At 36.9% G+C, this 72,089-nt stretch overlaps 5 protein-coding genes across 5 annotated transcripts in view; 3 read left to right on the forward strand and 2 right to left on the reverse strand.

Annotated features, from left to right (window-relative positions):
- LOC110805629 (DEAD-box ATP-dependent RNA helicase 3, chloroplastic) overlaps positions 1 to 1,480 on the forward strand; it is a 7,749-nt gene extending 6,269 nt beyond the window's left edge. Inside the window, exons 9-10 of the mRNA XM_022011248.2 lie at positions 1 to 331; positions 850 to 1,480. The exon at positions 1 to 331 is cut by the window's left edge and continues 46 nt beyond it. Of these exons, the coding sequence (XP_021866940.1) occupies positions 1 to 331; positions 850 to 931 (413 nt within the window). The 3' untranslated portion in view covers positions 932 to 1,480. The remainder of the gene's footprint in view (positions 332 to 849) is intronic.
- A 1,233-nt stretch (positions 1,481 to 2,713) lies between these two features.
- On the forward strand, positions 2,714 to 5,191 carry LOC110805632 (jasmonate-induced oxygenase 4). The gene is made up of 3 exons (XM_022011252.2): positions 2,714 to 3,279; positions 4,170 to 4,491; positions 4,799 to 5,191. Exons 1-3 carry the CDS (start codon positions 2,795 to 2,797, stop codon positions 5,036 to 5,038), a joined length of 1,047 nt encoding a protein of 348 aa, XP_021866944.1. The 5' UTR covers positions 2,714 to 2,794; the 3' UTR covers positions 5,039 to 5,191.
- LOC110805631 (uncharacterized) lies at positions 5,162 to 7,305 on the reverse strand. The gene has a single exon (XM_022011250.2). The coding sequence runs from the start codon at positions 7,209 to 7,211 to the stop codon at positions 5,553 to 5,555; it is 1,659 nt and encodes a 552-aa protein (XP_021866942.2). The 5' UTR covers positions 7,212 to 7,305; the 3' UTR covers positions 5,162 to 5,552.
- A 652-nt stretch (positions 7,306 to 7,957) lies between these two features.
- On the reverse strand, positions 7,958 to 15,425 carry LOC110805630 (pentatricopeptide repeat-containing protein At1g30610, chloroplastic). The gene is made up of 11 exons (XM_022011249.2): positions 15,219 to 15,425; positions 14,996 to 15,063; positions 14,023 to 14,693; positions 13,012 to 13,203; positions 11,558 to 11,639; positions 11,249 to 11,437; positions 10,901 to 11,014; positions 10,464 to 10,554; positions 10,221 to 10,378; positions 9,566 to 9,988; positions 7,958 to 8,520 (listed from the first exon to the last, which is right to left on the reverse strand). Exons 1-11 carry the CDS (start codon positions 15,259 to 15,261, stop codon positions 8,185 to 8,187), a joined length of 2,367 nt encoding a protein of 788 aa, XP_021866941.1. The 5' UTR covers positions 15,262 to 15,425; the 3' UTR covers positions 7,958 to 8,184.
- A 14,550-nt stretch (positions 15,426 to 29,975) lies between these two features.
- On the forward strand, positions 29,976 to 32,647 carry LOC130469730 (uncharacterized). Its single transcript, XM_056839181.1, has 6 exons — positions 29,976 to 30,474; positions 30,557 to 30,637; positions 30,734 to 30,867; positions 31,556 to 31,828; positions 31,928 to 32,094; positions 32,347 to 32,647. The coding sequence occupies exons 1-6, from the start codon at positions 29,976 to 29,978 to the stop codon at positions 32,645 to 32,647; spliced, it is 1,455 nt and encodes a 484-aa protein (XP_056695159.1).
- Positions 32,648 to 72,089: the final 39,442 nt, after the last annotated feature.

Genomic DNA, 72,089 nt, shown 5'->3' on the forward strand with positions numbered 1-72,089 from the left:
GATTTGGTAGAGGTGGAGGTCGCGGAGGTTCAAGTGGAAGAGGAGGGCGAAGTCCCCGTGGTTGGGGTGGTAAGAGTCAGGACTTTGATTTTGATGACGATAGGCGTGGGGGTCGAAGCTCCTCCTCCAGACCTAGCAACAGGTGGTCTTCAAATTCAAGAAGCAGTGGGGATGATTCTAGCAACAGGTGGTCCTCAAACTCAAGAAGCAGCGGGGATGATTCTAGCAACAGGTGGTCTTCAAACTCAAAAAGTAGTGGGGACGATTGGCTGATTGGTGGTAGTGGTAGACGATCAAGTAGGTCATCATCATCCTTTGGAAACAGGGACAGGTATTCCTTATATCTCTAATTTTGGAATACACATGGTATTTTGTTTCTTTAAATGAACCCTGTTTTTGCACTATATATGGGGAATACTTGTGAATTTTGAAAGCCTGTGCAAACCCGATACGACACAACAGATAATAAAAAGCATAGCCTATTTGGTTCCCTCCAAATTGAAAAAAAAAGATCTGGTTTACAATAAGGATATTTTTGAAAGGAAATAGTTAAAGCTTGAAGAAGCCCTTGGCCGTGCTTCTAGGTTTTAAAGGAGTATAACTGTATAAGTAAACATAAATTCTGCAACATGGGAAATTGAAAAGTAGCCTCATTTTTTTTTTAATGGCGAAGTACCATATTACTCTGGTGGAATGGTGATCGTAGTACACATTAAGTAGTTAAATGAAGATCGCGGATTTGAAGTTTCTGTGACAATGTCCATTGCAATATCATGATCAGTAATGTTGGCTGTATAGATGTTAATTGTTGACTCTGCTTGATCTGATACTATGCAATTGATTTCACAGGGGAGGCTTTGGTGGTGCGTGCTTCAATTGTGGGCAAGGTGGACACAAGGCATCAGATTGCCCCACCAAGCAATCATACTAGAAATTTGCTTCGTCAAGTTTTCTAAGATTTTGACGGCATGAGGATGGGATACATCTCACTCACGCCTGTTGCTTTTGTTCAGCTGCCAAATTCCGGTCAAAGTATACTCTCTTCATTCAGAGTAATGGATCCATTAAAGAGATGCTGTTTTAAGTGGTTTGAAATGTGAAATCCTGCCTGCATCATACGGAGCTCCACTGACCTTACAGTCAGATTGTCACTGCAACAAAGTAGTTCACACAGGAGTATCTAGATTTCTAATTAGTAAAAACTTGTAGTAGTATTATCAAATATCAAGGGTCTTCATAGTTGTATTTACCGTTTTCTAGTGTCTCCGCGCCATAGCTTTTGCTGTAATGTCATTGGGGTGTTTATCCATGCAGGAAATTCTTGGTGTATATAATCTAGTCAGATACAGAGGAAAGCTCACTGTAGCCGTTTGCGGCTGTTTTTGACTTTTTTGTTGCTAAGTTCCAAGTTGAGCAATTGTGTGTTGTGTTGCAAAGTAAAAACAGATGTTACTTTTATATTTTTTTTCAAATTCCTTCATATTTCGGGATTTGTTTTTATTTTTTACTTTACCAACTAAGTTAATTGTCGTTCACGTACAGTTGAAAATATCATTTTCACTTCTCGACATGTGTCCCTGCAAGGGAAAATTTCCTTTTTAAGTTTAGGACTTATGTGGTACAGAGTAAATGTTTTAGCCTTTTGTGCTCTTTAGATCATCTTCAATGGATGCTCAAAAGGAGAGGAAATCTTACTAAAGGAGTGCCCCATTGGACAAATTATAAAAAATGACAACGTATCCCATTTTTAACAAGTCTTATCAAATATCTTTTTCCTACAAGGGAAGTTTATTTTTTCATAAAAGAATCTGAAAAAGAATTTATTAATAAATAAAAAGTAACTTTTTAAGAGTCTTCACCGTTGGACGTTTGAGTTTCTAAAGGTCTTTTTATGTAGGAACGTAGAGGGAAAAAAATAATCAGGTTTTTTTAACTCCCAAGTGAAAGCTCACTAATGAATGATGATGTTCTTATTGTGTAAGTTAAAGAAGATTCTCTTTTGTTCGACTTATTTCTGACAAAATAAGTTTTGATATGTCTAATTAATGTCAGATAAGTTCAGTTAAAATAAATTTTTTTCAGATAAATTAAAAATTTCAGATAATATAAGTATAAATAAAATAAGTTGAATAGAATTGAGTCTTACTCATAAAAGGATAAGAATGAACAAGTATTTTTGTGAATATTTTTAATTAGTATTCCATACTTTTTATTACCCAGTTGTCAAACTCAATTATCAATCAGGATGCGTTCTGTTCAATTTATTTGACCTGAACTTATCTGATCTGAACTTATCTGAATTTATTGAAATTTATTGAAACTTATTGGAACTTATATGAACTTATCTGAACTTATCTTAACTTATTGAAACTTATTACTAATAAAATTACTAATAATAATAAATAATAAATAATAAATAATAAATTTTAAATAATATATTTAAATAATATATTTAAATAATAATAAATAAACAATAAACAATAAAAAATAAATAATAAACAATAAATAATAAATAATTTATCTGAACTTATCTGAAATTATTGGAACTTATTTAACCTGAAACTTATTTTTGTAAGGTTAACCTAACGCACCCTCAATTTAGTCGCATTCTTATTTAAAATTGATGTAACAGTAATTTTTTTTTTTTTTAAGTAAAGCATCTGGGTGTGCCAATCCTTTTGTCGAGTAATTTGGACGATTTGATTGTGTAAGTGTGTAAGTGTGTAACTGAGCAACTCGTGTAAAAGGTGGTCTTTTTTGTCAATTTCCCATTTCCCCCAATTTCCCATTTCCAATGGAGGTCGTCGGAGAATCAGCAACCCCTGTACAAACCCTAGCGCAATCCAAAACCGCAAAAGTCCCACCTCAATACATACAACCACCACAACTTCGCCCTAACAATCACCGCAAACCACCACCTTCGGCCACAACCATCCCTCTGATCGACCTTTCTCTCTCCTACGACATTCTCCTTCCTCAATTATCCTCTGCTTGCCACCAATGGGGAGCTTTCCATGTAGTCCACCATGGCGTCCCAATCAACCTAATCCATCAAATGCGGGCCGTCGGATCATCCTTCTTCGAGGATCTAGATGCTTCTGAGAAGTCTCAGTATAAATGCGATCAAAGCTCCCCTGCTTCTGAAGGCTATGGAAGTCGTATGCTTGTTAGTGAGAAAGACGACACCATTTTGGATTGGAGGGATTACTTTGATCATCATACTTTCCCGATCACTCGTCGTAATCCCTCTCGCTGGCCTCGTCACCCTCCTTATTATAGGTAATCATCATTTACCTAGCATTTTGTTGTAATTACGTTTGATTTTGATAAAAAAAGAAAAGTACCTGTCACTCAAATAATGGAAGTGATGCAGACAGGATTCGATCTCAGGTCACTTCGGTGACACGGCCATCCTTAAGACTTTAACAACTAATTGTCTAATTTGGACATTTTTGGAATTAGAATTAAAGAGCTGGTTAATCTAAATACAGTACTCCATAACAAATTTAAGGTGGTGGTTTGCGAATCATACCATCTTTTATGTTTGATGATGTTTTTTGAGAAATTAACTGAGCAACTTAGGGTCAGAGTACGCCAAAAGAGCCAGCTTTTTAGATATGAGAATGAAGTTTGACTAGATGATTATTGTTATTGCTACGGCAAGGTTAATGAGAGTGTATTTTAGATGAACTTCTAGAGTTCTAGTGCCTAGCTTAGCATAAATTAGGGTGAAAATGGGTGCCCTTTGGACGGTTTAGGATGCGTTCTTATTTGAACTTTTTAGGCTTAAACTTAACTTATCTCAAGTTAACTTTCCTTAACCGAACTTAGCTCTGAAATTATTAGAACCTGTAGTTGTATATTGAACTAGGGTCACCTTATTTTCTAACTGAAATTAGGAGACTTGTTTTTCCTGAAATAAGTGGAAATAATTAGTTTTATTGGGAAGTAATTTTGATAGTCACATATTTTGAGGTATAGAGCTAAAGTTGTCCAAATTCATAATTTGTAAATGCACATTGGGAAAGCATTATTGTGAGCAACACAGTAGTGATTGCTTAAAATTTGCTGATTGAATTATCACTTACGAGCTCAAATTTTACATAGTAGTAGTCGTACATTAACTTAAGGTGACAAGCACTAACTTGGAAACGAATGCGCTTGGCCAGAAATGTAGTGGAAGAATACAGTGAGCAGATGAAATTGCTTTGTCAGAAGCTCATGGCTATGATATCTGAAAGTCTAGGTTTACAGTCCTCAAGCATTGAGGACGCCGTTGGAGAATTCTACCAGAACATAACAGTCAGCTATTACCCACCTTGTCCTCAGCCGGAACTCACACTAGGATTGCAGTCTCATTCTGATATGGGCGCTGTAACCCTACTTATACAGGACGATGTTGGTGGATTGGAAGTCTTAAAAGATGGAGAATGGGTTACTGTACAACCGTTGTCTGATGCTATTGTAGTGATCCTAGCAGATCAAACTGAGGTACATCTTGTTCATCCTTTCTGATATGCACCTTTCCCTTTATAAGTTGGATCCATTTTTTTTATATATATTTTTTTGGTATTATTGATTGCACATGCTTAGTAGATGTTTGATTGGACCCTTCTAATCTATGGCAAACATAAAATCAATTGAGCCATAACGAAGTGTTGGGATGCCTGGGGACTTGTAAATTGGACTACAGCATTTTATGCAGTATCTTAAACTTGATTACATATTTTGTCTGGTACGGAATAGTATTTTATTATGATCTTCCAGCCGCTTTTAGTGACCGATATGGTACTTGTAGGTCATTACAAATGGAGAGTATAAGAGTGCTGTACATCGAGCCATAACGAATTCAAATAGAGCACGGCTGTCGGTAGCCACCTTTCATGACCCTGCCAAAACAAGAACAATTTCCCCTGCTCTGGAGCTTGTGGCAAAGTCTGGACCCCGGTACCAGGAAGTGCTCTATGGAAGTTTTGTAAAATCATGGTACACTAAAGGCCCTGAAGGCAAGCGGAACCTTGATGCACTTTTACTCTAATATTGTCCTTAATATGTTTATTTTAAATGCTCGAAAATTTCCTTCAAAATTTAGGAGATAGAATACTGATTTCTGATTTTCATGTATATCGATCAAACAAGGAAACATTTGTAAATTGACAAGTCTTGGGAAATGAAGAATTTGCACTGTTTATTTATTGTCAGCAAATATGAACGACATTTTTCTTTCAAAGTTTCATGTAATCGGACACATTATCTCGCGATCATAATATTGGAATGTAAAATGTGCTTCAAATGGTAGTTACATGAGGAGGACTTAAGAAAGCTTCCTACAAGTATATCACAGTTTGATGCTACCAACAACAGTGTCAAGCTAATACATATACATATTGAAACAAAATTTAGCACCCGAATATACTTGGTACCATATTACCATTGAACAACACAAAATGTATCAAACCAGCAAAATGTCAATGACCTCAACAACAGTCAGATGGGTCTAAACCAAAATGTCAATTTAATGGCTTCAATACTTGAATGGCCTTGACAGCTTCTCAGGCGTCGGAAGGTGGCCATTCAAGAAACTTCTTACCTAGGAGTGATGGAGGTAGAAAACTCTGCTTTGCTGTAGGATTATCTGGGGTATAAATGTATCCCTTTCCATAACCAAGGTCCCCCATAAGCTTCGTTGGTGCGTTTCTTAGATGCAAGGGCACCCCTTGGTTCCCCCCAACCGAGTCTTTCACCACCTTCATCGCCTCATTTATGGCCTTGTAAACAGCCACAGATTTTGGAGCCAAAGCTAAATAAGCAACGCATTGAGCTAGATTCAACCTGCACTCAGGCAATCCAACAGTATGACAAGCTTGATGACAAGCCACGGCTTGCAATAGCGCATTAGGGTCAGCTAATCCAACATCCTCACTCGCAAACACAACCAATCTTCTAGCTATATACAATGGTTGTTCTCCTCCTTCCAACATCCTAGCAAGCCAATATATAGCTGCATTTGCATCGCTCCCTCTCATCGACTTAATCAATGCACTAATCAAATTGTAATGCTCTTCTCCTGCCCTATCATAAGCAAGATGCTTACATTGCATAACTTCCTTCACATCCTCCACATTAACAACCACCACCACATTATCCTGAACACGGCCCAACGCCGTGGTGGCACAAACCTCAAGGGCATTTAATGCAACCCTAGCATCCCCATCACACTGTGAGGACAAAAGCTCAATCGCTTCGTTCTCAACCTCGACCGTCCTCCCAACACTCAATGGCAACCCTTTTTCAGAATCATCAACTGCCCTTCTCAACAACTTGTTAATATCACAGGGTTGCAATGGATTAAGGGTAAGTACCCTACACCTAGACAACAAAGGAGTAACCAAATGGAATGAAGGGTTCTCAGTAGTAGCCCCAATAAAGACAATACTGCCATCCTCAATCACAGGCAAGAAAGAATCTTGCTGAGACTTGTTAAACCTGTGAACTTCATCAATAAAAAGCACAGTCCTTTTACCACCACCAATTTTATCCCTCAACTTCCTAGCACCCTCTACAGCCTCCCTAACATCTTTAACACCCGAAGAGACCGCCGAAAGGGAAACAAACTTGTAGGAGCAAGAAGAGGAGTTAACAAGGGCCTTAGCAATGGAGGTCTTTCCAGTACCAGGTGGGCCCCATAGGACAATGGAGGGCAAAAAATTACACTTGATGGCCGACCTAAGGAAGGAATTGGGTCCCAGAATGTGATCTTGGCCCTCGATTTCGCCTATGAGCCGCGGCCGCATTCGCTCCGATAAGGGTTCGGAGGGTTTAGTGTCATGAGGGATTGAAGGAGGAGCAGAAGAGAGTTTGGGGCGTTTTAGAGGGGGGGAAATTTGTGGGTTTTCTGGGGTTTGTGTAAGGGGGTGTTTGGTGGAGGAGTGAGAAGGGAAGAATTTGTTGAGCTTTAACTGAGATTGAGATTGAGATTGAGTCGGTTGCGGTTGCGGTTGCGGTGGTGGCGGAGAGTTAAGGGAAATAGAGGGTTTATGGAGGGTTTGAAGACGAGATTGAGGATGAGAGAGAAGCCACTCGGTGGCTTTGAGGGTGGATTCGCCGCCTGTTGCGGCGAGTGCTTGAGCGGCGAGTTCCTCGGGGAAGCCCATGCTTAGGAGCTTCTCCAACTCTTGATCCGCCATTTTAGCTTTGCTTTCTCTTTCCATCTCTGTTGTGAAATGTATCTCTGGGGTTTTGCTATAGGGGTTTTCTTAAGGAGTGCGCGCCAACTTTTGCTTACCCGTACGACAAGTATTTTCACTTGAAATTATTTGAGGAAGCCTATACAATATACGAAATATTCCATAACAAGTGGTTTAAGTACTTTTATATCGGTAACCAACATAAGTCGGTGGAGTTGGTGGGGAATTCACCTTGTGACTCAGAGTGTCCATCAGCCCCAAAATGTTTGGGAGTGACTCAAGCGAAAACATGTGTAGCTGGGCTACTTTTATATTGGAGGACTAACATGAGAGTAAGACATATGATTCAAGTACTTTTATATCGGAGGACTGACATGAGAGCGAGACAGAATAATTTTGTCTAGAGAACTAGGTCGGTATAGACATCGTGATGCTCATAGGTCAGTTTGACTGTTTTGTTAGCGAATATTGTGAAAAAAGCTCTTAAACGATAGGTGTAATTGAGTTTTAAGGTTATGGGGTTGAATGCCATCTTTGAATGGTATAAATGTTTCTTGATTGCACAATGTTTCTTCATTTGGGGATTTTGGGGATGGGTTTGTTTACCATAATTAATTTAAAAGGTCAAAATTACAATTAACACACAACATTGTTTTTTACTAAGACAGAAGAAGATTATTAACAATTTTTTAAACAAATTATCAAGCTATAAGAACAATGAGACCTCCAGTTAGCATTTTAAGCATACTGGGAAAGTCAGAAAGCTCAACGACACCTTAGTTGGAAAGATGATGCTCTCCAAAACACATTTATTTGTAATTAGTTGGAAGATTTTGGTTAAATACAAGTAAAAGAACGAGTAATTAACATCGAATCATTCCATGAGCCTACCTACAAAATCTATTCTTCGATTTTACAAAATTTGAGCATGTTAGATACATTTTTTTAACCCTCTTCGTGTTCAACCAGCAACTAAGTTGCCAAACCCTCTTCGTGTTCAACCAGCAACTAAGTTATCAAGGTTAACAAATTCCAAACAAGAGTCGAGCAAATTCTGGAAAATGAGGTTTGGCGTCTCACTCTTGGAGAGATCAGAAATCAAATGCTCAAGAACTTCTTTCTTGAAACAATGTGCATTTTCCTTGAATAACTTTAACCATGCATCCTTTGAGAACGACTGCTGATTAGTGGATGGATGGCAAGCAACGCTTGAAACTGCTTCGACTAGGTTGTCATTCTCCAACTTCACTCTGAACCTTTCTTTGATGAGTGCTGGTGGTGGAACACGCTTGTTTCGTTCCAAGTGTCTCCATGTTATTTCAACCATTTCAACCTACGGAATTTACGACTTGAAGGATTTAGCAACTCAAAATAAGAAAGATGGAAGAATATTGGTTTTTCTGATACCACAATGAGTTCCAAATATGGGAAACAATTTCGAAAAAAGGAGAAATAAACTCAAATAATGATAGAACGTAAGATAAAAAAAATGCTGACTAAGAAAGAGGCATGATCTTGACTTATACAAGGGACGAGCATGTAAAACTACACATAAACAGCCTTTCACATCCTTTTATCTACTCCCTCTGAAAGGGAATTAATTAGGTTTTATTTTTGGATATTTGAAAAAAAAAAGTTGTCACCTTACCTAAAGTAGTAATGGTTTAGGTTTTTAAGAGGAAAGTTTCCATTACGTCTTTACTAAAATTAAGAGATGGGGAGATGATACAAATAACAAAATTATTACAAAGGGATTGTTTGTAAAATCATGTCATGTCCTCCACCGTATAGCGGTATAGGTAATATCAGGATAAAGACACGTTCAGAATACTCCATTGTGAAAAATGAGGCAAACATCAACGTAGAACTTAGAAATTTAGGCTCCGTTTGGTTTGGTGCAAGACGTTTTCAGTGCAAAATGATTTTCCATGGAAAACATTTTTCCAAATGAAAACACAATTTCAAACTAGTTTTCTTTGTTTGGTTCCTTAAAAGAAAATGGGAGGAGATGGTGAAGATTGAGGGGAAGAAAGGAGAGCGAGGTAAGGAGGAAAGGTGGAAAAGTGGTTTCCCTTCCTTTCAAAATGGACAAGGTTTTTCCACATGAGGGATTTATGGAAAATTGTTTTTCATCCCTTGCCAAATCAAACAACGAAAAATGGTTCAAAAGGGGAAAATCGTTTTCCACGAAAACATTTACACACCAAACGGAGCCTAAAACACAGATACCAGCATTTTAAGGAAGTGCACCTTGCACATGGGGGACAAGAAAAAGAAGTTTCACAACATCAACTGATGTCTCATCACTAGGAAATTTTCAGAGCTAAACTGAAAAAAAGTGTAGACCAGCACACAGAGGGAGAGAGAGAGAGAGAGACCTTTCTAGCACCAGAAGCCTGTAGGACCATCCAAAGATGTCGCTTGGTATTGAAAGGATGGCCATGCTGCAGCATCTGCTCATAGGCACACTTGAAATCATCCCATCTTTCCTCCTTGATACATGCTTCCAGCATTGTGTTGAATGTATATACATCAGGCGAAATCTCGCTCTTGATTTTGCTGCCTTTCTGTCTACTTCGTGTCATCTTTCGAAAGAGTTCTACAGCCTCGTCAAACATTCCACACCCAAGATACGCTTTCAGCATGACGTTACAAGTAACAGTATTTGGGGAACAATATTTCTGCATATGGTTGAAGATGGATGCCGCATCATGAATATTTCCGTTGGTTAAACAAGTTTGGATTAAACCAGTATAAGTCACCACCAGAGGTTTACTAGCAACTTTACATATCTTGTCAACCTGTGATGTGTCATAAAAATTGCAGGATTTATTTGCTATCAGGGAACAGATAACTGATAAAGCATAGAATGAAAGAGGAAGTCTACCATGAACCACGTGTTTTTGTCATTAATTTGCGAATTAAATACCATTTTGGGAAATATATTTAATTCATAACAGAAAACCTAATGCAGAACTGAGCTGTAGTAGAAATGAAAGTTGGATTAGAATTATGATGTGAACTTTAACATACTTGCATCAGGCCTTCTTCACACCTTCCCACACTACAGAGACAACGAGCAAGGTCATAATAAAGACTGGCTGGACCTACTTGTCCACGACTTTCCATGTCTTGAACAACCGCAATAGCCTCATCTGGTTTACCTTCTCTCCAAAAAGTATTAACAAGAACTACAAAGTGGTAATTAAACAAGTCAGTAAACAAACATCCAAGGAATAATATCCTAAACAAAGATGATAGGCTTCACAACAATACCTCTATACATTAAAGCATTAGGGACAGATAATCCTTGCACTTCCTTGAAATACTTATGGACCAAGTCATACTTTCCACTTGCTAACATAACCTGGTTGAATGGTAAAAAAACAGCTATATTATCAATCTGAAGGCATAAAAAATTGAAAGAATAATTGCACAAAAAACAGCTACAGACGGGAGCACGTGGATGTATGGATATAATTGCGATCCCCTTTGCTATGTTTGATGTGAAAAACAGTTACGAGAAAGCAAATGATGTAAAATGAACAACTGCTTCCGAGGGCTCTAACACAACAGCCATAAAAGATGATCCCTCATAAAAGAAAAGCCAAATGCTACAAAAACAATACAATAATATACCAGATGGGGAAAAAAAGAAATCACAGCACATTTTGTAAGATAGCTCAGATGCTTCATAGCAAAGATATTGTTACCTCCATAGCAAGTCCATAGGTTGTGCTTGTTGCCTGTTGACCAATTTCTTCCAATTTCTGCAACACCCATACTGCTCCTTCCCATTCTTTCCTCTTAACACAGCCGTTCAGAACCTAATAACAAAATCAAACAAGAAGCAATTAAAGATAACTTCATCTTCTTTTCATCATGTCATCAAAACTCTCTTTCTCTGCCGCACCTTTTTTTTATTATTATTAAATAACAAATCAGCATTAATTTTATTTTTCCAATCATCATTAATTACATTAACCTAGATGTCAACTCTGACAGGGATGGTCCACCATAATGTATACAAATAATGTATACTCAAGACTTAGTGCACTTACAGCATTGTAAATAACAATGTCAGGCTCAATCCGTGGATCCCAATCATCATGAACTTGAATCTTAAAGCTCTTTGGCATAGATCTCATGCTATCAATCACATCAAAAAGTTCCTTCATATGACCAGCTTGTCCGAGAGTAACACAAATTGAGCGATAAATTACTATGTCTGGATAAGTGGTTTTGTGTCGCTGTAGTGGAAATGATACAGGTGTCAGTCGGGTTACACTACCCAGATAATTTATTTGTAACACAATTAGACACCACAATCAGTCCGGAGGGGGAAAGCCTAATCAATCAAGAACAATTACCTGCATTGCACAAAAAAGATTTAGTGCTTCCACAGGTCGTCTTGCTTTCCCAAGCACATCAAGGGCAGCTGTGTAGACATATCTAAAATTAAAAGCATGATTTAACAGAAGTAAATTTCACTGTCAGATATATGTTGTGTATATGACAAATCTGACATTAGCCACACTGTTATCAGTAAAACCATGGACAATGGCTTGTACTTGAACAAAGAGACGCAAGAGGATTCAAAGAAAACATATGCTTAACGCAGATGTTATGCTTGTAAAGAAGCTAGAGAAGAATGGAAGGGCAACAAAAATTAAAAAAGAGGAAAACTAGTAAGACATACTATATTTCACTCACCCCACTAGTATTCCTTTTGTCCCCCCCAAAAGGAAGAGATATAGCACAATTATCAAATTATAGGGTGTAGAGTTTAGAAACAGATAGGACTATTGTATAGAAGTTATCCACGTCAGCTGTAACTTCAGTTATGATCAAGTATATAAATGAACTTCCATAACGCTAATGCCACATTGCTCAAAGATTTACGCTCACCCACTACAGCAATACTACAATAGTAGTCAAGGTTCTTTCATAAGTATCATCCCCAATAAGAAAGTACAGCCAAGAGCTTCCTATTCGGCAGTCCACAAATGAAACATTATACCTTTTCCGCCTTCTCTTCCACAGCATGTCTGCTTGCTTGAAGAGACAAGCATAATTAAACACTCAGTTTCTGAAAAGATTGGGAGAAAACTGCACCAGAACTGGGTGTCCATCTGATAACCAAAATACTTCAGGTATACAAAACCAACTGCCACTCACCAGATACTAATTCTTAATATGCTAGAACATCTCCCCAACCACTTGCAACTTCCTTGATTAAAATTAAGTCTCACAGCATAAACTCCCGAATATCATGATGAATACAATCACAAAGATATCTGTTATAAGAATAGAAACCATAATAAATAAAAACATATAATGTCCTGACAGATATGAATATCTACTACAGGTTGCCTAATTCCTTTATAACACCAGAAAACAAGTTTATTATGACAGTTTGTGCACGTTGTTTTGCAGATTGATTGTTCATTTTCTTTGTCACAACCACTGTTCATTTTGCTCAACCAATATTCCACCTATTTTTGAAACACCCCATTACCTCACTGCTACAGTTATCTACTATAACCAATTCGCTGCACATCAAAAGCCCCTCAATCATATATTCAAAAAAAAAAAGGAGATTAAAGGCCCTTTCCAGTCCAAGAGGAAAGTGGGATGTCGAACTTCAAAAGATTCATAAGAGCCAAAGTAATTATTAAATACATTATTATCTCAAACAAATTATCCATTTGTGGTAGAGGAAGGGGTAAACCAAGGATATTCTTTACAAATTCAAAACTCTTTCACGTTATTGGCATGTTCCATAGTCCACATTCAAATTGTGGAATCTCGGTGAGAAAAAAACCTGATATTATGGGACTTGAAGCGCTCTTGCATTTGAAGCCATTCAATGACTTGCAGCGCCCTTCGCCAGTTTCCAAATTTACCCAATATCTGAATAACCCTTGAAATGGAATGGTCAGAAAATCTGATTCTGGCACTTCGAATTGTCTTAGCAAACATCCACTCTGGCATGTCAACATCAGCATCGTTCAAACTGGTAATAAAACAATTTACACCATAAAAAAATATTTCTATTTAAAATCCATACAGTAGAATTAAACTATTAACAGAAGTAAAAACAACTACTACAGTCAACATAGACGACAAAGACTCACTAAAACTAATTATAGCATTCTTCTATTCATGCTAGACGCAAACCAAAGGTTACCTCAGAAATATATTACTGTTTGATTGGTGACAATGACGATCTCCTACGACGATTCATGTTAGCCGACCCCAAATCATTTTGGGACTAAGGCTTTGTTGTGGTTGTTGTTGTAGTTGGAAGATATGCTGATTCTTCAGGGACACACCAAACATGCAGTTCAATGCAATGAATAATGCCCCTCAAAAAGTCAAAATATCCTTTTCCTTTTACCCCCTATTGCATGCTCTTCACAGGTTCTTCACTTTGGATTGGGGAACAAGTGAGTAAATGCCCACACAATTTGCAGAACCAGAGTAAAGATGGCAACCAGAGGCTATACTTTGTATATGATTAGCATGTTGCAAGCCACACACCAAATCCCAAGCTTAACAATAGAAGGTCTACTAAAAGCACTTCACATTACCCGCAACTACTCAAGGGACCAGGGTAGCTGGGGAAAGGAATATGCAATATTACAGGTTTATAAAACTCTGATAACATGGGATGCAACTTACAAGCTTTTAAAGTATGCCACATGTCTGGGAAAGGGAAAACTAAACTTGCATTAGTCCGAGATCATTCAAGCACCTAGGCTAGCACAAATAAATGTATATGCATAAAAGAAAGTATGCTAGATTGCTAGTGTGTTGAAGTACAAATACCAACCATTGAGCAAGATTCTGTATTCTTTCCTCCATTTCCATCCGTGAAACTCGTGGACCATTCAGACCATCATTGAGTAACTCAGACGGTTGGAAGATAAACCTTTCCATCTCCCATTCATCGTCACTCCTCTCATTCATGGGCATGCTCTTCTTCTTAACAAACTTAGTCCTTGTAGAAGCAGTGGTGTCTACATCAACTTTCTTGCTTGAACCAGTTTTTGTTCCTACACTACTCAACTCTTTCTGCGGCTTTATACTGTTTCTTGGTTGAAAACTACCACCCAACTCTTTCTTGCCAGCAACCCCTTGAGACCTTTCAGGCAATTTATCTCCTTCCTTAGAGTCTGACCTTTTAAACCTCTTCAATGTAACGGTCTCATCACGTTTCCGACGCTGTGGAACATCTTTACTGAATGCAACATCAGTAGGCTTCTTCCCATGGCCACTCCCTCCCCCAGCTTTCTTCTTCTCTCTGTCAGTTCTAATAGACTCCATTGCCTTCAGATACTCATCAAATGAAGACTTGAATTCAGTGTCTTCTTTCACAACCACTCCACTCTCTTTCTGGGAAGCTGAAAGCACATTTTTAATATAACTACGTCGTTTCGATACTAAAACCCAAGCCTTCCCTTTCTTTCTTCTCAAATTGGAAACAACTCCAATCGCAGGTGTCTGAGGATCAAATGAGGCGAAATCAACTAAGGCTAATTCACCATAACAATTGACAAATACACATTACAAATACCAAATTGCTCATTTAACAGAAATTTAGATATTAGCACTTATAATAAGCTCATATTAACACAAATAATCAAATTACAAACCTTATTTGTCACAACGAACATCTATTTACCCAGTAATTGTATCAAGACAGTCAGTTTCAGACTATGTTGTCACAATTATACAAGTAAAAGTTACACACCAATTATCCCAACAAAAAGGCAATACTTTAATCAAATACGAAATATAAATACCTGAAGCATGAAACCCATCGGTACTGAAATGCAACCCATTGGACTTGCAACCGCTTCTCTACACTTACCTGTTCGAATTACCCCACAAAAATTGAAAAAAATTAGCTACAACCCACCAAAATTCAATTAAATTGACAAAATTCCTTTTAGAAATTATAATGGGTACAACAGACAATCATAGTCGTAAGGAAAACCAAAATTTGAAGGGGTTGAAAGGCCTTACCCAAGTTAAGCAAGGAAGGAGAATTTTGCTGAAGCGTGAGCATGATTTGTCAATAATGAAATCGAGGGAAGCTTAATGGATCGCTAGATACTAGAAAGTTGGACATTCATCCCATAAATTGATAGAACTTGTAGGGATGTTTCTTCGGTGAATTTAGGTAGGGAGGGAGGGGATAGAGGTTGAAGAAGATACTTTGTCCAAACACCCTTGAAAGATGGAATTAATTCGCAATTTGGATTATACACCCGGGATGCACGATGCTCATTGTACACCCCGATGAACATTAATTGATAATACTCCCTCCGTCCCATAATTATCTTCCTATTTGACCAAAAACGCGGATTTTAAGAAAAGTGGAATATAGATACATGAAAAAGTGAAATAAAGTACAAATGATGATTGAGTTGTATGAAAAAGTGGAATAAAGTACATGTGAAAGAGAATATAGTACATGAGAAAAGTGGAATATAGTATATGGGTGAGGTTTTCAATTCAATTTTAATTAATATAGTACATGAGAAAGTGGAGACCTTAGTAGCCAAAATTAGAAACAGGAAGATAATTTTGGGACGCTCGTTTAGGAAAGCAGGAAGATAATTTTGGGATGGATGAATATGGAGAATGGTTTCATTGTACATGTACAAGTGAAATATTTGATCTATATGTTCTTTGGATTTGTACTATGTGTTCATTGCTATATTTATGTGGGAATGAACAATATGTTCTTTGTATTTGAACTATATGTTCATTTAAAAACAGGGTGCACAGTGAGAATTGTGCACCCGGATGCATAAACCATATTTTGGAATTAATCTTATTGATTTGGAAATTTGTCCCAATTAAATGGCATTTTCGTAAATAATAGATGAATTTAATACGAAATGTCATTATATAATTTTCGTAAATAATCGATGAATTATTACGAAATGTTATTATATGCCGGGCTCAAGTACAAGAGGAAATCTGGACATCAAGTGGCGTGTGTTTATATGGATAGAAGAGAGTATCAATACATAATATGTTAGTACCAATAACACAAAATGACTTGTATTGATACTCCCTCCGTCCCTTAATACTCGCACCGGTTTAACCGGTGCGGAGTTTAAGACATTTGAATTGACATACTTCCTCCGTCTTTTAATAATCGCAACGTTTGGACTTTTGCCACTATTCATATAATCTACTTTGACTATTCGTAATGGTTTTTATATAAGATAAAACATAGTCATATGAGATCTTGTTAGATTCGTCTCAATGTGTATTTTCAAAATATCAACTTTTTATAATTTTTGCATAAAGAGAATTTAAGATATAAATTATCAAAGTTGTGCATTGACATGCGTGAAACTAACAAACGTTGCGAGTAAGACGGAGGAAGTATTAATTTAATGGGTGTTAGTTGATAGTGGGGTAATTTTTTAATATAGTTAGTAGAAAATGTGTAAGGGGTGGGGAGTGGTGAGTGGGGGGCGTGGTTTTTTAAATGATTTTTTGTAGGAAGTAGTGGTGTAGGTGGGGTAGTAGGTAAGTGTGAGAAATAATATAATATTGGTAAAGATTTCCATTTATAGAAGCGGTGCAAGTATTAAGGGACGGCTCGAAAATGAAAGCGGTACGAGTATTAAGGGACGGAGGGAGTATTTTTTAACAATTTTATGTTTTTTGTACTGACATATTATGTTTTGGTAATCAAGATGGTTGTATTTGGGTCACTTGTGTCCGTATGGACAAGACATTATATGTCATTCATGTGAAATTAAGGGTGAGACTCACAAGTAATACATCAACGACTACTCCCCCATATAGAATTAACTAGCTTTTGAGCCCGTTTTTTGAACCGACAATTACATAGAGTTTATGTAGCCATCTTCTAAAGTGTTAATTTATGGATGGCTTATGATTTTAGAGGGATATATGATATGATTTAAGTAGAGGTGGAATTTGTTATGAAGGTTGCAACAATATATAAATTAGATGATGAATTAATATTGAGTGTAAAAAATGAGATGAAGTGGAAGAGGTTATAAATTAAATGGTGAATTGATGTTGAATGAGGAAGATGAAGTGGAATATGTGTTGAAACCGTAAAATATTTCGTATAACAAAAAACAAAAGGAAAAATTGAAAAGAAAAAAATAAATTTATTATAGTTGAAAGATGGGGTGGCATATGTGTTAGGTTATGATACATATGACAATTCATAAATCATGCGGAAAAACCATAAAGCCAGGAAACATATTATTTACACATAATCATTTAGCATAGTTTAGATGCATACTCTTTGTTGCGTGCCCTCCCTAGCTGCGCCCGAACCGAACAAGAACAAGTCTTTAGGACTCCAAGTGTCATCCCTCCGTAGATAGTCCACAGCACGTCCGGATCCGCCTTAAGATTGACCAACTAGAATCGCCCCTAAGGTACTTAGAATTTTCGGCACTTTATAGGCAATTGTATGACTGAATTTTGCTCTCAAAAACTCACTTTGAATACTTGAATGCTCGATGTAAATATGTGACCCTAGGCACCTATTTATAGAGTTATGGAAAAGGATTTGGAATCCTATTAGGATACTAATTTATTTAATTATAATCCTACTAGGACTCTAATTAAATAAACTAAATCTTTTAGGATTAGATTTAATCATATGACAAATCCCGGTAGCATTAGGATTCGAGTAGCACACAAACACACACGCACGCACAGCAGCCCACGAGGGGCGCCACGCGCGCGCGCGCAGCCCGCGAGCTCGCAGCCCACTGCCGCAAGCCCACACGCTGCCGCAGCCTTGGCGCGCGCTGGGCCTGCCTTGCGGTGGGCCTGGCGCAGCCTTGGCTGGTGCGTTTGTGGCGCGCTGGCTTGCTGGGTGATGGCCCGGCTTCGTGCTGGGCCTTCGTCTGGCAGGCCTCGTCCGATGCTAATTCGTACGATACGCTTCCGATTAATTTCCCGATTCCGGAATTCATTTCCGATACGAACAATATTCAATATTTCCGATTCCGGAATTTATTTTCCGTTTCGAACAAATATTTAATATTTCCGTTTCCGGAATTATTTTCCGATTCCGATAATATTTCCGATTCTGACAATATTTCCGTTTCCGGCAATATTTCCGATTCCGGCAATATTTCCATTTCCGATAATATTTTCCGATACGTACCATGTTTCCGTTTCCGGCAACATCTACGACTTGGATAATATTTATATTTCCGATACGATCCATATTTCCGTTTTCGGCAATATCATCGTTTCCGGAGTATTCATTTCTTGCCTGTGACGATCTTAGCTCCCACTGAAACCAAGATCCGTCGATTCCGAATATCCATAGATGGAGTATTTAATGCCATTAAATACTTGATCCGTTTACGTACTATTTGTGTGACCCTACGGGTTCAGTCAAGAGTAAGCTGTGGATTAATATCATTAATTCCACTTGAACTGAAGCGGCCTCTAGCTAGGCATTCAGCTCACTTGATCTCACTTAATTATTAACTTGTTAATTAATACTGAACCGCATTTATTAGACTTAACATTGAATGCATACTTGGACCAAGGGCATTATTTCCTTCAGTCTCTCACTTGTCCTTAGGGACAAGTGTGCATTTCCTAATTCCCTTGTCGCTCGATGCTTGCTCTTGAACATAAGGTAAGAGTTGTCATCCTTATTATGTCCAGAGGTGTTCCTCGGTTTCAGAGTTCAACTGATCAAATAAACAGATAATCATAGCCTATGATTCATCCGAGCACGGCCATGCATTTCACAGTTTCTAGCTCTCCGAGTGGCCTTGTACAACTTTTAAGCATCTCATCCCGATTTATGGGAGGACAATCCCAATCTTGCGATCTTGAGATTAGACTTCGTTTGATAGGTGATTACCTGAGCGTTGCCTTTATAGCCTCCTTTTACGGTGCGACGGTTGGTCAACGTCAAAGCAACCAGTTCTCAAACAAGTAATCTCAAATCACTCAGGTATTGAGGATTTAGTGTCTAATAATTTTAATGAAATTTACTTATGACAGATTTTCATCTCTTACAGTAAAGTTTCATAGGTCTTGTCCGATACTAGTCTTCCCAAAGTAAGTATCTATGCAAATGATTATGACATTGCCATGTCCACATAGTTCAAGAAACAGAACTACGCATTCTAGTCGTCTAACGTTTTCTATGCGTCCAATTTTATAGAAAACTCCGACTAGGGACCATTTTCAACCTTTGACATTCAAGTTCACTTGATAGACATTTCTTAGTCACAGGACTGGTCCTGACAGTCTATCTTGAATATATCGTCAAATTGAAGGGACTCATCATTTAATAAACCACAAATTAAATGGAAAAATGAATTCTTTTCATTTATTGTGAATGATTAACCAATAATGTTTTACAAAGATTTAAACTCTAAAACTTTAAAACATTAAACAGAGACATCAAAGCCATTCTCCAATATGCTTGATTCCCATAGCTGCAGTGTGCGAGTTGTGCTTCGCCTGCGGCAGAGGTTTAGTCAATGGATCTGATATGTTGTCATCAGTTCCAATCTTGTTTATCTCGACTTCTTTTCTTTCAACGAACTCTCGTAGAAGGTGAAATCTACGAAGTACATGCTTGACTCTCTGGTGGTGTCTAGGCTCCTTTGCCTGTGCAATAGCTTCGTTATTATCACAATACAGGGCTATTGGTCCTTTAATGGAGGGGACTACACCAAGTTCACCTATGAACTTCCTTAGCCATATAGATTCCTTTGCTGCTTCATGTGCAGCAATGTACTCCGCTTCAGTTGTAGAATCCGCAATGGGTCTTTGCTTAGCACTTTACCAGCTTACTGCACCTCCGTTGAGGCAGAAGACAAACCCAGACTGTGATCTGAAATCATCTTTGTCGGTTTGGAAACTTGCGTCCGTGTAGCCTTTAACAATTAATTCATCATCTCCACCATAGACCAGGAAGTCATCTTTGTGCCTTTTCAGGTACTTCAGAATATTCTTGGCAGCAGTCCAATGCGCCTCTCCTGGGTCTGACTGGTATCTGCTCGTAGCACTGAGTGCGTACGCAACATCCGGGCGTGTACATATCATAGCATACATTATTGAACCAATCAATGATGCATATGGAATCCCATTCATTCGTCTACGCTCATCAAGTGTTTTTGGGCACTGATTCTTGCTTAGAGTTATTCCATGAGACATGGGTAGGTAGCCTCGCTTGGAGTCCGCCATCTTGAACCTATCAAGCACCTTATTGATATAAGTGCTTTGACTAAGTCCAATCATCCTTTTAGATCTATCTCTGTAAATCTTGATGCCCAATATGTACTGTGCTTCTCCTAGATCTTTCATCGAAAAACATTTCCCAAGCCAAATCTTGACAGAGTTCAACATAGGAATGTCATTTCCGATAAGTAATATGTCGTCTACATATAATACTAGGAAAGCAATCTTGCTCCCACTGACCTTCTTGTATACACAAGATTCGTCCGCGTTCTTGATGAAACCAAAGTCACTGACTGCTTCATCAAAACGTATATTCCAGCTCCTGGATGCCTGCTTCAATCCGTAGATTGACTTCTTTAGCTTGCATACCTTTTTAGCATTCTTTGGATCCTCAAAACCTTCAGGATGTGTCATAAACACAGTTTCTGTTAAAACGCCGTTTAAGAAAGCAGTTTTGATATCCATCTGCCATATTTCGTAATCGTAATGTGCAGCGATTGCTAACATTATCCGAATAGACTTTAGCATTGCAACTGGTGAAAATGTTTCATCGTAATCCACACCGTGGACTTGCCTGTAACCTTTTGCAACCAATCTAGCTTTGAAAACTTCAAGTTTCCCATCCTTGTCCTTTTTCAGTTTGAAAACCCATTTGCTTCCAATGGCTTGGTAGCCATCTGGCAAATCGACCAAATCCCATACTTGGTTTTCAGACATGGAGTCTAATTCAGATTGCATGGCTTCTTGCCATTGCTTGGAGCTAGGGCTCGTCATAGCTTGTTTGTAAGTCGCAGGTTCATCACTTTCAAGTAATAGAACGTCATAGCTCTCGTTTGTCAAAATACCTAAGTACCTTTCCGGTTGAGATCTATATCTTTGCGATCTACGCGGGGTAACATTTCTAGATTGACCATGATTCTCACCAGATTCTTCTAAAGATCTCTGAGTTTCATCCTGAATGTCATCTTGAGCATTCTCTAGAGTTTGTTGTTCGACTCGAATTTCTTCGAGGTCTACTTTTCTCCCACTTGTCATTTTGGAAATGTGATCTTTCTCCAAAAAGACACCATCTCGAGCAACAAACACCTTGTTCTCAGATGTATTGTAGAAGTAATACCCCTTTGTTTCCTTTGGATAGCCCACAAGGATACATTTGTCAGATTTTGGATGAAGTTTGTCTGAAATTAATCGTTTGACGTATACTTCACATCCCCAAATCTTCAGAAAAGACACATTTGGAGGCTTTCCAAACCATAATTCATATGGAGTCTTTTCAACAGCTTTAGACGGAGCTCTATTTATAGTGAGTGCAGCTGTATTTAGTGCATGTCTCCAAAATTCTAATGGAAGTTTGGCCTGACCCATCATTGACCTGACCATGTCTAGCAAGGTTCTGTTCCTCCGGTCCGACACACCGTTCCATTGTGGTGTTCCAGGAGGAGTCAATTCTGATAGAATTCCACATTCTTTCAGATGGTCATCAAATTCATAGCTCAGATATTCACCGCCTCTATCAGACCGCAGTGCCTTAATCTTCTTGCCTAATTGATTCTCTACTTCACTCTGAAATTCCTTGAATTTGTCAAAGGATTCAGACTTATGCTTCATTAGGTAGACATAACCATATCTACTGAAGTCATCAGTGAAAGTGATAAAGTAGCTGAAACCACCTCTAGCATTTGTACTCATTGGTCCACATACATCTGTATGGATTAAACCCAATAGTTCATTTGCTCTTTCTCCAACTTTGGAGAAAGGTTGCTTTGTCATTTTGCCAAGTAAACATGATTCGCATTTACCATAATCCTCTAAGTCAAATGGTTCTAGAATTCCTTCCTTTTGAAGTCTTTCTAAGCGTTTCAAGTTTATATGGCCTAATCGACAATGCCACAGATAGGTGAGATCTGAATCATCCTTTTTGGCCTTTTTGGTATTTATGTTATATACTTGTTTGTCGTGATCTAATAAATAAAGCCCATTGACTAATCTAGCAGATCCATAAAACATCTCTTTAAAATAAAACGAACAACTATTGTCTTTTATTAAAAAGGAAAATCCCTTAGCATCTAAGCAAGAAACTGAAATGATGTTTTTAGTAAGACTTGGAACATGGAAACATTCTTCCAGTTCCAAAACTAGCCCGGAGGGCAACGACAAATAGTAAGTTCCTACAGCTAATGCAGCAATCCGTGCTCCATTTCCCACTCGTAGGTCGACTTCACCCTTGCTTAACTTTCTACTTCTTCTTAGTCCCTGTGGATTGGAACATAAGTGTGAGCCACAACCTGTATCTAATACCCAAGAAGTTGAATTAGCAAGTATACAGTCTATAACGAAAATACCTGAAGATGGAACGACTGTTTCGTTCTTCTAATCTTCCTTTAGCTTCAAGCAATCTCTCTTCCAATGCCCCTTCTTCTTGCAGTAGAAGCATTCGGATTCAGAAGTGGGTTGACTGACCTTCCTCTTTACAGATTTGGCGCCAGTTTGCTTAGTTGGGCTGGCCTTGTTGCCACCTTTCTTAGCATTCCTCTTCTTTCCAGATTTCTTGAACTTGCCCCCACGCACCATAAGCACATCCTGCTTATCACTTTTGAGCGTCTTTTCAGCGGTCTTCAGCATACCGTGAAGCTCAGTGAGCGTTTTGTCCAGACTATTCATACTGTAGTTCAGTTTGAACTGATCATACCCGCTATGAAGAGAATAGAGGATGGTGTCTATAGCCATTTCCTGAGAAAATTGCTGATCCAGCCGACTCATATTCTCAATGAGTCCAATCATTTTGAGAACATGTGGACTTACGGGCTCGCCTTTCTTAAGCTTGGTCTCAAGAATTTTCCTATGAGTCTCGAATCTTTCGACTCGAGCCAGATCTTGGAACATGTTCTTCAACTCACTGATGATTGTGAAAGCATCTGAGTTGATGAACGTTTTCTGCAGATCCGCACTCATGGTGGCGAGCATTAGACATTTCACATCCTTGTTGGCATCAATCCAACGATTGAGGGCTGCCTGAGTGACCCCGTCGCCTGCGGCTTCGGGCATCGCCTCTTCTAGGACATACTCCTTTTCTTCCTGCATAAGAACTATTTGCAAGTTCCTTTGCCAGTCAAGGAAGTTTTTCCCGTTCAACTTCTCCTTTTCGAGAATTGATCGAATGTTGAATGAATTGTTGTTTGCCATATTTAAAACTACAATTGAAAAGAATAAACAAATAAATAACCATTCACAGTTTCTCTTAATAAACTTAAATTCTAGCATACATGCATAATTCAATGTTCATTAAGCATTTTATTCAAGTTATGTGTTCCGGCAGGTGTGAATAAAATGATTCCAAGATCCTAAAATCATTGAAGAACTAAGCACAGTTTGTCGACTTAATCCTAAAACATCTTAGGTAAGCAAAAGCCTTTTGCTAATAGTCTAGAAACTATTCTTGGTTGATAGGTACGTCTAAGAACTTATTAGGTAAACCTATCGATTTTGCCACGACATAAAAGGACTCCTTACTTATATCGTTGAGTTTCACCAAAACTAACATGTACTCACAATTATTTGTGTACCTTGCCCCTTTAGGACCAATAAGTAACACCTCGCTGAGCGAAAACTATTACTAGATTGATGTAAATGATATCCAAGCAAGTGTATATTTTGGCATGGCACCTTTTAACTCAATTTTTAAGTTTGGAACTTAAGGCTCTTACTATGTTGGTTAGATTTTAAGTGAACTAAAATCCTTAATCATGCAACATAATCAAGCTTTTGATCTCATGCATTTTAAGACATATTTAAAAGCAATAAATAACTTAAAACATGCATAAGATAAATGTGATCTAGTATGGCCCGACTTCATCTTGAAGCTTTAACTTCAAAGTCCGTCTTGAAAATCTCCGTGGGAGGCACCATTTTCTTCAATTAGAATAAGCTATAATTAAAACTAATTACAACTATTTGATGGTACGCAGACCATATTTGAATTAAAAAAAAAACTTTGGTACTTTAGACCAATTACATTCAAATTAATGGTACGCAGACCATATTTTCTATCCTATTTGGGCCATACTAGTCACTTCATAACCTGCAAAACAGTACATATACAATATATACCATTCACCCATTCATTATCATGAATGGCCCACATAGCTGGTTAGTAAAACACATAATGCATCACGTAAACATTTGCAGCAATTAATCAAGGGCACCAATAATCTACCAATTATTCAGTCCTTATTAATTCTAATCAAGTTGTTTTAACCTTAAGGATTTGTAGACCTAATCAAGAGTTTATGACTAAAAGGGCTCCCACTTAAACCAATAAATTCATATGCTTTACTAATTTTAAACATAAAAATGTATTTCTAGTCTAACCGGAAACATACAAATTTAATTAAAATTTAAAGCTCATATAAATTTATAATTGAATCCAAAAAGTTTAATTTAATTTCAGTCGTATTTAAATTAATTCATGATTTTAATTTTAGTAAAATAATTAGAATAAATAAAATTTATTATAATTACAATATTCAAAATTAAAATCCAAGAAAATAATTTAAATTATTAATTTTAAAATTAATTAAAATTACGTAAACTGAAAATTTCAAATTAAAATTTCAAAACGATCTAATCGCAACGCAACAACCCCACGCAACGTACGCCCATGGGCCACACGCACACAGCCATCGCTGGCCATGTGCGCGCAGCCCATGCGCTGCGTCGCATCGCTGCTGCTGCTATCCTTCGTAAGGCGCCACGCGAGCTGGTGCTCGCTGCGCGCCCGCCAGAGCTCGATGCGCGCGCGCCAGCGCTCGATGCACGCGAGCCATCGCTCGCTGCGTTCGCTCGCCAGCGCTCGCTTCATGCGAGACAGCGCTCGCTGCGCGCGCTCGCCAGCGCTCGCTTTATGCGGGCCAGCGCTCGCTGCGCGCGCTTGCCAGCGCTCGCTTTGTGCGAGCCAGCGCTCGCTGCACGAGGCATCGACGCTGGGCGTAGCACTCGTGGCACGCGATCTTGCGCTCGCTGCGCGCGAGGCTCCGCGCGCTTTGCGCGAGGCAGTGCGCGTTGTGGCGCAGCTCGCTTGCTGCCCACACGCGACTGCTGTGCCTTGCTTTCGCCCTCGCCCATTCGTTCATTGCTCACAGCCCACGACACAAGGCAGGGCTGCTGCCTTGTGCTCGTGCACCATGGCCTTGCTCATTGCATTCGTGCCGCATGGGCGACGAGCTCCCTTGCTCGTCGTCACATGCCCGCACTATACAACACCCCTTAAGGGTAACACGTAGCGTCCTTTGCTTTGTGCGTGCAAGTTATATGAGCGAATCGCATAAAATTTAAAAAATTTATATTTAAAATTAATGACAAATTAATAAATAATATTAATTTCATAATTTTAGGGCGAAAAATCGAAAATTTATTATTCAATTGATTTCCGATTAACATGGATTCAAGCCTAGGTCATAAAAATTTAAAATTTATCATAAATTTACAATTTTTAAGGTGGTTTTTAATCATAGGTATCTAATTAAATTATAATTAATTATGAAAATCAAATTAATTCTAAATTATTCTAATTTTCAACAAATTAATCATAATTACAAATTAGATTGCATAATTAACAAGGCTAGGCATTCAAACTTGTTAAACATATACAGTAGGTTAATCAAAAATTCAAGATTTATCAACAAGAATCGCAAATATTTAATTTAACATCTTAAATTTACGAAATTTTGCATTCGAAAAACTAAAACCTCCGAAAAGTCATAGTTAGGCTTCGAATTTGAGAATTCTGGGTTCGGCAGAAAAAGATTATTTTTGTCAAAATTTTAGAATGCCTTTTACATGCGGAATTGACACAAAAATCACTCGATTTGGATGAGTAATGAAGAAACTGCCGAAAAACTGCGTACGTATAATTAAATAAACGCAATTTGCAATTAATTAACAATTACGAAAATTAATCACCCCTTTTAATTCTTGCAAATTTGTAATATTTAACCATGTTCATGAAATTTAGATTATGAAAATAATAAGAGGCTCGTGATACCACTGTTAGGTTATGATACATATGACAATTCATAAATCATGCGGAAAAACCATAAAGCGAGGAAAACATATTATTTACACATAATCATTTAGCATAGTTTAGATGCATACTCTTTGTTGCGTGCCCTCCCTAGCTGCGCCCGAAACCGAACAAGAACAAGTCTTTAGGACTCCAAGTGTCGTCCCTCCGTAGATAGTCCACAGCACGTCCGGATCCGCCTTAAGATTGACCAACTAGAATCGCCCCTAAGGTACTTAGAATTTTCGGCACTTTATAGGCAATTGTATGACTGAATTTTGCTCTCAAAAACTCACTTTGAATACTTGAATGCTCGATGTAAATATGTGACCCTAGGCACCTATTTATAGAGTTATGGAAAAGGATTTGGAATCCTATTAGGATACTAATTTATTTAATTATAATCCTACTAGGACTCTAATTAAATAAACTAAATCTTTTAGGATTAGATTTAATCATATGACAAATCCCGATAGCATTAGGATTCGAGTAGCACACAAACACACACGCACGCACAGCAGCCCACGAGGGGCGCCATGCGCGCGCGCGCAGCCCGCGAGCTCGCAGCCCACTGCCGCAAGCCCACACGCTGCCGCAGCCTTGGCGCGCGCTGGGCCTTCCTTGCGGTGGGCCTGGCGCAGCCTTGGCTGGTGCGTTTGTGGCGCGCTGGCTTGCTGGGCGATGGCCCGGCTTCGTGCTGGGCCTTCGTCTGGCAGGCCTCGTCCGATGCTAATTCGTACGATACGCTTCCGATTAATTTCCCGATTCCGGAATTCATTTCCGATACGAACAATATTCAATATTTCCGATTCCGGAATTTATTTTCCGTTTCGAACAAATATTTAATATTTCCGTTTCCGATAATATTTCCGATTCTGACAATATTTCCGTTTCCGGCAATATTTCCGATTCCGGCAATATTTCCATTTCCGATAATATTTTCCGATACGTACCATGTTTCCGTTTCCGGCAACATCTACGACTTGGATAATATTTATATTTCCGATACGATCCATATTTCCGTTTCCGGCAATATCATCGTTTCCGGAGTATTCATTTCTTGCCTGTGACGATCTTAGCTCCCACTGAAACCAAGATCTGTCGATTCCGAATATCCATAGATGGAGTATTTAATGCCATTAAATACTTGATTCGTTTACGTACTATTTGTGTGACCCTACGGGTTCAGTCAAGAGTAAGCTGTGGATTAATATCATTAATTCCACTTGAACTGAAGCGGCCTCTAGCTAGGCATTCAGCTCACTTGATCTCACTGAATTATTAACTTGTTAATTAATACTGAACCGCATTTATTAGACTTAACATTGAATGCATACTTGGACCAAGGGCATTATTTCCTTCAATATGTCATAGCATCATGTATGATTTTTCTAGGTATAGACAAGAAACTAGATTTTGGGCTCGGGCGATGCCCCGAAGGCCGAGTCATCACTTGAATAATTGTAACTATGCCTATTTTTCTGTAAAAAATAAATAAAAACAAATCATAATTAACTTCTATTTTTATTAAAATCATTTTTCTTTCTTTACTATCACTTTATTATATATCGTTTGCAAAATATAACACGTAAATTTGCATAGCCAAGTGGATAAGTCATTAGTGGTTTCAATCACCAAGTCATGGGTTCGAATCCTTGTATTTGTAATTTTTGAATAACATTGGATGACACGTAATGTCATGTGTCAAATTGAAAGAGGAGGGCGCCACGTGGCATTGTATACTTTCTTACAAACGCCTTTTAATATATTAGTATAGATAAATTGGTGCACTTTTATTGGCACGAAATTTAATGGAGGTGAGTTGATTTTATTAAACTATTTCGTAAGATATAAGTGAGGTAAATGGAGAATAAACCATTGTAATAAAATATAGTGGAGGTATTAAAGTATTTAAAGGAAAGGAAAACAAGGAATAAATGATAAAATATTATTAGTGGTCCTTGAGGTAAGAAATAAAGTATAAACGAAGGGAACTATCCATGAATGAAAAATGCACTAATTAATAAAATACGGCCGATTATGAAAAGTGTACCAATTAATTCTAGGGAAATTCTCTTTGGTAACATTATACTTTTGCAAATTCTCATTGGTGACAACTTTGTCACTTTCTCTAAATTAGCATTAGTAATTTAGAATCTCTCTAATATAACATTATTTTAATATTTTCGACCTAATTGATTAATATACTACTAACTATGGTTAAGTATGGTAAAATTACTAAATGAACCTACGTTTACTATCAATTCTCCTAAGCAGCTTCACGATCATTATTCATTAGAAAACCATAAACCTCCAAGTTTCTTTGAAATCTCAATCCCAATTGTGGATGCGAACGGTGGACTTTTAACTTTCATAAGGTAATTTGTTTCTTTGGCGTCGATTTACTTCTCTTCAAATCACGTCCAGTTGACCCAAAGAAATTATAAACGCCGCCTTTACACCAGATACAGGGGACATGCTAACTTCTCTAATTGATTGGAATATACGTCAATATGTTAACAATTTGACATGATGTTGCCATGGATTTTGCTTAATATACACAAGTGCATCAATTTTAACCCATGTAAATAATCTGATGACAAATCGAAAGGTACTTATAGATTATTATGGTTGAAAAAGTGTCCGATTAATTAAGGGAGGTGGGAATTAATTTGATTGAAATAGTATTGTCATGAATTATTAGGGTGTGGGCAGTTCTGTTGCGTGGTGTGAGGGTTGAAAAGCAAAAAATATTATAAAAAATAAAGAAACAGATGAAATAGGGAGAGAGGGTTTGGTGATCCGGTCGTCCCCACGACCCAAACCATGCTTTTTGGAGGAAAAAAATCAAAAAATCAAAAAATCTTACAAAACTTTATTACTGCTTTGATTTTTTGTAGGTAACGGTCATATTCGGTATTATCAAACAAAAACCAACGGTGAAGATGGATTGAATCAATGTATGAGATTTATCTAAATTACTAACGTTGGAATTATTTTAAACGACAATATCTCAAAAACTACAAAGTAAAATATTACAAAATTTATAACAGCGGCTTTATTTTTTCTTCCTCTATAAAATTAGACCAATATTGAGTTACTTTTACAAAACTTTTTTTTTACCCAAATCTTCCAATCTATATACTTCAGTCCATTCCAATCCAAACAAGAAAAAAAAAGTTGAAGATGAATAACAAAAAATCTAGTAGGCAAAAAAAATCCCCCCACATCCAAAAATTCTTCACAACTCCAAAATAATCCAAAATTTACACCTAATTTGGCTAGTTATCCAATTGATCTAAACTCTCAAGAGGTCTCAACCTCATAAAATTTTCCACAATTTTCAAATTAAGGATCAATAAATCTCAATTTCTCCAATCCGAGCTCTTTCTCACCAACTGCTCCAAGCTAGATCACAATAAGAATTTTCAAATTATGGGAATTATCAAATTTCACAAGATGAAACAACATTTCCCATGTCACAACATTTTCAAATGTCACAAGGTGAAAACGTTCTTCCGAATTTCAATAATTCATACAGAGAAACCGCGATATCGGAAGACAACATTGACGATGATGATGCTGATGATGATGATGATGATGTTGCAGAAAATGAAGGAGGAGTCAATTCATCTTCTAGAAGATTTTGGTCGCATGCTGAAGACGAGGTCCTTGTGAAGGCTTGGCTTGAGGTTGTTGTAATAAGTAAACTAACACCAAACAAAAGGGGGCTGAATTTTGGGGGTAAAATTGAAAAAATGTTTGATAATGTTAGATTATATAAAGAAAAGTTATATAATGAAGGTGCTGAAGGGGCTACAAAGAGTGAATTGTTGAAGGTCAGAAACTTAGAGCAACTAAGAAGTCGATGGAAAAGGATAGCAGCTTCATGCGCCAAATTTTCCGGAGCATATGCAAGTGCGGTAGAAAGGAGGGCAAGTGGTGAATGTGATAACGATGAAATGAAGCTAGCACATAAAATATATAGGGCTGGCAATACAAAAAAATACCTCTAAGGTATTTCATGACAAGCATGCTTGAGATATTTTGAAAAATGCTTCTGGATGGGAGCCAGTTGAAAATATTGTCGATACATGTAAGAAAAATACATCAAACCAAGGAAACAACTCAAAGAGATCACATGTCAATGAAGCTGGTAACTACTCGTCTTCAACAAAAACGAATACACCAACCAATGGTGATATTGGGTGTTTTGGTTTCCCCTTAAGTGATTGATCTAACAAAAATAAAGGTAAGAACAAAGTGATGAATGTGCCTTCAGAGTCATTTCAACAATGGTTAGATGTTGTGAAAAACATGAACATTACAAGACAATCTGAAACTGAAATGGAAAGAGAAAAATTGAAATATGAAAGAGAAAGAGAGGTGAAAAGGCTCAATTGGAAAGAGAGAAAGAAGCACTAAAGCAACGAAAAATCAATATGGAGTTATTCAAGATACTTGAAGCCAAACCGTACTTGTCAGAAGAAGATCAAGAACTCCATAACAATTTAGTGAGGATATTATTCCCATGAAACTAGTGTAATATTTACTTAATGTTTAAGTTATTTATTCTTAACGTTTTAATGGTTGTTAGTTATTTATGTTTAATATTCTAATGTTAATTTCTAAATCCTGATGTTTAAATTAAATTATTATTGTTTGAAAATTTATATCATAGCTCTATTATTGTTCCTAATAAAAGTACTCCATTATTATGAGTGACAAGACTTATCACTGTGACTTATTGCTATGACAATGTTGGGTAATAATGACACTGATGAAGTGAAGTATCACTGCACCTTCATTACATGACCCATATGAAGTGAAGTATCACTGCTACCATTTATCACATCAATCAATTTTTGCAGTAAATTGTTGTATTCATAATGCTCATTATTGAATTAGATAGCTTCAATATTGTTCTATAAATTGAGTGAAAACATTTCAGTTTCACTTCACTCATCCTTAATATCTTTTATATCTTCAATCTCCTACGTAGTATCTTTTAATTTCGATATAAAATTTTTCACTTCAATTGGCTTGCTTGAATGGAAAGAAGTCCTCAAACTAGAGTACCAATTCTTCAAATTCTTCTTCCACCTCTTCCAACAATTCTGATAATAGTAACCAACAATCTATTAATGATTATAACCGACGTTGTGAAAGACGCAGACAAGCGAATCGTGTAGTTGATCGAATGATGGATGAGTTCATGGTGGCGAATAATCCATTTGAATTTTTTCAAACGGATAATCAAGTTCCAAGAGCACCAAGGGTCCTTGTACAGAGGAATCATGATGATAGAAACGACCGTTTGTGGAATGACTACTTTGCTGACCAACCGGTGTTCCCCCCATCTTTATTTCGTCGGATATTTTGCATGAAAAAGCATGTGTTTCTCCGTATAACGCAAACTTTAGAAGAACGCCATGAGTTTTTTTAGCAACATCCTGATGCTACCGGTAGACTCGGTGCATCATCATTGCTAAAATGTACTGCGGCTATGAGGTTGCTAGTGTATGGTACCGCTGATGATAGTGTTGAAGACTACTTACGGATTAACGCATCTCTTGCGCGAGATTCCTTACAACATTTTGTTGAAGGAATTTTGTATTACTTTAGTGATTAATACCTAAGAAGGCCAACGGAAGCGGATACAACAAGACTTTTACAAATCGGAGAAGCAAGAGGATTTCCAGGCATGATGGGTTCCAGTGATTGTATGCATTGGCAATGGAAAAATTGTCCTCTTAGATTGAAAGGGTTGTTCTCTGGAAGAGCTAATAAGCCAACATTGATTTTAGAAGTTGTAGCATCGCAAGACCTTTGGATCTGACATGCTTTCTTTGGAACGCCAGGTAGGTGTAATGATATCAATGTTCTTGATAGATCTCCATTATTTACAGATGTTTTTGAAGGTCGTGCACCACCTATTAACTATGTCGTGAATGGCCGCCAATACAATATGGGATATTATCTCATTGATGGTATATACCCAAAATGGGCGGCATTCATTCCCATGATAACCCTCCCCAAAAATGAAAAGGAGGGCCTTTTTTCCAAATTACAAGAAAGTCGACGAAAGGATGTGGAACGTGCATTTGGGATACTTCAAGCTCGTTTTGCAATAATTCGTCAACCTGCTCTAGCTCATAATACATAAATGCTTGGAAAAATTATGATAGCTTGTGTTATTATACATAACATGATTGTTGAAGATGAACGAGATACCTATTTAAATTATAAGGACCCAATTGAGTATGACCAAGCCGTGGAACAACCTTCATCCCACCCGAAGAAATAATGGAGAACCATTTCAATTTCACAACGATGCTGAGAGGATAGAAAATTTGGATACTTACATGTCTAATAGAGTTCGAGTTCGTGACGAAGTTATGCATATAGCCCTCAAGTCAGATCTGGTAGAACATTTATGGCTCAAATATGGGGGTAATAATAAGGAGGGGGATAATAACAGGGAGTAACAGACTTGATATCGTAACTATAATCATATTTGTCTTTAGTCATTATGCTTAATTTCTATAAATTATGTTATGTTTATCATATGTATTGTCGTATCCTTAAGACGTGTTCACGTATGATTGTATTCATATCTTATTTAATGTAATTTCGTTTTAAACAATATTTTCTTTGTTAACTTTTAATTAAATAATTATCTAATGTTAATTAGTATTTAATTATAAGTCATAATTTAATTAAGAATAAGGTTTAAGATACTTAATGCATTTATTAATAATCATTTTAAGTTAAATGATGTAATAGAAGAGAGAGAATTATGGTGGGGGTAGAATAAAAGTAAGAGAGATAAAATGATGACCAAAATAAATTGGGCAACCATTGGGGGTATTTGGGCATTGTTGGTCATAGGCTTTGGTCATAGTTAAGTTGAAAGAGTAAAAAATAGTTATTTATTTGTTGACCAAAATATTTTGGTCATTCATTGGCTATGCTCTTAAGGGTGAGAATTATGAATTATGGGTGAGAAAAAGTGTCGAATTATTTAAGGGATGTGGGTATTCTGATTTTTGATTGAATTATTGATGGGAGGTGTTATGTATTGTTATTGAAATTGACATAATCAATTATTTGAACACTAATTAAGCTTATTTTGTTCTAAATGAGTTAACCATATATTATTAACTTTAATAAAGGTATTTTGATCGAGATTGTTAAAATACTGTTAGATTGGAGAGATTCTAAATTACTAATGCTATTTGAGAGAAAATGGTAAAACTTTTGTTACCAATAAGAATTTGCAAAATTATAGTCTAACAAAGAGAATTTCCCTTAATTCTATACGGAAGGAGCACATAATATGCAGTCAACAAATACTATTTTATGTACAATAATCTTCTATTGATATATGATCACTTAGAAATCAATCATACTTTGTATTGCATTTTAGTAATACCTTAATATATATAAAATATATGTCAACGACTTGTAGCATGCAATTAACAACTATTATTATACAGTCTAATATAAATATACAATCAACTACTAAGATTATACCACTTGTCATTTTCCACAAAACATTACGAAATTGCCATTTGATTGAAATTTTTTCCCAATCAGTGAGATTAACTCAAAGTTTCTCTGAAAAATGACAAGACTTTGTTTTTCAATTCGATATACAAGTGGTAAAAGTGTCGTGTGAGTGGTGGGTATGTTCATGTCAAAGATTAACGACTTAAGATTTCTCAATGTAATTTGAGCAGGGTAATTAAACAGAATTGTGTAGAATCAACTAGTTAGTTGGATAGTAGACTCTTGACACTAAGCTGCTATTTTTGTGTCAAGGTGTTAATTTTTTAATGCAAGTGCTCGCGTTATATTTATACTATGAATAATATAAATGTAATGTTATATATAAAACAAAGATAACGGGAAGTATGTGATTTGTAGTCGCTTTGATAAATGAAAAAATTGTACTTCATATACTTTTCTTTGAAATGATATTTTAGAAATAGGTTACTTGATATTTTTTTCATCTAACCTTATTTAACACGGTTAATAAGTGTACAATAGATACTTCACCAGTTTCATAATAGATGCATCATATTGATTTTCATACTATTCGATTACTAACATTAACCATGTTTATTACTTAATGTAAATATAATTTTTTTATGTTGAATTGTTATTGGTTAATATCAATATATATTTTCAAAATATCTAATTTTTGTAATTTTATTAATATGTAACTAAAATTATTAATTGTCACAGTTAACATATATATATCTAGCTAGTGTAAAAAGTCAATGTGATGCAACTATTATTAATTTGAGAAAGTATTTTATAAGGGGATTTAAAAACCTCTGACAATCTCTTATATTCCAAAAAGATGCATGGGCATAGAGGTTTAGAAGACTTATATATGCATAATTATTAAACTTTATATTATATTGTGCAAGTGGGCAAATAAACACTTTATTTGTTTTAATAAAACGATAATGGAGACCATCAACCATGACAGAGATATAGAGATTTATCGAGGAAATTGAAATTTATCGGAAAAACTCAACCGTCAAACTTCAACGTTATTGACTGATGTCCATTGTATAAATATTAGAAAATGTAGGAGTACTCATATTTTATTTTTAGGGTTTGTTTGTTTCAACCTATTTTCAACAAAATAAGTTCTGGAAAAGTTAATTCTTTTTTGGTGTGGAAAGAGGGCAAGCCCAAAAAGAGAAATTAAAAAGCTAACAAACTAATAAGAAAAATGCTACTACTACGAGAGAAAAGAAGGAAGCTAAAATAAGAAGAATCCAATCCATGCTTGTCCGGAACCATTCTTGGCCAAGCTACTCCACTGATGTCCTCCAATAAAACAACACAAAGGTCCTTTGGGACCGCCCTAATCATCACCATCTTCTCCTCTAACTGCACCCCATAATTGGCAAGTCAATCTGCTGCACGGTTAGCTTTACGGTAACACTGCCCGATAACGACTTCCCACTCTCTACAGGCCACAAGTTCTTTGCACTTTCGAATGATATGAATATATGTAGAGTTTGAAGGACATTCATCTCCCAACATTCAAACAACGACCTCATAATCAACCTGTACTTCAACATGTTTATGACCACCATTCTGCGCTATGAGCAGACCTATCATTACCCCTAATAGTTCAGCTCTAGTGCAGGTACCACAATTAAGGGAAAAGGTTTCGTGCACGTTACCTCCACTATCACGTATAACTCCACCTGCCCCAGCTTATCCTGGATTACTTTTCGAGGCGCCATCAGTATTCAACCTTACCCACCCATGTTTCGGGGGTTCCCATCTGATGAGAGTATCTCGTTTCCCCTTCTTTGTTCTACTCGTCATTGCTTCCTCTTTATCCATGGCTCGGGTAATTTCACCAATTCGAGCATGAATGAAACTAACCTGGTCAGCCGGAATCGACAGGGCTCTATCAAAACTTCTTTCATTACGCCAACGCCATAACCATCAACAAAATAAGTTCAAGTAAGTTAATATAAGTGTAGATAAGATTAGTTCAACAATTTTTTTCAAGACAATACACCAATAAATTCTTCCTCTATTTTTTTATTGCACTAGTTGCAATTTTACACTATTCACACAATGTATTTTATCAATTTTTTTCAATGTTATTATTATACGGAGTAATAATTATTATTATGATTAAGTTCTAATAAGGTCTAATAAATTCAGGTCAGATAACTTGAATAGTACTCCCTCTTAGTTAAACCAAACTGGTCATAAGTTTTCTGAAAATCATAACACATATAAAGGCTTGAACATGTGATACTATTCATGTAATAATGGATTTCCCATGATGCCCTTTGTTCTCCTTTATTTTACGAAGTATGCTCTCCTCTCTAGATCCTGCCACGTCCCTTCTACTTATTCTTATTGATCTCATCCCATATTGCCACGCCCTAATTTCCTCGGGTTTCTTCGCCCTTCTTTCTCATTCAAGCTTCTCTGGTTGCTTCGCCCACTTCCTTCATCTCTCCCATGGCGCTGCTTCTTCATTCTATGTTTCCTTAACCCTTTCCCCTCTCTTCTCATCTCCCATGTCATTCCTTCAACTACCGTTCGTAACCTTCGTTGCAAGGGCTTTCAATAATACCTTCGATGATTCTAAAGCAAAACCCACTTGCGGGAAAATTATTTGCTTAGAAGCATTGAAGGTACTATAGGGAGCCTGATTGAAATATGGGGTTCTGTTTTTTGGATTCGGTCGTCTCCATTTTCTCGGTAAGTCGCCTCTTCAATTAGTTGTTTGCGCCTTTATATGTGGTTTTTCTTATTTTGATTTATGAGTTCTTGTTTATTATTCCTCAATTTTGCCAGACACCTTTGTTTTAATTCCTGATATCAGTCCTTTTCCCCCGACTTTTTTGATTTATTTTCTTGATTGTGTTTGTTATTTTGCTCTTCAAATTGAGCAATCCTCCTTTGTGTTCTTGATTGTGTTTGTGTTCTACAAAATGGGCAATCCTCTTTTATTTTTAAATTTTTTCCAGTAAGTGTTCTTGACTGTGTTCTTCAAATTGACAATAACCTTGTTATTTGGGCAATTGTGATTAGCCTTAATAAGGTGTTAACGTTAATGAGATTATGAAACATGTGTTATCTTCTTGCCTTAATTATTATTTTTAGTTTTTTTTATTCTTTCAATGATTCCTGCTTCCCTTACCTTTATTGTGTTAGGGTTTGGGTGGCCTTTAAACGAAGTTGGTCTTGTGGTTCAGATTGGAGGGCAGTGTAGTCAGTTTGAGGGCTATGGAGTAGACCTCATCTTCTGGTGAGCAGTACAGTTTTCTCACCAGTGTTTATTGTACTACCTGTCCTTTTCCCTGCTGTTTTTCTCGTTCTTTTAGACAAAGAAATATGCCTCTTTTTATGTTTTGCTTTTCTTTGTATCAGCTATGTTAGGAGCCTTCTGTTTTAAAGGCCCATGCCCAAATGTGGCTTCGTTTTTTACCCTTGTTTATGCCCTAACCTCTAGTGTATATATAGGTGGGTTAGTCACTCTTGTTTCATTAGGTTTTCACTTGTTCTATTTTCCCCTTTGTCCATTATAGAAAGGAAGCAAGAAAGGTAGTACCCTGTTACTTGGGTTTTTCCTCACTCACTTAATGTTGATATGTATGGAATCTTACTTCCCTCCATCTAATTATAACATACCTACTAACCTGAATTCCATGGACATGATTTACTCTAATGACTTTACCGTATGATCTACTTAACCCTTGAACATAACTCCCATACTTTGATTCCCTAAAGTACTCGATTACCGATCTTGACATTACTTGGTGCTTGTTTTGTTTGTTTCATTTACTCGCCCCTTTTTTACTGCTGCCTTACTTAGTTTACCCTTACCGGTGCTTGTTTCGTTTGGTTCGTTTACTCGCGCCTTTTTTACTTCTTCCTTACTTAGTTTAACCTTATTCCCTGATCAGACCCTGCTTTTTGATAACATGGAGTCTGTTTAGGATATAGAAAAGTGGGTTTATATGCTTCCTTGAAAAAACTTGCATAGCATACCATGTATCTTTATGTTTACTGTCTCCTTTTCATTTTATTATCGTGTCCACAGGCTCATTCCCTAATCAGACCATGTTTTTTGATAACTCAAAGTCTATTTATGGATCTAAACATTTGGGTTTGTATGCTTCTTTGAAAAATTTCTGCTTATGATGTTCTACATACCTCCCATATTGTGGTTCCCTAACAGTATTTGCTTACCGATCTTGATATAAACTGGTGCTTGTTTCGTTTGTTTCGTTTACATGCACCTTTGTTTTCTGCTGCCTTACTTAGTTTATCCTTATCCCTAATCAGACATGTTCTTTTGAATATACAATTTACTCGTGGAGTACATAAGTTGTCAGGTGTTTGCACCATAATTATACGAAAACTGTTTTGACTTGAAGATCGGTTGTTGGTCTAATGGGAGTCGTACCATATTTCTGTGGAATTTACAATTGACTCATTGTGGTTTTAAGTTTTAACATACTTCCTCCGTTCCGAAAATATCGCACCATTTGTTTTTTACATTATTCACACTACGACTTTTGCCATTTTTTTGTGATTCGTACGTAAGGAAATGTTAGTCATGTGGGGTCATGTTAGATTCGTATCGATATATATTTTCTAAATATTAATTTTTTTATAATTTTTTACTTGCACACGATTTGAGATATTAAGAGTCAAAGTAATGGTTATAGGAGTAAAAGTCAACAATTGTGCGATATTTCCGGAACGGAAGAAATATATCTTTTTAATTTACAATTGACTCATAGGGTTCATTTCCATAATTAACTGATTACATGTTTCTGATTTATTTCCATACCTTTGTTTCTTTTGCTTGGATGAATTTCAGACTTTGATTTTGGATTTTCTCTGTCCTATACGCTTTTATTGTCTATTATGGTTGTATGGTTAAAAATACTAATTTAGGGTTATGGTGTTACCCTTGGCTCCTCTTGCCCTCTGTTATGTGGTCTTTAGCTCTTTACTTAACCACTTAATTGTTGGATGCCTTTTATACCTTGCCTGATTATTATTGTTTCTTACTTTGGCAGTTCCCTCGCTTTGTGGTCGTCTATAATGTTCTGTTTGATATTCTTCCGTATTTCCGAGGTAATCTCCCATTAGTCTGTTTAGTTGGTCGCTTAAGCATCCTTAACCTTCTTTGTTTGTTGTCCTATGTGTTTCTTTCTTATCCACTGTCTACCATATGCAACGTTGTGTAGCTGATGGTTTTGTTTCTGCTTTAGTACATCGTATTCATGTTCTGTTGGGTGTCCAAATTAGGTCCCCGCTATTTGTGTGTTCAGTGTCATGGGATAATATGATGGTTGTGTTGGCGAGGTGTAAGTGCATGCTTCCATCTTGGTTCATTGGTATTGCTGGTGAAGTTTCACGTATTCTTTTGGCAGGGTAGTTTTAGGTCCTTCAATCTTATTGTAAGTCACACTCCTTTTGCCGGTGAAGTTTCACATATTTTTTAGGCACCCTTGCCCTATGAGGTGCTTACTGGTCTTGCTTAAGCTAATGTGTTTAGTGTACCGGAGAATGCAACGTGCATTTATTGTTTTACTCATAGTAGCTGCGTTTTCCAGCATGGGAGAACCAAATCTTTGAGGATTTCGATTAAGCCAACTCTAGGCAGAGTAGTTTACAGGCTCTTTCTCTTAGGTCTTGGTTAGGGTTTCGACATCGTCATTCTAAGATTATCACTTTCGTAGGCACTACGTATATCTGCATGTCTTCCCTTTGAGCTTATAAGGTTAACCTTGTATTAGTTTCTTCACCCGTACAGGTCATGTCTGCAACACCTACGCAAGTTGTGATTTGCTTCTACCCTTTGTTGAGGCAGATTACTGACTGCCTCAAGTTGCCTGAACCGGTCTTCCAACTTCTAGATGTTGATAAGAATAATGCATGTGTGGTTGTCAAGACGGGATGTGGCCCTATTTGTTATGTGTATATTGGCGGGGAAGCTCGGAAACTAGAGGAGTCATGTGAGAAGGAGGCACAGAAAGCTGTGCGTGATCTTATGAAGAAGTACAAGGTCCGTGTTACAGATATAACATCTGAGAGGAGGAGGATGTGTGAGAGATATTCTAAGTTATATTTCCTTAAAAAGGCTTCCTTGGAGTTTGTGGAGAAGGGGACAAAGAAGGTTGCTATGCCTGAGGATAGTGACAGTGAGGGTGATTGTGAGAGTTTTAAGCATGTAACTGTGGATTTTATCTCGATACTCTGCCTAATTGTCAGGCAAACTGGAGTTCTTAGCTCTACTGTTGAGACTGTCGAGCATGCCCCTGACCAGTTCACTTCATGGTTTACATTATCACCTCCAAGCAGCACTGTTGTTGGTTTTGGATGCATCTTCAGTGACCATTGTCCCACCCTTGTTGATGCTAAGCAATCTCTTGCAAAGAAGGTAGTGTACTACTTGGTTGATGTGTGCAACTTAGAGATTGTTGATGCAAACTACGGGCCCTCTAATCTGAAATTCGATGCTATGTTATGTGATCTTCAAAAGGAAAGCTACTTAACTGCCAAGGAATGTGTGCTTAGGATCAAGGAAGAACTTTGCCCCTCTCCGCTTCTTGTAGAAGATGACTGCTTAACTCCTTGGGGCTCGATGTTCCAGATCCCTTCCCTTGATTCACCTCCATTGCCCCTGAAAAAGCGTAAAATGAAGCTTCCTCTTCGAAAGCCATCTGTTGTTGTGGCATCTAAGTCTGATATCCCAATTTTTTTCTCAGTTCCATCCGAGCTTGAGCTTTTGTTCAAGCGTCAAAAGTCTGGTTTACCTCTAGAATGATCTGTAGTTATGGTATAAGGCTTTACAGTTTGTGACCCGCGGACCCTCCCTGTAATAGGTTCTTTTAGTCTTTAATTTGTAGCCGTTGTTTAGGTATTCGAGGGTCTGTTGCCTATTAGAGTGCACACCAATTCTGTTATGGTGTGTCCCAGTTTGTAGTCATCAAGGCATTAGGCTAGTCTTGGTTCATCTTGTCCTATACAATGTATACAATGTATCCTTGCATTTAAATGATTAATGAAAGTAAAGTCATTTAGAAATACGCTTGTGTTGTTATTGCCGTACTTTTTTCTTCTTCTTTGCCTTTGCTGAATCGCAAGCTTATACGGGAGTGCGTAAGGTGTTCTATTTGCAGTCGTGCCTATATTGGTTATGTTTTTCTTTGTTTCATCACACTTCATTTCTTATCTTATCCCCGGTTATATTATGTGAGAATGGTTTTTATGCTTTTACGCTCGTGGAATCATAACAATGCATATACAACTGCATGGCAGAAACTTATGATGGGTCTTACACAAACTCTCTTTTGCTTTCCCTACTTGCTCGTGCAGTCAGATTTTGTGTTCTTTATATATTCTTATTGGTTTTAGATGTATCTTAGTTCTGGCTATTCATTGTGAAGCCTGATCTGTACCCTCCGAGTATCCTATACCGATTTGGTGTGTGTTTTGTTCTATTGTCTGAGTATGTACAATGACTCCTACGCCGAATGCTATGGTTGCTGCCTGCTTGCATCGGTTTTGGTTGTAGGTAGTGGTAGATTAGGTGGTCTAAGTCTAACTAATAGACTATATTTAATGAGACTAAAACTTATTATTGTGGATGATCACTTTGCATAGGTTAGCATAACAAGGACACTATGGTGTGGTGCTGAAACTTCAAGAAGCATTAGCTTGTTCCTTCTTGGACATGTATTTCTTTTTCTTGCATATTCAGTATTTTCTGACTTCATTTAAGGGACCAATGCAAACTTTGTTATTTAGTAAGTTGATGTTGTTTAGCTAATCCAGACTTGGTTCTGGTAAGCATCCGAGATTTAAAAGAGTGTAGTTGAAACTATAAAATTAGCTAAACAAATCTTAGGCTAATGCCTTAGGAAAGCTTAGGACATATATTAAGACTGCTTTTATTAATGATCCTAAAAGTAAATACATTGGATCGAAGGTAGCTCTACACACATTAGGAGGGCAAGGCTTGCCCCACGGTCTGGTCAGGCCTGTGCCCGGGGAGGACCAGTCACATCCAGGGCAGCAACTAAAAACGAGAACAAGCTCATATTTGAACCTAACGCTGCCTGAGCTTGCCCTGTGGTGCAGCAACCACAACAGAGCTGGCCTTTTGCTGCTCATGTAATGCTTCTCCACTTACAGTTTGTGATGATCAAGTCGTCGCGTCTGGGGACTAGCCAGGTGAACGGGACATCCTCGGTGTTGATCCTTAGTCTTATACGCCTTCACCTTCGACAAACCTAAGCATGGCCTAATAGTTTAACTGCATGCCACATTAGTATATGCATTACAGTCGGCCATGCTTCTTAGTATTGGCATTACGGTAGGAATGTGTTGTAGCCTTGGTGTTTCTGTGGGTAACCAGGCATTACATATGTTACTGAAGATGTGCTTCGTATGATCTTCTGTACCATGTGGTGCATCAGAAAAACCGGTTCTTAGCCCACTGGACATTTAGGTTGGGGGTTTTAGGTGGAGGGGTCTTCTTGCCATTCAAGAAGCCATTTAGGTTTCGAATTTTTGCTGGACACTGGGTTTACTCTCACCCTGAATTAGAGGATAAATGAGAGGGTGAGCTAGAGTACCTGGGGGAGCTTGCTTTTTATAGGGAGATATGGCCATACATGTGGTTGGTGGTGTTAATTTTTGATGCACGATAATAGGTCAGCCTTCTATTAATTAAGGTATATAAAGGCTCTATAATGTATTAGGTTAGGTGCCATGTGTACATGCATGCATATATGCACAAAAATCAGCATGTATGCACAAAAATCAACATTTTTAAGCTACCAAGATCAGTGATTCCAATGTATTAGTTGACCAAAATTCCCAACCTAAATGCATTTTGGATAGGTCTTAATAACCTGTTTTCACCCTTATCTGGTTGTCTGTCCTATACTCCTTCCTATTAAGTGGCAGGTTTACATATGCATCTACTCATACGACAATAACTGAAGCTGTTAGATCGATCTTTTATTTTCTTTGCTTCGGTTGTTGATCAGCAAAACTTATTACAAGAAGGATAAAACATAAAATGTTTTCAGTGTCAGTTTTATTCAAAACGCTATTTTCCCCCGGCAAAACTCTAACACATATATCAGTCCTACTACAAAAAATATCTATAGAAATTAGACGAAGGAAAAAACAGAAAGCACAATAGGATCAATTTAGCTCTCTTTTTATTTTGAAAACTTAATGAGTACTTTATTTAACACATTGTAAATGTATTTTATTTTGGTGAAACATGTTTATCATTCTTAATTACCTTCCACCGTGTTAGGTTATGTAACATGGACCTGTGAGTATGTTACCCCATGTGGGGGGTAATAAAATTATAACTTCAAAAAACTGATTACCTTCCTACATATTGTATATACAACTTTTAGCTCGTTATTTCTTAATTTAATTGTTGATTGAAAGAACATATTCACAAAAGTGAAAGAGAAACGTAATCCTGTGCAAGAGATGCGCAACATGGCAAGATCTACTCGAAGATGATAATTCTAATGAAGGAAACATTTGTTTGACTAAATTTGATAGGTTCTAGGTTATCAATTTAAAATGACCTTGTCATAGCTTTCTCGTTGGCATGTGTAGTGGCTGCAACCTATGAGCTGATGGGTCACTTAACTACCACCTATGAATCTGAACTGGATTAGTAGAACCAAGGAGAGTCAAGGTACAAGAAGCAAGTACCTACATTCTGAAACAAGAAAATAAACTGCTCCCATTAAAACAATCTTATAATTCATGTTCTGCAGTCACCACACCTCATGTTGCATACATATTTGTTGTTGTTACATGCTCGTTTATGGTAATACTCAGTTTCCATTGAACTAAACTATTGAGTTGACTGATGTCCAGTTCATTTTAACCAATCCATGCTCTGCAGGTTTAACTTGCCAGTGAGCATTCCACGGCTTTTCCGGTGTTTCAACATAGTCAAAGGAACTGCTTAGTCCATGGGTATTTCCTTGTCCTCAAGTTCATTACTACATGTTTGTTTCTTTATAATGTTGTCCACATACGGCTGCCCTTTTGTGCACACTCGGTGTTCCCTGCTAACCACTTGTGACCTCAAGACATGCTCATATACCCACCATCTCCTGTCACACGCCGAGCCACACGGCAACTGATAGAGCGTCGCCAACCTATCAAATGATAACCTAAGTCGGTCTTCCTAACTAAGTAGAAAGGGTAAGAAAGGGTAGAACCCAAGAGAGACTATGAATCAACCACCAAATGCTATCGAATATAAAAGCTAAGTCAACGATTTGTTGAGAATTCTACACTAGTTAGGACAAACTAAGATAATTAAAGGATGAAAATTCAATTAAGAGGAACTAAGGTACGGGCAACACCACTCAATTTAATCATGAATGGTTCAAAAGCATGAGGAATAGAAGCAATGTTAGGGAATAAATTAGTGGATAGTCATCTAAGGCACCTAACTACTCTATCGAGCTAGAAAGGATAGCTTGATCATGAACTACAACCTATTTCCATGGTGCAAAACATGAATTCAAGCAATAAAACAAAGTTACGATGAAAAAAGATAATCCCATAGACTTGGAAGCCATATTTTCATGGTCTTTTAGTCTAGCGATCATATCAAAAGGGAGCCTACAACTCAATTTCATCTTTCGATCCTTGGTTGAGGAGACTAGAAATAAGTTTAAATGACTAACAAACATGAAGACTAGCAATAAAACCCTTTCAATCAACTAATAAACATCCCACAATCACTAAAATCCCACATGCATAAATACTTTGTCCATGACTCAAAAGAGGGGTTGTCCCGAACCCTAGAAATTTACTACTCACAATCCATAAAAATCAAACCAACAACAACAATAATTGAGCAATACATGATAATAAGTTGATAAAGATTGATGAAAATCAATAACTAAGAACAAGAAATTAATAATACCACTACTTGATTAATTGAAATAAAAAGTAGAGAAGTTAAGAGTTTACAAATGAAGCTTCAATGGAGGAAATTGCTGAAAATGTTGAATTACAATCTTGATTCTTGATCTTGAATTGGAAGATTAATCTAAATAAGCAAGTAAATTAAACCAACTAATTGTTTTTCTAGATAGAGAATCTGAAAATATGAGAGAATGTCCTCTAAGTTCTAAGCCAAAATCCATCATTATCCCCTTAACATTGGGGAATCCGTCAAATAAAAAAACGCGGAAAAAGTCGTCGCGGCCGGGATGACAGAGATGGGAAAAATTGCAAAAAGTTCCAGTAGCAAAATCCCGGCCGTGATAAAAGACGTCGCGGCCGGGATGAGTTGTCGCGGTCGGGATGCCTTGTCGTGGCCGGGATGCATCATATCTCTCACGGAGAATCGTACATACTGTTATTCGGATGGAACACGTACAAGAGGGGGGGGGTGAATTGTAATTTGGAACTTGCTTCTAACTTTTTGCGGAATTATAAAAGAAACTTAAAAGCAAGTATAGAAAATAATACAAGAGAGAATTTAGCGTGGAAATCTTCTTGAAAATTATCAAGAAGACAAAACCACGACCACGGGGGATTTTAACGACGAGCTCTCATTCATCAAGCGAACGACCCTGTTACTAACTTAATTGGAAACTCTATCAACCCAAGTTCCCCGTGAACTTAGGATCCCATACAAAGAGTATAACATTCACGCTTAGTTGTGTTTAATACTCTCTCAAGACTTCACTCAAAGCCTTTCCAAATACAATAGGAACTCACTCAAGTTCCTAACCCAAACCTGTTACAATATATGAGAAGCGTAGAAGAACTGTAAAGGAACAAGAACTTTAGTGTAGGAACTGAAGGAACTTAGAACTGAGGAACTGACTCATAAACGTGGAACAAATATATTTTCTTTAATTACCTTCCACGTAAACCATACTTTGTTGAATGACTGAGAAGTCAGACCCCTTGGAATGAATGTTAAGATCCTCTTTTATAGTGTTGGAACTCCTAACTGCTTTCCCCATAATCTCTTCAACTAACAGCCATATTCCCATGTTCCTAGGCATGTACCCATGACCTCTATAGTTGATGAGAACGTGGTATATGAGCGTGGATATAATGTACTTGGGAACAAGCTAATACCAAGTAATGCATCCTAGTTTCTAGGCGTGATCCTAACATCAATAATTAATATGTCAGTTATATTAAACGTGATATATTAAACGTGATTTAATAACTGATTTCATAGGATTCCCAAGTTAATAGGAGCCTACCTAATTAATCTACTGATGAACGTAAATTAATATTTGACTAACCTAGGATACCCAAATTAATAGGACTGTAATTAATTAATTAGTTAATTCCAAGATACCCAACTTAATAGGACTCTAATTAATTAACTAATTAATTCCAAAATATAAAACATATTTATCTTATTAAGAATGCTAGACTTAGTCAATTACCTATTTATTTAAGGACTTTTAATCAAATTAAAACTCTTAAATAAACTATCCTAAATCACGTTTATATTCTAAACTTACTGACAATTAGATTAATGCATACTGACATTATATTTAGGATGCAGACCAAGTTCCTAAACACGAGTTCCACGAGTTCCTTTTGATACCTTGTTCCATTACCTTTCACGTTTCCACATACTCACATGAATCCTAGAAAATAAACTCTTGTTTCTTGTCTTCATGTTTCATGCTGCTCCGCATGTTGGTTGTTCCTAAGGAACTAGTGCTCCGCATGTTGGTTGTTCCTAGGGAACAAGTGCTCCTCGGGAACAATGGTTGATCCTCAGGAACAAGTATCTTTAGGAACAACCATCTTTAGGAACAACCATCTCTAGGAACAACCATCTTTAGGAACAACCGTCTTTAGGAACAGCCGTCTTTGGGAACAGCCGTCTTTGGGAACAGCCGTCTTCCGGAACAGCCTTCTTTGGGAACAGCCATCTCTATCGGGATTCCTCTAGCTCATATGGAGTTCTAGTTCTTCCGCATGAACTTTAAAACTCCCAGCTTCTCTAGAGTTTATCCTTAGGAACTGCTCTGCAATTCCATCTCTGGATTTTATGCTTCTTTGTTATAAGCATCTCACAATCATCAACTTCCAGTAAGCTTTATTATTGATGACTTGGGTACAACTATTCATTAATGATCCTTGCACACATACAACTTGAAAACCACGTTAGTTGATTACGTTAGTTTGTCATCATCAAAACCATATTGGCTCAACAATTTCCCCCTTTTTGGTGATGACAAACCAAGGCAAAGTAATAATAAAACTAACAGGAACTTAGTAGCAAGATCATTATTTAGTAGAGAATAAAACATAAATAACTATTAATCATCTTATAAAAGTAGGAAATAAGTATCTTTGCCTTTTCTCTTCCCCCTTTGACATCATCAAAAAGTGTACTTCGTTTCAAGGATTTATAAACAATCTTCTAGATGTACATTGACACCACACCACCAAGAACATATAGTTAATGGTCAAACATGAGGCAAAAGAAAGTATTAATTTGCTCAAACGTCAATCTAGTAATATTAGCCATCCTCACGCATACATCAATAAATCAGTCAAAGAAGCTAAAGTGTAGTTGTCAACAGTATAATCTCATTTTCACCAAAGTGCAACACATTAATAAGAATAAGTCAAATGTCCAATGATTTCCAAAGAAAATAGATAATTGATGGAAAAATTTATGAAGAGATAGGCAGGCTAATGGGATGAATAGATTTATTCCTTTGTCACTTGTTTCTCAAGCATGCCTCCCTTTTTCTCACAATTTCAACTGAAGTTCCTCCTCATAAAATACATTGTTGTTCCTTCTCTTTCTTTTTCTATTCTTCTTTAGCAGTACATAGTGTCCTTTTCTTCTTCATATAGTTTATTTGAAGCTTTTTGATAGTTCCTTCATTCGATAATTTTTGTAGGAACTTACGTTTATGGTGTAAGTTCCCTTGTGAATCATTAAAGAACTTGATATTTTTTAAAGATAATTGTTTGAGATACTGAAACCTTCATTTGTTTTTCAACTTGGAAACTTAACTGCTTGTAGGAACTTCTTATCCCTTCTATTTCTTCCTTCACATAGCTCTCCTTTTGTTCCCCTCTTTTTCTTTTTTTTTTCTTTTTTTTTTTTCATTTTTCTTCTGCCTTCCTTTTTTTCATCTCCTTTAATTTTACCTTTCAAAATTACATCTCTATTAATCACCTTCCTCATTAGTTCCCCCTCAACAATTGCTACATCATGTAAGTGACAAAGGAGGAATATTTAGTATAGAATTTTTATACAGTGATGAATTTTTTAAAATGTTTATGAAAAGAAAAATAAATCAATGTGTGATATTAATTGATTTGGATCTCTAATATGTTGTAGAGATACGGTAGGAAAAGTGTAGGAAATATTTTTGTGAGGAACAAGAGTTTAATTGGTGGATATCATGGAAGAAAGAAATTATCACACATTACAGGATTTGGACATTCTTAATAGTGCACATGGATCGAATGAAAAAGCCTTATTTTGTTCCATAAGGAAATGGAACTTCACTTTTTGCTTCTTTTTCCTTTTTATTAACGCATAAGCAGTTTGGAAACTAAGGGTAATATTACAAAGACATCAGTGAGTCCTTAATTCAATTCTAGCTCATGACTACGTACAAGACATAGAAAAATTTTAGTGTCAATTTTATAAGGAAGACTATTCACATAAACTCTACACCTATAATACACAATTCAATGAGTCTTACGGGAAATTCAAAGAAAATTCAACGAATTTCAAACTTATATAAGATTTTCCTACATTATTAATAAGCCTTTTAGTGAGAGAATAAAATATATTGCTAATGAATCACTAGGAACAACTAGTGCCATGCGTTGTTCCCCCTCACTTAAGCATTCATATAGTCTAGTTATTAAATCAAGGAACACTACTTTTCTTGGGTTCCGTATTGAAACAAATAACATACTGTTGAAATAAACATACCTCAGATTCGACTTAAAGTCAAAATTTTCCATTAAACATAGTTGTGAATCTTGAGGTGTTCCTTTGTCCGAAAGTTCCTCTTCGGATTTTGATCTATATTCCCATTTAAGGTGCTGATGTAATATGCCATCTAAAATGCCGCACCATCATGAGTTCCTAAGCATAAGTCACGGGTCATCAATGAACCAGCGAATTCCTCAATGTTGAACTTGAACTCGCAGGAACAAGGAAGAAACTGGTGCGTCAAGTTTCTGACAGATTAGTGTGCACCTTTGTTTGTTCCTGTACCAATTCCTTAGGCAAGGGAACCCAACATGATTTGGGTCCCTTCTTGTTAGTAATGACTGTTAAAAATATAATTAAAACAACTACTACTACCAAGATACAATATGCATTCATATAAATGATATTCAATATATTCATGAAGCATATAAAATAATAATTCTTAGGCAAAAAAAAATTAGCAGTGTATAACGTTGCCGAAAAATTAAAAATTTCAAGTTCCACAGATTCTTGTGTGCATTTTCTCAAAAGTCGTTTCCTTGAACTAATTTAAATATACTGGAGTTTTAAAAATAAATTGAAAAATCGGCTATTAAAAATAGATTTTAGATTTTTCAAATTCGATTTTAAATCAAAATAAAACAGTAGTTCCATTAGAAACAATGCAAGGAACAAGCAATAAATTAAAGTATGCACACAAATAAAGTCTAAAGGAAGATATATTTACCTTAGAAGATTGTCTGTTACACCTTGACTGGCCTTTATTTGACAATGAAATTCAGATCTCCCTTGTTCCTTTGAATATGTAGGACCGAGTTCCTTTCGTCAAGTTTCTTGTAATTGTTCCTCCTTCCAGGAACTTAACTCAGCAGGGTTGCCTGCTTATCAGCGAGTTCCGGCTCTGATACCAACTGTTATTCGGATGGAACACGTACAAGAGGGGGGGTGAATTGTAATTTGGAACTTGCTTCTAACTTTTTGCGGAATTATAAAAGAAACTTAAAAGCAAGTATAGAAAATAATACAAGAGAGAATTTAGCGTGGAAATCTTCTTGAAAATTATCAAGAAGACAAAACCACGACCACGGGGGATTTTAACGACGAGCTCTCATTCATCAAGCGAACGACCCTGTTACTAACTTAATTGGAAACTCTATCAACCCAAGTTCCCCGTGAACTTAGGATCCCATACAAAGAGTATAACATTCACGCTTAGTTGTGTTTAATACTCTCTCAAGACTTCACTCAAAGCCTTTCCAAATACAATAGGAACTCACTCAAGTTCCTAACCCAAACCTGTTACAATATATGAGAAGCGTAGAAGAACTGTAAAGGAACAAGAACTTTAGTGTAGGAACTGAAGGAACTTAGAACTGAGGAACTGACTCATAAACGTGGAACAAATATATTTTCTTTAATTACCTTCCACGTAAACCATACTTTGTTGAATGACTGAGAAGTCAGACCCCTTGGAATGAATGTTAAGATCCTCTTTTATAGTGTTGGAACTCCTAACTGCTTTCCCCATAATCTCTTCAACTAACAGCCATATTCCCATGTTCCTAGGCATGTACCCATGACCTCTATAGTTGATGAGAACGTGGTATATGAGCGTGGATATAATGTACTTGGGAACAAGCTAATACCAAGTAATGCATCCTAGTTTCTAGGCGTGATCCTAACATCAATAATTAATATGTCAGTTATATTAAACGTGATATATTAAACGTGATTTAATAACTGATTTCATAGGATTCCCAAGTTAATAGGAGCCTACCTAATTAATCTACTGATGAACGTAAATTAATATTTGACTAACCTAGGATACCCAAATTAATAGGACTGTAATTAATTAATTAGTTAATTCCAAGATACCCAACTTAATAGGACTCTAATTAATTAACTAATTAATTCCAAAATATAAAACATATTTATCTTATTAAGAATGCTAGACTTAGTCAATTACCTATTTATTTAAGGACTTTTAATCAAATTAAAACTCTTAAATAAACTATCCTAAATCACGTTTATATTCTAAACTTACTGACAATTAGATTAATGCATACTGACATTATATTTAGGATGCAGACCAAGTTCCTAAACACGAGTTCCACGAGTTCCTTTTGATACCTTGTTCCATTACCTTTCACGTTTCCACATACTCACATGAATCCTAGAAAATAAACTCTTGTTTCTTGTCTTCATGTTTCATGCTGCTCCGCATGTTGGTTGTTCCTAAGGAACTAGTGCTCCGCATGTTGGTTGTTCCTAGGGAACAAGTGCTCCTCGGGAACAATGGTTGATCCTCAGGAACAAGTATCTTTAGGAACAACCATCTTTAGGAACAACCATCTCTAGGAACAACCATCTTTAGGAACAACCGTCTTTAGGAACAGCCGTCTTTGGGAACAGCCGTCTTTGGGAACAGCCGTCTTCCGGAACAGCCTTCTTTGGGAACAGCCATCTCTATCGGGATTCCTCTAGCTCATATGGAGTTCTAGTTCTTCCGCATGAACTTTAAAACTCCCAGCTTCTCTAGAGTTTATCCTTAGGAACTGCTCTGCAATTCCATCTCTGGATTTTATGCTTCTTTGTTATAAGCATCTCACAATCATCAACTTCCAGTAAGCTTTATTATTGATGACTTGGGTACAACTATTCATTAATGATCCTTGCACACATACAACTTGAAAACCACGTTAGTTGATTACGTTAGTTTGTCATCATCAAAACCATATTGGCTCAACACATACCTTGCTTCAAACGGCAATAACTGCTTCGTTATTCAAAAAATAAGGCGTGTGACCACTTGTTGAAAAGCTCTTGGTATTAGCTATCATCTCCAACTGGGATCACAAGAAAATATTAAGTAGAAAAAAAAGTTATGCTCGTTTTAGTATGGTAGTTGTGCACAAGTTCAACTCCTTGGCTTTTCCGGCTTATTCGGCTCTTTTCTTGGCTCTTTGGCTCTTCAAATATGCTCGTGGATCACCAAATACCTACATAAAGGGAAAGGGAACAAGGGACACAAACAAAACAAAGTAGAAAATGGCCTAAAAACTATAAAAACTAATGAAACTAAGAAAAGTAAGAAAAATGGAGAAAGTAAGGAAAAAGAAATGAAAATCCACTAAAATAACACTAAAGTCCACATAAAGACACCATCTTATGTGGGTTAAAACCCACTTATCAGCAATGGACTATTGGAAACACGGTCCACCTGACCTCGCCCAGGTAGGTTACTTGTCTAGGACAACCTTGCTCATTTGCATATGATCTCACAAACTAACACTATTTCTGGAATCAACAACGAGCCTATTCAATGTACACCTTAGTCCTCATATCAACCGGACATACATTGTCCCCTGCCAACCTTAGGAAGTAAGCCACTTGTATATCATGCCTTGCCTTAATAGCGTTTTCTCTTTGATCCTCCCGTGCTTGACATCTTTTGTGTTTGATCATAGATGCTTCGGTTGTTTCACAAGCGTCACTGATTTTTACAAATGCTTTTCCATATTACTCATCAACCTAAGGGGAACGTAGTAGCAAGCGCTTCAGGGCTACCCAAGGGTTGTATACAAGTAGTATCATGCCGACTACACAGCTCCTACCTCTCTCTCTAACTCACACAGGTAATATGATCATCATCTTCCTTTCACTTATGTTGCTGCACTTCATGGCAACGAGCTGCTCAAATGTATGAAATAATTTTCTAATCCTTCTTTTGTAATGCAAAGTGAGGTGGGCGAGTCGGCCTCTGGTGAGCCTGATCTAGGAGCACCTAAATTGTCACGGAAAGCGCGTCGGGTTACACGTAAACAAAGTAATCTCCTTCTACCCCAATACTATTTAGGTTGGCTGCCCCTTTATGGAACAACCCGTTAACACTTACATTATGTCTAACCAGAGGTGCCCCCGGCTGTTATCGGTCAGCCTTTACCCCAGAAACCCTTGGAACTCCCTCTCCCTCAGTACTGCCCTAAATGCAACGCAACGAAATTTGCTTATGAGTCCGTGAACTTTTGTTGTGGTGATGGAGAAGTGGATCTTGCTTCCGACGACTATCCTGATGAACTTGTGAGGCTATTCACATCTTAGATAAAGATGCCTTGCATTTCAGAACTTACGCTCGCCTTTATAACAACCTCTTTGCATTTTGTTCCCTTGGAGGGGATCTTGATGCAAAGACTCATAAAGGAATTTATGTCTTTAAGTTGCATGGCCAGATTTATGATTAATAGCTATTCCCTGATTGCTTCTCAACAATGACAGCCCTAAATTTCTACAACTTTGTTTTTATGATGCCCAACATGAAGCTGCAAATCGACATGGTTGGTTCCCAGAATTAAGAGAAGATGTGATTAATATCCTAATGAATATTACCTAGAAAAACCCGTACGCCAGGTTTTTTCGTTCCATGAAAGAAATGGAAATTAGTCAAAAAACACATATAGTGATTAATAAAAAATACAATGCCTGACCAACGCGTATATAATGCTCCTACCTCTGACAAGGTTGATGTCATTTGGCCTGAAATCACCTCCTCTAATAAGTCTAGGGGTCCACACATCCTTGTTACTGGCAAATCCAATGAGTCTCACCGCCTCATGCACTATTACAGCTGCTATGATCCACCACAGTACCCACTTTTGTTCCTATGCACCCTAAACCCTAAACCCTAAACCCTAAACCCTAAACCCTAAACCGCCAGTAGGACCCAGTCATGTCGTGTGTTGTGCACACTGCTGAAGATTTGTTGTCAGAGGAGGGACTCTGTTGTGCAGCCTTCTTTTCACTCTCAAATTACATTACTACATTAACATTACTATTTACAATTCAAAATGAGTTGATTCCCACCACTGGGTGCTTAGTTGCGCAGTTGCTTACTGTTACAGACGCCGTACTCTTCCCTTGAATTAGTTTAAGTTGTACTGGAATATTATGTATCCCTACATTTCTTGGTATGTCGATGTACTATATGGTTATTTATATATGCTCTTAATATTTTGATTACTTCCGAAACTAAATGTGTAAGATGTGAATATCCTTGCACTTGGGCATGCAATACACTGTTGGCTGCTCCTATTAGTAAATAATTTCGTTAGGTGTTTACTATGTGATTAGATGCTTTGGAGAACATTGTTTTGTTTCATGGTGCTTGTTTCCACAGTTGCATGATCTCCTATTCCTAGTCTTTCATAGATATGAATCTGCATTTAAAAGCCGAAGTTGCACCTGTTATTTGTATTCAAATATGCATGCCTCCATTCTCTAATCAAGCTCCTTTGATGTCTTTTCAAATCGCAATGATACTTATGGATGATAACAATTTATATGCAACTTCACTTAAGCCACTTACAATTGGTCTTACTGTAATTATTTTGTTCCCTTTTCCTCTCATAGAATCAGATTTGTTGTTCTTTAGATTTGCCTATTGTTTTTTATATGGCTCTTAGTACTGACAACTTTGTTGTTGAGCTGGCAGTGGTACGTGAAGGAAATAATTCCCTTGGTCCAAGTATGCATTCAATGCTAAGTCTAATATATGCGGTTCAATATTAATTAAACAAGTTAATAAATTCAGTGAGATCAAGTGAGCTGAATACCTAGCTAGAGGCTGCTTCAGTTCAAGTGGAATTAATAATATTAATCCACAACTTACTCTTGACTGAACCCGTAGGGTCACACAAATAGTACGTGAACGAATCAAGTATTTAAGTGAATATATTTTTCATTAAATATTCCATTTATGAACATTCGGAAATGACGGATCTCGGTTCCAATAGGAGCTGAAATCGTCAAAAGGCAAAATATAGAATGCTCCGGAAATGATGATATTGCTGGAAACAGAAATATGGATCATGACGGAAATATAAATATTATCCAAGTCGTAGATGTTGCCGGAAACGGAAACATGGTTCGTATCGGAAAATATTATCGGAAATGGAAATATTGCCGAAATCGGAAATATTGCCGGAAACGAAAATATTACCGGAATCGGAAATATTGTCGGAAAAGGAAATAAATTCCGGAATCGGAAATATTAACGCAAACGTAAATATTTGTTCGAATCGAAAATAAATTCCGGAATTGAAAAAGGAATCGAAAGCGCGACGTGCGAACGCTCGACGAACGAGGTTGCGAGGCGCAAGGCCCAGCGCAAGCGCCAGGCCCAGCGCAAGCGCCAGGCCCAGCGCCAAGCAAGCCCGCACGGAGCAGCAAGGCTTGGGCCGAGTAAGGCAGCATCGCATGGGCCGCGTGCTGCTGCTGGACACAAAGCGCGCATGGGCCGAGCAAGGCAGCAGCGCCTAGCCGTGGGTCGCTTGCTGATTACTGGACGCCAAGCACAGTAGCAACGTGGGCTTAAGGCCACATGGTGCAAGGCCTTGGCCGACCGGTTTCTTGCGAGCCAAGTAAACTTGTGTTTTCCTAAATCTACTAAAATTAGATGTTTAGGGTAAATCTGAAATAGTTAGTGTTTGATTGTCCCTAGAATTCTAATGTTATTAATTAACTAGAATCCTAATGGATTTAGTTAATCGATTCCTAGTAGGATTGAAACTCCTTTATTTCCACCCTATAAATATGTGGTTCATGATCACAATTTATAATGCAATTCAATATACTATTCTAACACATTAAATTCAAGAGAGAATTTAATACTTGCCTATCACCATTGTGAGTTTCTCGAGTGCACATAAAACCTTAGAGAATATTCTAGTTGGTTGAATCTAAGGCGGATCCGAACGTGCTGTGGACTATCTACGGAGGGGCGACATTTGGAGTCCTATACTTGATCTTGTTCGGTTCTGGAGCAGCTAGGGAAGGCACGCATCACATTGTATGTATACTAATTATGCTAATTGACTATGTGGCAATTAATTTGGATTCATGGCTTTATGGTTATTCCGCATAAATTATATTGTTTATATTATTCATAACCCTACAGTGGTATCACGAGCCTCTAATTAATTCCATAATCAATTATAGTTAACATGGATTAAATTTTATAAATTTCCAATGAATTAAAGGGTGATTAATTTCGTGTATGTAATTAAATGCAAATCGTGCGATTATTTGATTATATGTTCGCAGGATTTTTCGGCAGTTTTGTCAATAATGGTCGGAATCTTATGTCTTTATAGTGAATTTCGCATGTAAACGACGCTTTAAAATTTTGACAAAATTAAGCTGTTTGACGCCGAACCCAGAATTCCCAAATTCGAAGCCTAACTATGACTTTTCGGAGGTTTTAGTTTTCGGATGCAAATTTGTAATTTTTATGATGTTAAATTAAATATTTGCGAATCTTGTACGTAAATCTTGAATCTATGATTGAACTATTGTATATGTTTAACAATTTTAAGGCCTAATCTTGTTAATTATACAACCTAATTTGTAATTATAATTAATTTGTTGAATTTCAAATAATTTTGAATTTGTTTTGAATTTCATAATTAATTGATAATTTAATTAGGATACTATGATTAAAAACCACCATAAAATTTGTTAAAATTGAAAAGTTTTAAAATTTTATCACCTATATTTTAATCCCTAAAAATACATGTAATCGAAAATTAATTTGAATAATAAATTTTCGATTTTTCGATAAATTTAGTGAAATTAATATGAATTATTAATTTTTCGTTAAATTTAAAATATAAAAGTTATTAATTTTTATAAACCGATCACCAATCTTGCACGCACGAAGCAATGGAAGCTAAGTGTTACCCTTAAGTGGTGTTGCATAGTGCGGGCATGCGGCGACGAGCAAGGGAGCTCGTCGCCCATGCGGTACGAAGCAATGAGCAAGCACAAGCATGCACGGCAGGCACGACCCTTTGCGGTGTGTGTTGTGTGGGTGATCGATAAAAGGTGACGATGCATCGTAGCGCAAGGCACGAGGCAAGGCAGCAACACAACGAGCAAGGGAGCTCGCGTGCTGCTGCGCAAGGCCCTGCCTAGCGCGCAGGCAGCAGGCACAACACTGGGCTGGTGCGCTGTTGTGGTGCATCACTCGGCCAACAACAATGCAGGCCCTGGGCGCTGCCTTGTGCACGAGGCCCGTGGGCGCTGCGGCGTGGCTGCTTGGGCGAGGCGTGGGCTTCGGCCTACGCCCTTGCCTTAGCACGTTTGGGCCGTTTTGTTTATGTTTCGGTTGAAAACGATTTTAATTAAGTTTAATTTTCGTAATTTAATTTTTTCTCGGAATTTAATTTTCATTAATTTTATTATTATAAATTATTTTATACTAATTATTTTACTAAAATTAAAATCTTGATAAAATTTAAATTAATTAATTTTAATCAACTGAAAATAAAATTAAGGGATTTAAATATTATTTTATATGAGCTTTAAATTTTAATTAAATTTGTAAGTTTCCGGTTGGATTAGGAAATACAATTTTATGTTTAAAATTTGTAAACATGTAAATTTTTGGTTTTAGTGGGAGCTTTTAGTCATTAAACTCTTGATTAGGTCTACATTCCTTTAAGGTTAAAACAACTCGATTAGAACTAATAAGGTTGAATAATTTGTAGATTGTTGGAACCTTTGATTAGTTGCTGCAAATGTTTATGTGATGCATGATTTTTTCTACTAACTTGCTATTTGGGCCATTCATTGATAAATGAATGGATGAAAGGTATATTGTAAATGTACTATTTTGCAGGCTATGTAAAGTGACTAGTATGGCTCAAATAGGATAGAAAATATGGTATGCGTACCATTAATTTGAATGTAAAATTGGTCTAATGCACCAAAGTTTTTATTTTAAATATGGTCTGCGTACCATCAAATAGTTGTAATTAGTTTTAATTATAGCATATCCTATTTGAAGAAAATGGCGCCTCCCATGGTGAAATTCAAGACGGAGTTTCCAATCCATTTTCAAAGGCGGAGTTTGAAGTTGAAGATTCAAGATGAAGTCGGGCCATACTAGATCACATTTAAATCTTATGCATGCTTTAAGTTATTTATTGCTTTAAACATGTCTTAATTATGCATGAGATCATGGCTTGATTATGTTGCATGATTAAAGATTTTAGTTCACTTAAAATCTAACCAACATAGTAAGGGCCTTAAGTTCCAAACTTTAAAAATTGAGTTAAAAGGTGCCATGCCAAAATAACACTTACTTGGATAACCTTTACATCAATCTAAGTAATAGTTTTCCGCCATAGTGAGGTGTTACTTGTTGATCCTAAAGGGGTAAGGTACACAAATAATTGTGAGTACATGTTAGCTTTGGTGAAACTCAACGATATAAGTAAGGAGTCCTTTTATGTCGTGGCAAATGAGATAGGTTTACCTAATAAGTTCTTAGACGTACCTATCAACCAAGAGTAGTTTCTAGACTATTAGCAAAGGATTTGCTTACCTAAAATATTTTAGAATTGAGTCTAAACACATAATGTGCTTAATTATTCAATTATTAAAGGATCTTGGATTCATTTTATTCACACCTGCCGGAACAATAAATTCGAATAAAATGCCAATGACTTGTTTAAAATTGCATGATTGCTTTAATTTTCAAGTTATTACTCATGATAAATGTTTAGACTTTGCATGCTTCAATGTATGTTTTAATTATTGTTTTTAATTAAATATCTTCCACTGCAGTAAATCCTTTTAGAAAGGTAACAGTAAATTTCCTCGATTGGTAAGTGAATCGAAGAACGATTCACGGAAATGAGAGAAAATGAGCAATTTAAAATATACGTTTCTTATAGCGACTTTTATGGTTGTTTTCGAGTATCAAAGTCGATTGGCAAACCGATTGGTGCTTGTGAATTCAAAATACAATGTAGTTTTGAGATCATAAAGCATTGAGTTTAAACGCTCAGCTTTAGCAATGGTTAACAACCTAATATCTTTGTCCATTTAATTCTCGAATGAGTCTAGTCCCTAGAAATCCGAATAGATCGATGCTTAGAGAACTTTAGAAGCTTCTGTTAAGATCATCTAGTTGAAGCAAAATATTCAACATAAATTAAATGGTAAGAACCTTGTTGGAATGACATTGGACATGTCTAACAAAGTGTAAAAGTCAAACACTTGAGAAGTCGATTCTTAAGATTATAAGAAAGGGTACAAGAAATAGGAAAACAAGGAACAAGTGAAAGGAACTTACAATTCCGTTTCTACCTATAAGTTTATGATTAAAGAGAAGTGACCTAGAAATCAAACTTCCTTGGTATCATATACCTCTTGAGGTTCTTACTTCGGTAATAACTCAAATGATGGAAGATAGGATACACTAATGACCTATAAGTGGGAAATGAAGCATGGCAATGCTACATTATTTGTAGGGTCAACTAGTTTGTTTTAAGTCCTTTCAAGGCTGGAACTTAATGGCTATTTTGTTCCATAATCAGCATACCAAAATTTCTGCTTCAAACACAGAAAGACTCACATTCAAGAAAAACAAAAACAATTTTTGTTTGTTTATTTGAATGAAATGATCATTTACGGGTTAAGTCATGTATGCTTGATTAAAACAAACAACTCTTTAACAATAAGAACTTTACTAGGTTCAAATCAATCTCTTGATTTGAGTTCCAATAACCTTTAGCATTGTTGCTTAGACCATATCAACAAGGTAACATTCAAAAGCTCTATTTTGATGGAATTTTGAACGTTGATTGATTTCTAGATCATTCAAGACAAAGCAAGTCTTACTTGTTGAAAGTAACAAAAGATATGAACTATTGTTAGAAGACCTAGACAATAGAGTTCAAAGCTAAAGAAAGATTTTATGAATTTATTATTTCACCTAGATTTGAGTGAATATTGGTTTATTTACTCAATGTAATATAAATTTGAATCTGTTTGGCTAGTTCAAAGATTCAGAAGTATAAAGTCCACTTGGCAAGAAATCATAAAGATCTAGGTTAGATCATGTTGATAATTACCTATACCAAGAATGATCATCAATGATTGTGTGTTGTAATTTCACAATATAACTCTATAAGATCGATATGGTTTATCTAAATTGGAATGATCAAAGTCAATTAGTACTTGATTCGATCAACGATGAATCATAAAGTTTTTTCCCATAATTTCTAAACAAAATGCTCAACTACCACCAAACTAAACCTAATTCGTCAAAGCTATTGAAAAGTAATTTCATAATATCTTTTCAATTATATATATCTAAAGAGTTCCTCAACTTAGTGGGAGCTTAGTGTTTGTCATTCAACAAACAAAGACCCAAGTATAGATATATGTTTCATTGTGATTTATTTAAATGAGACACAAGGGTATTGTTTCTACCACGGATTTTGAGAACATAATGTTTGTTTGCTCGAAATAATGTCCTTTTGGAGATTCGTTTCCAAAATGACAAGTGGGAGAAAATAGACCTCGAAAGTCTTCGAGGAGAACAACAAACATAAACTGACATTCCGGAGGCTTTTCGAAGTTCTTTAGAAAATTCGAACACTTATTCTTTAAGGACTTTAGAAGTGGCTATAAAGAATAAACATCTCTTAGAAGACTTTACAAGTGCTTCAAGGAGAACAGAATATTCAAAGGACTTTCAAGTGGCTATTGATATGCTATTGTTTGATGTTCTAAACCCATGTAGGCATGAGTTCAGATCACTGAAGCCATGAGATTCTTCTATTAGATAGTGAAGAATCCTACAACTTATAGTCAAACTATTATCAAGAATGGTAATGAATTTGTGACTTGTGAGAACGCTATGACGAAAATAGATTCCCTAAAATGGTTAGAGGCCATATATAGACTCAAAATTTTTTATATGGTTAAAGGCCATAAAACAAATTAGTGTTTTGATGACAAAATTGAAATTTTGTTGATTTGTAAGAATAGATTAACAACTATTGGTTGCAAATTGGTTTTAAGGATAAAAACAAAACGTGAAATTGTGTTGTGACACAAAGCTAGATTAGTTGCTAAAGGTATCAAGCAAATTCATGGCGTGGATGGTGTTGAAACCTCATGCAAAATTGTAATGCTCAAGTCTATAAATCAAGCAATGATTGCACATTGGTACATATGGCAATTGGATGAAAAAATGTATTCCTCAACCAAATGTTGGAAGAAACTATGTACATGGCATGTCATAGCATTTGTGGATCCAAATAAATGCTTAAAAAGGAAAGCTAGCTTATGAAATCTAAGTTAAGCAAGCAATTAGGAATTGGAACTGTATTTTAGTGAAGCTAATCAGTATTTTAGTTTCATAAACTGTACATGATTCTTATAGATATGTAAGAAGTTTAGTGGGAGTACGTAAAACTTAATGAGTCATATGTGTATCACACACATATCTCTCTATTGTGAAATAACATTCAAATGCTAATGACTTAGATTTGAAAATATTCATCAATGATGGACCAAGATGAAACTTAGTACATACTGGGTATTAAGATCTATTTACAAAGATCTTATAATATTGTTTTGGATTAAGTAAAGGCATTTACTAAATCAAACACGAAAGACTCCATAGGAGATACTCGACCCATGTGAATAAATCTAAGTAATGAATGTTTGAAATATGTATAAGCATTACTAAGTTAAACATCAAAGAATCTAGATGAGATTCTTAACCTATATAATATGTCAAAGAATTTGGTTGGATTCAGTATCTACTGAAACTGAATGAGCTAAAGTTACATGGATAAAATTCAATTGGGAATTATTCTGAAAAAGCATTTATCATGTATGATATAATATGAGGTTCGCCAAAAAAAAATGTATCGTATGGCTTTAGGCATGACGAACATATACCAATCTCTATTGTTCTAAGAAAAGATCAACTACATTGAGATCAAGAAAAACTTATGGTACTTAAAAAGGTAGATAGGAATAGTTCTTGATTCAAGGAAATGAAGATATGCTAAATATTGATGCTACACGCATAAACACTGGCAAAGGATCAAGAAAGATCCCTTTGGAGTTAACCATTGGCAAGGACGAGCTACAAAGCATCGTGTTTTGAAATGGCAACATGGATTGAAGACCGTGAGTTGTTGCATGGGAAATTAAACATTAATTTCTATGTTCAGAGATACAGATGGAAAGTCTTCCACATATCTTTGAACTTCTTGGATAAATAAATCCAAACAAAGCATCACTAGCAACCTATACAGTTGAAGTAAAAGTAATTATTGCCTAAGAAGCAATGAAACAGAGTTGTTTATGTTAAAGAGTTCTTCACTGAACTTGGGTAGATCACATGTCTGCTGGCTTGATAGTTCTGTTAGGTTATGATACATATGAACAACATAAATCATGCGGAAAAACCTTAATGTCAGGAATCATATTAATTGCACATAATCATATAATTAGTCTAGGATGCATACACTTTGTAGCGTGCCCTCCCTAGCTGCGCCCGAACCGAACAAGAACAAGTCTTTAGGACTCCAAGTGTCGTCCCTCCGTAGAAAGTCCACAGCATGTCCGGATCCGCCTTAAGATTGACCAACTAGAATCTCCCTTAAGGTACTACTTATTTTCGGCTAATAGGGCAAGTGTTTTGGCTGAATTTTTGCTTAAAAATCTTACCTTTTGAATACTTGAATTCGTGTCCATAAATTGTGATCATAGGCACATATTTATAGATTCATGGAAAAGGATTTAGAATCCTATTAGGATACCAATTAGTTTAATTTGGAATTCCATTAAAACTCTATTTAAAATAATTCTATCTATTAGGATTAGAATTTAATCATAGGACGAATTCTAATAGTTTTAGGATTCGTATCGAACATAAACGTCGTACGACCACGAGCCTACCGCACGACCCGCACAGGCCATGCGTAGCTCGCAGCCCACGAGCGTGCGCGCCATGCCTTGCTGGGCCTGGCGAGGCGTTGGCAGCGTGTGTGTTGGGCGCTTGGCTTGCTGGACGCGGGCCTGGCTTCGTGTTGGGCCTTCGTCTAGCAAGTCTCGTCCGATGCTAATTCGTACGATGCGCTTCCGATGAAATTCCCGATTCCGAAATTCATTTCCGATACGAATAATATTTAACATTTCCGATTCCGGAATTAATTTCCGTTTCGAACAAATATTTAATATTTCCGTTTCCGGAATTATTTTCCGATTCGGATAATATTTCCGATTCTGACAATATCTCCGTTTCCGGCAATATTTCCGATTCCGACAATATTTCCATTTCCGATAATATTTTTCGATACGTACCATGTTTCCGTTTCCGGCAACATCTACGACTTGGATAATATTTATATTTCGATATGATCCATATTTGCGTTTCCGGCAATATCATCGTTTCCGGAGTATTCATTTACTTGCCTTTGACGATCTTAGCTCCCACTGAAACCAAGATCCGGCAATTCCAAATATCCATAGATGGAGTATTTAATGCCATTAAATACTTGATCCGTTTACGTACTATTTGTGTGACCCTACGGGTTCAGTCAACAGTAAGCTGTGGATTAATATCATTAATTCCACTTGAACTGAAGCGGCCTCTAGCTAGGCATTCAGCTCACTTGATCTCACTGAATTTTTAACTTGTTAATTAATACTGTACCGCATTTATTAGACTTAACATTAAATGCATACTTGGACCAAGGGCATTATTTCCTTCAGTCTCCCACTTGTCCTTAGGGACAAGTGTGCATTTCCTAATTCCTTTGTCGCTCGATGCTTGCTCTTGAACATAAGGTAAGAGTTGTCATCCTTATTATGTCCAGAGGTGTTTCTCGGTTTCAGAGTTCAACTGATCAAATAAACAGATAATCATAGCCTATGATTCATCTGAGCACGGCCATGCATTTTACAGTTTCTAGCTCTCCGAGTGGCCTTGTACAACTTTCAGCATCTCATCCCGATTTATGGGAGGACAATCCCAATCTTGCGATATTGAGATTAGACTTCGTTTGATAGGTGATTACCTGAGCGTTGCCTTTATAGCCTCCTTTTACGGTGCTACGGTTAACAACGTCAAAGTAAGAAGTTCTCAAACAAGTAATCTCAAATTACTCAGGTATTGAGGATTAGTGTCTAATAATTTTAATGAAATTTACTTATGATAGATTTTCATCTCTTACAGTAAAGTTTCATAGGTCTGTCCGATACTAGTCTTCCCAAAGTAAGTATCTATGCAAATGATTACGACATTGCCATGTCCACATAGTTCAAGAAACATAACTACTAGTCATCTTGCATGCTAGTCGTCTAACGTTTTCTATGCGTCCATCTTTATAGAAAACTCCGACCAGGGACCATTTTCAACTTTTGACATTCAAGTTCACTTGATAGACATTTCTTAGTCACAGGACTGGTCCTGACAGTCTATCTTGAATATTTCGTCAAATTGAAGGGACTCATCATTTAATATACCACAAATTAAATGGAAAAATGAATTCTATTCATTTATGCGAATGATTAACCAATAATATTTTACAAAGTATTAAACTCTAAAACTTTAAAACATTAAACAAGGACATCAAAGCCATTCTCCAATATGCTTGATTCCCATAGATGCAGTGTGCGAGTTGTGCTTCGCCTGCGGCAGAGGTTTAGTTAATGGATCTGAGATGTTGTCATCAGTTCCAATCTTGCTTATCTCGACTTCTTTTCTTTTAACGAACTCTCGTAGAAGGTGAAATCTACGAAGTACATGCTTGACTCTTTGGTGGTGTCTGGGCTCCTTTGCCTGTGCAATAGCTCCATTATTATCACAATATAGGGCTATTGGTCCTTTAATGGAGGGGACTACACCAAGTTCACCTATGAACTTCCTTAGCCATATATCTTCCTTTGCTGCTTCATGTGCAGCAATGTACTCCGCTTCAGTTGTAGAATCCGCAATGGTGCTTTGCTTAGCACTTTTCCAGCTTACTGCACCTCCGTTGAGACAGAAGACAAACTCAGACTGTGATCTGAAATCATCTTTGTCGGTTTGGAAACTTGCGTCTGTATAGCCTTTAACAATTAATTCATCATCTCCACCATAGACCAGGAAATCATCTTTGTGCCTTTTCAGGTACTTCAGAATATTCTTGGCAGCAGTCCAATGTGCCTCTCCTGGGTCTGACCGGTATCTGCTCGTAGCACTGAGTGCATACGCAACATCCGGGCGTGTACATATCATATCATACATTATTGAACCAATCAATAATGCACTGAGATGTTATCATCAGTTCCAATCTTGCTTATCTCGACTTCTTTTCTTTTAACGAACTCTCGTAGAAGGTGAAATCTACGAAGTACATGCTTGACTCTTTGGTGGTGTCTGGGCTCCTTTGCCTGTGCAATAGCTCCATTATTATCACAATATAGGGCTATTGGTCCTTTAATGGAGGGGACTACACCAAGTTCACCTATGAACTTCCTTAGCCATATATCTTCCTTTGCTGCTTCATGTGCAGCAATGTACTCCGCTTCAGTTGTAGAATCCGCAATGGTGCTTTGCTTAGCACTTTTCCAGCTTACTGCACCTCCGTTGAGACAGAAGACAAACCCAGACTGTGATCTGAAATCATCTTTGTTGGTTTGGAAACTTGCGTCCGTATAGCCTTTAACAATTAATTCATCATCTCCACCAAAGACCAGGAAATCATCTTTGTGCCTTTTCAGGTACTTCAGAATATTCTTGGCAGCAGTCCAATGTGCCTCTCCTGGGTCTGACCGGTATCTGCTCGTAGCACTGAGTGCATACGCAACATCCGGGCGTGTACATATCATATCATACATTATTGAACCAATCAATGATGCGTATGGAATCCCACTCATTCGTCTACGCTCATCAAGTGTTTTTGGGCACTGAGTCTTGCTTAGAGTCATTCCATGAGACATGGGTAGGTAGCCTCGCTTGGAGTCTGCCATCTTGAACCTTTCAAGCACTTTATTGATATAAGTGCTTTGACTAAGTCCAATCATCTTCTTAGATCTATCTCTGTAGATCTTGATGGCCATTATGTACTGTGCTTCTCCTAGATCCTTCATCGAAAAACATTTCCCAAGCCAAATCTTGACAGAGTTCAACATAGGAATGTCATTTCCGACAAGTAATATGTCGTCGACATATAATACTAGAAAAACAATTTTGCTCCCACTGACCTTCTTGTGGTTCATGAATTCTAATGTTATTAATTAACTAGAATCCTAATGGATTTAGTTAATCGATTCCTAGTAGGATTGAAACTCCTTTATTTCCACCCTATAAATATGTGGTTCATGATCACAATTTATAATGCAATTCAATATACTATTCTAACACATTAAATTCAAGAGAGAATTTAATACTTGCCTATCACCATTGTGAGTTTCTCGAGTGCACATAAAACCTTAGAGAATATTCTAGTTGGTTGAATCTAAGGCGGATCCGAACGTGCTGTGGACTATCTACGGAGGGGCGACATTTAGAGTCCTATACTTGATCTTGTTCGGTTCTGGAGCAGCTAGGGAAGGCACGCATCACATTGTATGTATACTAATTATGCTAATTGACTATGTGGCAATTAATTTGGATTCATGGCTTTATGGTTATTCCGCATAAATTATATTGTTTATATTATTCATAACCCTACAGTGGTATCACGAGCCTCTAATTAATTCCATAATCAATTATAGTTAACATGGATTAAATTTTATAAATTTCCAATGAATTAAAGGGTGATTAATTTCGTGTATGTAATTAAATGCAAATCGTGCGATTATTTGATTATATGTTCGCAGGATTTTTCGGCAGTTTTGTCAATAATGGTCGGAATCTTATGTCTTTATAGTGAATTTCGCATGTAAACGACGCTTTAAAATTTTGACAAAATTAAGTTGTTTGACGCCGAACCCAGAATTCCCAAATTCGAAGCCTAACTATGACTTTTCGGAGGTTTTAGTTTTCGGATGCAAATTTGTAATTTTTATGATGTTAAATTAAATATTTGCGAATCTTGTACGTAAATCTTGAATCTATGATTGAACTATTGTATATGTTTAACAATTTTAAGGCCTAATCTTGTTAATTATACAACCTAATTTGTAATTATAATTAATTTGTTGAATTTCAAATAATTTTGAATTTGTTTTGAATTTCATAATTAATTGATAATTTAATTAGGATACTATGATTAAAAACCACCATAAAATTTGTTAAAATTGAAAAGTTTTAAAATTTTATCACCTATATTTTAATCCCTAAAAATACATGTAATCGAAAATTAATTTGAATAATAAATTTTCGATTTTTCGATAAATTTAGTGAAATTAATATGAATTATTAATTTTTCGTTAAATTTAAAATATAAAAGTTATTAATTTTTATAAACCGATCACCAATCTTGCACGCACGAAGCAATGGAAGCTAAGTGTTACCCTTAAGTGGTGTTGCATAGTGCGGGCATGCGGCGACGAGCAAGGGAGCTCGTCGCCCATGCGGTACGAAGCAATGAGCAAGCACAAGCATGCACGGCAGGCACGACCCTTTGCGGTGTGTGTTGTGTGGGTGATCGATAAAAGGTGACGATGCATCGTAGCGCAAGGCACGAGGCAAGGCAGCAACACAACGAGCAAGGGAGCTCGCGTGCTGCTGCGCAAGGCCCTGCCTAGCGCGCAGGCAGCAGGCACAACACTGGGCTGGTGCGCTGTTGTGGTGCATCACTCGGCCAACAACAATGCAGGCCCTGGGCGCTGCCTTGTGCACGAGGCCCGTGGGCGCTGCGGCGTGGCTGCTTGGGCGAGGCGTGGGCTTCGGCCTACGCCCTTGCCTTAGCACGTTTGGGCCGTTTTGTTTATGTTTCGGTTGAAAACGATTTTAATTAAGTTTAATTTTCGTAATTTAATTTTTTCTCGGAATTTAATTTTCATTAATTTTATTATTATAAATTATTTTATACTAATTATTTTACTAAAATTAAAATCTTGATAAAATTTAAATTAATTAATTTTAATCAACTGAAAATAAAATTAAGGGATTTAAATATTATTTTATATGAGCTTTAAATTTTAATTAAATTTGTAAGTTTCCGGTTGGATTAGGAAATACAATTTTATGTTTAAAATTTGTAAACATGTAAATTTTTGGTTTTAGTGGGAGCTTTTAGTCATTAAACTCTTGATTAGGTCTACATTCCTTTAAGGTTAAAACAACTCGATTAGAACTAATAAGGTTGAATAATTTGTAGATTGTTGGAACCTTTGATTAGTTGCTGCAAATGTTTATGTGATGCATGATTTTTTCTACTAACTTGCTATTTGTACCATTCATTGATAAATGAATGGATGAAAGGTATATTGTAAATGTACTATTTTGCAGGCTATGGAAAGTGACTAGTATGGCTCAAATAGGATAGAAAATATGGTATGCGTACCATTAATTTGAATGTAAAATTGGTCTAATGCACCAAAGTTTTTATTTTAAATATGGTCTGCGTACCATCAAATAGTTGTAATTAGTTTTAATTATAGCATATCCTATTTGAAGAAAATGGCGCCTCCCATGGTGAAATTCAAGACGGAGTTTCGTAACTTACTAAAAGTCTTTAATTAAAACTATTAAACTATTAAAACTATAAGCATAAACTAGGTGGATAATATTAAATTGAAATTCCTCGCCACTACTCGTGTCCATCGTCCCCATCAGGACCTAAATCAGAAAACAAAAAAGGTGAGCCGAAGACTCAGTAACGAACTATTCTAGCAGCGTAAATTCATTTCAATTCATTTTATTTAATAACACAGGGAGAATAGAATGGGTAAAACATTTAATAAAACATCATATTTAATTCATTCATAAACTTTGCAATTTAACATGCTAGTTGTCGACAAGTACGAACCGAGAAGGAATTCTCCACTGGGCCTGGGCCCATAAGAGTCTGGGCTCATCATCGTAACATGGGCCTGGGCCCTGAGCCTGGGCTCATAACTGAAGGAAATAATGCCCTTGGTCCAAGTATGCATTCAATGATAAGTCTAATAAATGCGGTTCAGTATTAATTAACAAGTTAATAATTTAGTGAGATCAAGTGAGCTGAATGCCTAACTAGAGGCCGCTTCAGTTCAAGTGGAATTAATGATATTAATCCACAGCTTACTCTTGGCTGAACCCGTAGGGTCACACAAATAGTACGTAAACGGATCAAGTATTTAATGGCATTAAATACTCCATCTATGGATATTCGGAATCGACGGATCTTGGTTTCAGTGGGAGCTGAGATCGTCACAGGCAAGAAATGAATACTCCGGAAACGATGATATTGCCGGAAACGGAAATATGGATCGTATAGGAAATATAAATATTATCCAAGTCGTAGATGTTGCCGGAAACGGAAACATGGTACATATCGGGAAATATTATTGGAAATAGAAATATTGCCGGAATCGGAAATATTACCGGAAACGGAAATATTGTCTGAATCGGAAATATTATCGGAATCGGAAAATAATTCCGGAAACGGAAATATTAAATATTTGTTCGAAACGGAAATTAATTCCGGAATCGGAAATGTTAAATATTGTTCGTATCGAAAATGAATTCCGGAATCGGAAAATTAATCGGAAGCGCGTCGTACGAATTAGCATCGGACGAGCTTGCTAGACGAAGGCCCAGCACGAAGCCAGGCCCACGTCCAGCAAAGGAAACGCGCGCCACAACACGCCAGCCCAAGGCTGCGCCAGGCCCACCGCAAGGCAGGCCCAGCGCGCGCCCAAGGCTGCGGCAGTCGTGGGCTGCGATGCTCGGGCTGTGCTCGCGCGCGCATGGCGCCCCTCGTGGGCTGCTGTGCGTGCGTGGGTGTTTGTGTTCACATACGAAACCTAAAACGTACAGGATTCGTTTAATGATTAAATTCCTAATTCTATTTGATAAATTAATTAAATAAGAGTTTCATTAGGATTCCTAAAGACTATCTACGGAGGGACGACACTTGGAGTCCTAAAGACTTGTTCTTGTTCGGTTCGGGCGTAGCTAGGGAAGGCACGCAACAAAGAGTATGCATCTAAACTATGCTATATGATTATGTGTAAATAATATGTATTCCTGGCTAAATGGTTTTTCCGCATGATTTATGAATTGTCATATGTATCATAACCTAACAGTGGTATCACGAGCCTCTTATTATTTTCATAATCTAAATTGCATGAACATGGTTAAATATTACAAATTTGCAAGAATTAAAAGGGGTGATTAATTTTCGTAATTGTTAATTAATTACAAATTGCGTTTATTTAATTATACGTACGCAGTTTTTCGGCAGTTTCTTCGTTACTCATCCAAATCTAGTGATTTTTGTGTCAATTCCGCATGTAAAAGGCATTCTAAAATTTTGACAAAATTAGTATTTTTCTGCCGAACCCAGAAGTCTCAAATTCGAAGCCTAACTATGACTTTTCGAAGGTTTTAGTTTTTCGAATGCAAAATTTCGTAAATTTAAGATGTTAAATTAAATATTTGCGATTCTTGTTGATAAATCTTGAATTTTTGATTGACCTACTGTATATGTTTAACAAGTTTGAATGCCTAGCCTTGTTAATTATGCAATCTAATTTGTAATTATGATTAATTTGTTGAAAATTAGAATAATTTAGAATTAATTTGATTTTCATAATTAATTATAATTTAATTAGATACCTATGATTAAAAACCACCATAAAAATTGTAAATTTATGATAAATTTTAAATTTTTATGACCTAAACTTGAATCCATGTTAATCGGAAATCAATTGAATAATAAATTTTCGATTTTTCGCCCTAAAATTATGAAATTAATATTAATTTATTAATTTGTCATTTAATTTTAAATATAAATTTTTTAAATTTTATGCGATTCGTTCATATAACTTGCACGCACAAAGCAATGGACGCTACGTGTTACCCTTAAGGGGTGTTGTATAGTGCGGGCATGCGACGACGAGCAAGGGAGCTCGTCGCCCATGCGGCACGAATGCAATGAGGAAGGGCATGGTACACGAGCACAAGGCAGCAGCCCTGCCTTGTGTCGTGGGCTACGAGCAATGGACGAATGGGCATGGGCGAAGGAAAGGCACGGCAGTCGCGTGTGGGCAGCAAGCGAGCTGCGCCACAACGCGCACTGCCTCGCGCAAGCGCGAGCAGCGAGCGCATGCTCGCGTGCCACGAGTGCTGCGCCCAGCGTCGATGCCTCGCGCAGCAAGCGCTGGCTCGCACAAGCGAGCGCTGGCGAGCGCGCGCAGCGAGCACTGGCTCGCATCAAGCGAGCGCTGGCGAGCGCGCACAGCGAGCGCTGGCGAGCGCGCACATCGAGCGCTGGCGAGCGCGCACAGCGAGCGATGGCTCGCGTGCATCGAGCGCTGGCTCGCGCGCAGCGAGCACCAACTCGCGCGATTGCTTGCGAAGGGTAGAAGCAGCAGCTATGCGACGCAGCGCATGGGCTGCGCGCACATGGCCAGCGATGGCTGTGTGCGTGTGGCCCATGGGCGTGCGATGCGTAGGGTGTTTGCGTTGCGATTAGATCGTTTTGAATGTTTAATTTGAAAATTTCAGTTTACGTAATTTTAATTAATTTTAAAATTAATAATTTAAATTATTTTCTTGGATTTTAATTTTGAATATTGTAATTATAATAAATTTTATTTATTCTAATTATTTTACTAAAATTAAAATCATGAATTAATTTAAATACGACTGAAATTAAATTAAACTTTTTTGGATTCAATTATAAATTTATATGAGCTTTAAATTTTAATTAAATTTGTATGTTTCCGGTTAGACTAGAAATACATTTTTATGTTTAAAATTAGTAAAGCATATGAATTTATTGGTTTGAGTGGGAGCCCTTTTAGTCATAAACTCTTGATCAGGTCTACAAATCCTTAAGGTTAAAACAACTTGATTAGAATTAATAAGGACTGAATAATTGGTAGATTATTGGTGCCCTTGATTAATTGCTGCAAATGTTTACGTGATGCATAATGTGTTTTACTAACCAGCTATGTGGGCCATTCATGATAATGAATGGGTGAATGGTATATATTGTATATGTACTGTTTTGCAGGTTATGAAGTGACTAGTATGGCCCAAATAGGATAGAAAATATGGTCTGCGTACCATTAATTTGAATGTAATTGGTCTAAATTACCAAGGTTGTTTTTCAATTCAAATATGGTC

This window comes from Spinacia oleracea, chromosome 3 (genome assembly GCF_020520425.1).
Source record: "Spinacia oleracea cultivar Varoflay chromosome 3, BTI_SOV_V1, whole genome shotgun sequence".
NCBI classification, from domain to species: Eukaryota; Viridiplantae; Streptophyta; class Magnoliopsida; order Caryophyllales; family Amaranthaceae; genus Spinacia; species Spinacia oleracea.

What these genes read in the sequence shown, in the direction of transcription:
- LOC110805632 (XM_022011252.2), top strand. Translation starts at nt 2,795, where the DNA reads ATGGAGGTCGTCGGAGAATCAGCAACCCCTGTACAAACCCTAGCGCAA. An exon ending in CGTCACCCTCCTTATTATAG is followed by an intron (nt 3,280 to 4,169) that starts GTAATCATCATT and finishes GCGCTTGGCCAG; the next exon opens with AAATGTAGTGGAAGAATACA. An exon ending in TCCTAGCAGATCAAACTGAG is followed by an intron (nt 4,492 to 4,798) that starts GTACATCTTGTT and finishes TGGTACTTGTAG; the next exon opens with GTCATTACAAATGGAGAGTA.
- LOC110805631 (XM_022011250.2), bottom strand. Translation starts at nt 7,211, where the DNA reads ATGGAAAGAGAAAGCAAAGCTAAAATGGCGGATCAAGAGTTGGAGAAG.
- LOC110805630 (XM_022011249.2), bottom strand. Translation starts at nt 15,261, where the DNA reads ATGCTCACGCTTCAGCAAAATTCTCCTTCCTTGCTTAACTTGG. An exon ending in ATCTTTTTTGTGCAATGCAG is followed by an intron (nt 11,438 to 11,557) that starts GTAATTGTTCTT and finishes TTTCCACTACAG; the next exon opens with CGACACAAAACCACTTATCC. An exon ending in ACATTGTTATTTACAATGCT is followed by an intron (nt 11,015 to 11,248) that starts GTAAGTGCACTA and finishes TTTTGTTATTAG; the next exon opens with GTTCTGAACGGCTGTGTTAA.
- LOC130469730 (XM_056839181.1), top strand. Translation starts at nt 29,976, where the DNA reads ATGTCACAAGGTGAAAACGTTCTTCCGAATTTCAATAATTCATACAGA. An exon ending in ACATAAAATATATAGGGCTG is followed by an intron (nt 30,475 to 30,556) that starts GCAATACAAAAA and finishes GATGGGAGCCAG; the next exon opens with TTGAAAATATTGTCGATACA. An exon ending in ACTACTTTGCTGACCAACCG is followed by an intron (nt 31,829 to 31,927) that starts GTGTTCCCCCCA and finishes GAGTTTTTTTAG; the next exon opens with CAACATCCTGATGCTACCGG.